Raw genomic sequence first — 72,089 nt, forward strand, 5'->3', positions numbered from 1 at the left:
ACACACTTGAAAAAGTGCTTTTTGAAACAAGTGCTTTGACCCAAAGTGCTTCTATAAAATAATAATACAACAATCATGTCATTTCCCTATTTTTTTTTCACTAATGATTTGAAAAGTCTCGTGGCCTCCTTTAAGCCCCTACATGGTTCCATTACCTTACCAATTACAGGAAGGAAAGACATTAAAGAGGACAACACAACACTTTGTGGGTTCCATATAGCTAGCATTGATGCTCCTAAGTCCCACCCCTAACTTGTATGACCTTTATCTGATGTTGTAATTGGAGTGTTGTTGTGCGTATCATGTGGTGCAATAGTGGCCATATGCGTATAATTGAATCTATTGTGCATACATGATCGTTGCTGTGCCGCACAACGTGTACAGCAACACTCCAGTTACACCAACTGATAAAAAATCCAGCTTTATAGGGAGGGAGTGCGTGCAAGGGACAACACAACACTTTGTCTTGTTCCTTACGTGAGCAAAGATCCTTTGAGCATACAACGTTTGGATTGTCTATGATGGATTCAAAGGCTTTATTTTTATCTTTGATGAGTAATAGGACGCAAATGTCTTAATGGCTCGGGCTTAGTTGGATTTGGATTCTCTCAAAAAGTGGGGGTGGCAGGAGATCTCCTTGTAAGATCTCCCCCCATCTGACACGTGTGTTGGAGAGATTCAAGGACTGGTCTTTGCGAATCTGGCTTACCTCCTTGTTCGAAGAGCAACAAGTCGCTCTTTATAAGCTCGATAATTATTGAGGTAATAATCCCACATAGTTTCTGGGTGTTTCAACTATCGAATATAAGTGTCACAAGAGGTCATCCCATTTTGAATCAATTGTTTTTAAAATGGAAGCTTAATTAATATGGCATTAGAACGGGTACATTGGGTTTTTGCTGATGATGGATCTTCCTCCATCCACAAAGACAGAGTCCAGAAGAGTTCTGCAAATAAAGGGGAATATTGAGGCTTTGACAATTCGGCATTCTCTACAAGCAAATCACCACTACCTCAGCCCATCCTTTGCAAGACTGCAACTCCACCCTCTATCACACCCTTTGAAATTCCTCCACCGCATCGCTGCAACCCCGCCCACCCCTTGTTATTCCTTCCAACGTTGCCTCAACATTGCAGCTGCTCTTTCTCACTCTTTTCCCTATCCTCTTGTTGGGTACATTTCATACCTTAATATATGTTTTAATATAAATTTACTAGAATAAAGAATCAGACTATGGTGGGTCCCACTGGATAGAGCCTATCTAACCTAAAACTCTAGTCTTTCCTACAAATACTAGCTGGAGGCAGCAACCTGTATTATTTCAAACTTGATACACAAGGTGCATTACTTTAAGAAACCTTGTGCTTTAATTAAACATTAAAAATGGTTACAGTCATTGCCGTTATCTTTCCAAAAACTAGTCTCATGTAGAACCCTCAATCAATTTGTACCCAACGTCTCTACATTTCTGCGAGGACCATTGAAGGTACGGATGTAAATAAATAGCCGAAATCCATTTCCGTATCTGTGTCCGTATCCTTTTAGCACTATCCGAATCTGTCCGAAAGCTAAACGGATGTGGATACGGATAGGCTATAGCTATCCGAAAAGCTATATTTACATGTAAACGGATAATATATCCGATCCGTATCCATGTCCGTATTCTTTTAGCACTATCTGAATTCGTCCGAAAGTTAATCGGATGTGGATATGCATATAGCACTATCCGAACCGAATCCGATCCGTTTACATCCCTAATTGAAGGGTATCTATTTACAGTTGTAATCCAGAAGCCAAAAAAGATATCACTTCAAATATGGCCGATTTTATTTGAATTTCACAGGGTTTAATTGGTCCTTTTCTAAATAGGTGCATAGTAAGGACTAAGGTGAGCGGTTGTTTAGCCTTAATGGAAAAACCCATTTGTGAGAGAGGAGTACGTTGGTTTATTCTTACTGGGGATTAGTGAGATAAGTGAAACAGAGAGGATGAATGGAAGATTTGTGAAAATGAAAGCAACGGCAAAAAGCCAAACAACCCACTGGAGATTCCTAGCGAACTAAAAATAGGGGTTGATGAGGGGTTGCAGGGATGGGCTGGGGCAATGGTGTTCTAAGAAGAAGAAGAAGAAGAAGAAGAAGGGAAAGAAGCGAGTTGAATACTAAAAAAAAATAATAATGACAAACTTACTCACAGTAAGACTCGAGAATGGATCATCTATACGTACCAATAGGTGAATGTACATCTCAGAGTCAATCACATTTTAATTTTGTTTCCATAAAACCCCCTCCCCTTATAAATGGCAAAAATAGGACAGGTAGTTGGCTCTCACATGTACGTTCACCTGTTGGTACGTGCAGAGAAACCGAACTCGTAAAACTCAGTATTCCATTTTATGAAGAACAAGTAGCGACTAACAAGCGCACAAGGGAGGGATTTATTGTAAGGATGTCAAAATCTAACCTGAACTGTTAAGACTGACCAAAACCGATCGAAAAAACCTGGATCAATTGCAAATCGAAGCTTTTTGCAATCCGCCACTACCGATTTTCTTTATCACCACGAGAATAACTCCTCAATCGAATAAAAAAAAATCAGCTCATCAATGATTAAAAAAAAAAAAAACAAAAGACAACATTTCGGGCATAATCGAAAAAATAAATGATAAAAGGATTCAGTATTACTACAACATAGTTCGCACCTGAAAGCCAATGTCATAGATCACCTGGACATCATATCATATGTGCTACCTTCCATCCAAATACAAACGTCTAAGGAAACAATCATTTTTACCACATCAGCCGTGATCAACCTTGTATAGTGTTCATAACGTCTAACTTTTCTCAGAATAATTATCACCTCCAAAACCAAGGGAAAAGAAGGGAAGGGATCATCAGCTTGCTAGGCTGTTACCTATATGGTGGAGCCCACCAATTGCTGTCCTCTTTCAGGAGAGTTTGGCTTTCCTATGAGAGCTAATCATACTCCTTGTAAGGCTGGCGCTGTCTTTCTCTCACTGTTTTCTTCGGATTAGGATGTCTCCAGGGAGCAGGGAACACCCAGGCGTTGCCAGCCCTTGGACTATGCCGCACACATCCCTAAGTATGCATCGAGATATGTGCGATATAGTTCAGCTGCTGGATGCCCTTGGCAGAACCCTGGGCGCACGCCTCCCTGGAGATGAGCTCAATTCATTCTCTTCTTGCAATTGGAAATGTTTATGGTGCCTAGCTAGCTTGTAGGGGCTTAAAAAGGAAGCAATAGGTTTGGAGGTCACGAAACTTTAAATCTTTTCTATTGGCTTTATTTCAATAGTTCTTTTCTCTCCCTTGTGTATAATGTGTCTCTAATTTCATCAAAAAATATGTATATAATGTGTCTCTAGTTTAAAAGTAAAGTTGATAACTTATATGTTTAGAATTCATGAATGTGTTTTGTGAGTTATATTGTGAGTTTTAGATCCTCTAGTAGTAAGTGAATCACACACGCTTGGGTGATGAGTAGGGTTGTAAACGGATCAGATTCGGCTCAGATAGTACCATATCGGCATCGGCATCGGCATCGGCATCCGATTAACTTTCGAACAGATTCGGATAGTGCTAAATGGATACGGATCGGATATTTTATCCGTTTACATATAAATATAGCTTTTGGGATAGCTATAGCATATCTGGATCCGCATCCGTTTAGCTTTCGAACAAATTCGAATAGTGCTAAACGAATACGAACACAGATTCGGAAACGGATTTTGACTATTCATTTACACCCCTAGTAATGAGTCCCTAAAGAACCCCAGAGAGTTAAGTGGTCATCTCTAACCCATTGAGTTAATTAATCCTTTCTGGCGCTTGTTATCTTTTACTTCTTCTGTCACGTATTGAATGGAAAGTAACTCACTGTTTCAAAGAGACTAACCCAGTGGCGGACTTCTTAGTTAGATCGACAACCAGACTGATGGACTCATCTACTTGTATCTCTCTGCCTCTTTCTATCCAAGAAGAGTTTGTTATTGACGCTCAGAGTAGACCAAGATGTAGATTCATCTCTCGATAGCTTTTTCCTTTTAGTATAACCTAATCGTCCTTGTCATTGATAACATTGCTGAAGGTGACATTGGTGGTTGATAGGTTTACATGCAAGAGATTGCTTCCATGGCAAAATGGTATTAGTATTTATGCAATATATTATGTAAGTTAATTAATGTAAGTCGTAGTGTGTTGTAAGTAGTTAATTAGTAGTAGTAAGTACAAAACAGACCTTTTTTTTTTCTTTCTAAAACTGGAGGTGTCCGGCTTTTGGCCGACTAATTCCCCTGGGGCTCGTGCACTACCCCGTAACACACACAAACTAGGAGATATTGGGGCCCCCATATTCACCAAGAAGTTTTCTCCTAGACGGATGACCCCAAGAAGGTAGACGGAATCGAAATCAAGACCTTCAGCTTCCTTAGGCGTCCTCCCTCGAATAGTGAAGTAGAAAACAGACTTTTTAAGAAGAAAAATAAGTCTTGCATTTTCAGTTACCATGGCCTTGATATTGTTGTTAGACGTAGTCGGTACTCGGCAACGTAGTCGGCAGAGAATTCTTAGGGAATGCCGACTACTCTTCGAAGATGGTGTAAAAAAAAAAAAAAAAAAAAAAAGATTTCTGTTTTGTCATCTTTTGTCCACGTCTCTCTCACAAAAAGTCCCGTCGATCGGTAGAGGCAATGCTGTAAAAGATTCCAGAGAGGATAGAGGATTTAATTGATAAGAATTAGAGACGCGTGTTCCACTCGTTAACCAGACAGAGACTCTTCGTTGCTTCTCATATAGTCTAATAATGATTAAAGATTTTTACCCTTCTAGCTCCTTTCCCTTCCTTTTCCTATAAATGCTCTCCCAATCCTCACTTTCACTTTCACCTAGCCTTCACCAAAACCCTAACCCTAACTTCTCTCCATTGTCTTGCCCTTGCTTTGATCGAGCTTTCTTCTTTACTTACAAAGTTTCAAGCCTCAACGTTAAGTTGTCATTTCCTTTTATTCTGTAAGTTTTATAAATCTTTGTATCTCTTCATATATTGATGATTACTTCTGTTATCACTATCTCTCTTATGACTTTATTCTTTGCTATCTCTTGCTTGCTTTCGATCCTGGTTCTTTGAATAATGAATAAAGAAATCATTTTATATTATAAATTATTCTAGTTTTGTTTTGTTTTTGTTTTTGTTTGTGCTTAAAATATATTCAAAATAGCACGGAATTTCCCCCTCCCCAAAAAAAAAGAGAAAAGGAAAGAATAGGAAAACAAAACACATGAAAAGAGTTCCACAATCAAAACAACGGCCTATCCATACAACTGAATCAAGCTGGAAAGGAAATTTGAAGAGGACACATGGATAGAGCCAGTCCAAAACAGCCAGACCCGTGATTTTTCTTGGTAAAATCGGCAGTAAGCTAGGTTTCAAGATTCTTCATTAATAGTGCCACTTCCTCCCTCAATTCATGTGACCTTGTGATTGTGATGGATGCTCAATGTAGATCGAGGTTTCGGGTGTTTCCCCCCCCCCCCCCCCCCCATACTGCTTGTTTGCTTTCTTGGTATTTTTGTTTCCCTGTCAAATTGCCGATGATGGGGATTTAATCTCGCATTTCTTTTAGTTGTGTTTGGCTCTTAGCCAGTTGATTTTTGTACACTCTTAATTTCTTATGAGAAAGGAAAAAAGGGAAATACTAAGCAGAACCTCTGATATCCACATTCATGCATGCAGGGATCATATTAAGTACATATGAAGCTTTGTATTGAAGTTCCGTCTCCATTTGATTTCCACAGAATCTCAGTGGAAAGTTTATGTAAGAGACTTTTCAGCCTTTGCAACATTCCATAGAGAAAACGGCAATGGAATTTGAAGCACTGACCACCCAGGTATTTTGCAATAAAAGTTGTTCATTTTACTTTTTTTCCAGATATATGGTAATCATTTCTTCTACTTCTCCTTGATCATCACAAAATAATTGCTTTGTTTGATCATAATTAAAATTTTCAAATAATTTTTATAAGAAAAGTGATGCCCTCACAGAATCCATGAGAAACCCCAAAAAAAAAGAGCGATTGGGCTCTTCTCCTTGGAGGGCATCGCCCAATGATTGTCCAATGAGGCATTTGACAGCTGAGCTGGGCCGCACACATCCCGGTGTGTGCCTAGTCAGCCATCGGGATGTGTGTGACACAGCCCAACCGTGGGATGCCTCATTGGGCACTCATTGGGCAATGCTCTCTAAGAAAACGAGCTGAAACCCAAAAAAAATGGTAAAACAGTCTAATAACATGTCAAGAAAATAATTTTAATTTTCCATCATCCTTAATTGTATTCCTAGGATACCTTTTAATAAGTAGATTATATGGCTATACTTCGACTATCTGGCAGTCCTTAGGATTTTAATCCTCTCCAATTCTCTAAAGTGTGCAGTGTGGCAGTTTGGGGTGGAGATGTTGACACTTGGCAAGTCGGACATCCAAGTGTCGAACTCGGCACCGTTGGATGTCCAAATTGCCATGTGTTGACATTTCCAGCCCGAACTACCGCATTACACACTCTTAGGGAATTGGAGAAGATTATTTCCGTAGTCATTATTCGATCCTTGACTGGTGAGATCTTAGAACCACCAACAGAAATCTCCACATGGTTCTGATCAATGAAATGATATCAAATGCATGCAATAGAGTTTTGTGCTCTATTTTATATAAGTTAGCAGAGATAAGAATGTGCCGGCTCATAATATTGCAAAATTGGGCCCTTTCTTTCTTTTCCCCGGCTGGGTTGTGTCAGTCTTCTGTTCATGAGGACTTCTTACCCATTGTAACTCCTTTGCTGGCCTCTGAGGCATAATAAACTTTGGAAAAAGTTTTCCCTTTGATTTGTACAAAAAATATACATGGGCATATTCAGGGTAACAAGCAATCTTAGAGGCCAAAAAAAGTTTTTCCTCTACCGGTTTGTTGAAAGTGCAGTAATTTTTTTGGGAGAAAGTTCTCTATGCTGGGGATGCAGGCTGCGCCCAGACACAAGGGGGTGGGCGCAATAACCACCCAGCACCCTAAGTGGCAGGCTCATGTGTCTGAGCGTAGCCTACGTTGTAGCACAGAGAACATGAGCCCAATTTTTTTTATTACATATTGAAGTTGGTGAGTTATGAACAACTTCAATATATGGACAGTTGTGTCTAGAAAGAAGAGTACAACGGAAAGATAGTCAAGCTAGGTTCAAATGTGTTGGGGTCGTCTACTGTCGAGCTGTCCCTACTGTTGTGTGAGCCCCAGACACAGCGAGGTGGTGAAAAGACTGCCCTACCCTTGCCCGAGCGCCTTGTCCAAGCGGTCTTTACTGTTTTGCTGTGTCTATGGCGCACGGCAGTAGGGGCAGCTTGAAGTAGATCATCCGGATCCAGCTTCAGATGCACTGAAGTAATTTTTGTTGAAAGTGAAGTTACTTTTTTACTATATTGAAGTTGGTGAGGTATGAAAAACTCTTTTTTTGTTTTTGTTTTTGTTTTTTGGTAAACAAGGTATGAAAAACTTCAATATATGGAAAGTTGTGCTTTGAAAGAAGAGTTCAAAGGACAAATAGTCAGGGCTTCAGATACACTAAAGTAATTTTTGTTTTTTTAAGTAAATTGATTATTAGACAAAACATTTTGGCATCACAAACACTAGCAATGAAAATACAAAGAAAAGACATGATTATGGTTAAGAGGATTCTCGACTAAAATCTTTTGATTAAGATTGGGAAGACTGTGAAAATGAGTGGGGTATGGCTAGGGTGGTGAGTTTGCTTCTTCATTCAACATACTTCATGTTATTTGAATCACAGAGAACAGCCCATCTAGTGTAGAATTGCTAAGAGACACCACCAGTGTCTCCCAACTATTAGAAAACGAACTGAGAAGTAATAAGGCTTGTAACTCATCTTCAAACACCATCTTCATGGAGGACAAGTGATTCACAATACTTTGTGTCTCGTTCAAATGTTTTGTAACTTAGCTTCCTTCTCTGTACTTCAAGTTCACAAGTTTCTTATCAAGAAAACTTCGTTCCTAGTAGTCTTTTCTTTTGTACAACCCTTCTAATTTCTTCCATAGCGAACGCGATGACATCTTTGTGGATACGTGATGAAAACGGTATCATCCAAAAATTGACGAATTAAACCAACGGTTTTTTGATCCATGGTCTTCCATTCGACATCAGTCATCTTTTCATGTTTTGTCGTATCACCCTCTGCGGGTGCATACAAATCCTTGCAATATAACAAATCTTTCATCTTCGCTTTTTATATCATCCAGTTGCTTCCTTTCAAGCTGATCATCCGTGTTGTGGTATTTCCCTCCATCTTTTATATAAAATTCAAGAACCTCTCTCTGATACCACTTCTTGGGAAAAATAACCCTTTAACACATATGTACAAGTTAACGGAGATTCACAGCGATAACCAAATATGTATAAAGTAATAACACACCCAAACAAATCAACCCAACCACAAAAGCAGACACCAATTTTAATATGGAAAACCCTTACAAGATGAAAGGGACAAACCACGAAACCTCGTTCAGATAAAACTTCCACTATGAAATAATAATGAGATTACAATATTCCTTTCTAGATAAACTAGAGGCAACCAACTATCAAGAGAAATAACCTACCCTTGGATATCAAAATATCTCACCAATTAATAAGATGTTCACAAGAACAATAGCACTCTCATCTCAATACTGGCAATAACAAAAATAGAAAGAATCGACAACTTTCATCACATTCTCATGCCATCAGGTACATCACAATTTGTGTACGAGGAACAATAGGGTTCAAAATACTATTTTATTTTGTTGTTGTTAGTATTCTCACGAAAAACTCGACTTTGGAAACCAGAGACTGAAAGAGACAATGAGAGGCATGTTCTCAATTCACCACCTTTTTTTTTCCTTCTATATAATCTTTTTTTTTTATCCCAAATATTCCATGGGATCCGGGCTGGTCCCTAAAATTTTATTAAAATCAAACTCCGCAAAAAAAGAATGAATAAATGGGGGGACATTCCACTCCAATGATGCCTCACTCCCATATATACAAAGGCCCCATGAAAAACCTAAGCTAATATCTCAAAACTGTAAGCTCAATAGTTTCCTCTCTAGCAATACGCCGAAGCTCCATGGGAAGATCTACTTCAGAACTAAACAGAGTGCTAGATACCGAATTGCACGTATAATTTGCCAACCTCTCTATAAGTAAACGAAATCATCGATTGAAACGCGTCAACTAAAATTAAAATTTTGAGAAACCAATACCACCCTTTTCAAATATCGCACCTTCTTTTAAGAATACCTTGCACAGCCGTGGTAGAATCCGAGTTTACATGGAAATCCCGAAAACCCACGACGAATCTTCACGTACGTGAGCGTACGTGAACGATTCACGGCCGTTCAGATGGAATCCAATCTGTGAGAATATTCCATCTGAACAACTGTGAGTCGTTCACATACGGGCCCTCTCTCCACGTGAGGCCACGTGAGAAGGTACCCAACATGTTTTTCCCATACTCTCTCTATATTCATTTTTAGTAGCTTTGTACTTCAAAGCTTTCTAATAAGGGAAATTCATACGATCACCAGCTGCCACTAAACATGGACTCAGAACCTCCGTTTGAAGAGGCTTACAAGTCCCTCTTGGTCATGGAGGAGAACTCTAAAGAAGTAAAACTCATGAGCAATGTAGTTGAAGAGGAGTGCCAGCTCCCTGTAATCGATCTCAGCCCTTTACATGGAAGTAGTGAAGCTGAGAAAGAAGAGTGTAAGAGAGAGATAGTTAGGGCTTCAGTAGAGTGGGGTTTCTTTCAAGCTGTGAACCATGGAATATCTCAGGAGGTTCTGAAGAGGATGCGGCGAGAGCAGGTGAAGTTATTCCGGCAGCCGTTCAAGAAGAAGACCGGCATTGGCAGCGGAGGGAAGGTTTCAGGTGTACCGGGAGGTAGCTACCTGTGGGGGACTCCAACGGCAACATGTTTGAAACAGTTCTCTTGGACTGAGGCTTTCCATATCCCTCTTGCTGATGTTTCCAAGTCTGTTAACACCAACACTACTCTCAGGTACGTACACATTCTACTTATTCTTTTTATTTTCCCAAACTGATTTGATGTGGACCATGGGATTAAAAAAATCCCTGTTCTATTTTTATTAGAAATATATGATTATCACATTGGACAATTTTCTTGTATATATACATTTAAAAAAGAAAGAGGATTGCCCTGTGGACTGTGGATCTGGCTCCTCTTTAGGGAGCCTAGCGCCCAAGGAGTGCCCAGGGGGGACATCCAAGTGTTGGGCTATGCCGCACACATTCTGTTGCACGTCCAATTAACCATCAGGATATGTGCGGCACAGTCCAATGGCTGGATGCTCCCTTGAGCTCTAGGCTCCCTGGAGAGGAGCTCAATCCGTGGAGTGGTGAGTTTTACAAAGGGGGTGAATATATGTAAACATTTTTTTTTGAATGTGTAACAAAATGTCTTCAACAAAACCCATCCATATAAAGGGGGATGCCTCATAGATTAGGAGGCAAAGAAAAAAGGGGATTGGGAGAGGGGGGGGGGAGAAGGAGAGAAAAATATACAAAAGAAGACCCAAAGAAGAACCTCTAACCGGTTCCAAGACAGGGCAATATGATTATCCCCAAGAAATGATGACCTCTTTGATTTGTCTATGCCCCAATCCTCCTTCCTAAACCTATTGGTATGTAAAAATTTGTTATTATATGTACCCTTCCACAAGAAAGTCATCAAAGACTCTGATTTCTATACAGTGGCTTGAGGAAGTTGAAAACCCTTGACCAAAATATGTATGAGCTCTACATAGCTGATCTAGGTAGTTCGAAACACCCAACATAGGAGAGAAGTTTGTCTTTCCAAAGTTGAAGTTTCTTTCTAAGACAGTCTAATAGGGGTGTGAGATGGTTAGACAGTCTGGCCAAGATAAGGAGAAGGTCCTAGTTTGAGGAAAAGGAAAGATTGAGGGCTATTTTTGGTTTCGGGGATCAAGGATTTATGTCTAATAACCTAAAGCCCCAATAAGATAATGATATATTAATCACCTCTTATAATATGTGGAACTAACTATCTATGTTGGATGGTATGAATCGACATTCATAAATTATGTTGTCATTGTGCTAATATTTTTCATTTTCATGACATATGAAATTTTTTAGCTTTATAATCAATCATATGGCTTACTATACTATCATTTTCTCTAATATTTTTGACCACATGAAATTTTTGGAAAAAAAATAGATTTTTTTTTTGGAAATTTGAAATATTTCATTTTGTTAAAAAAAATTATTAACTTTATTTTGAAAATCCTTTTTTTTAATCTTTGACTTAAATTTTTTTTGGAAGTAAGACAATGGGCAATCAAAAGAGTGTTACAACTTCTCACTTTACCACCTTGGTGACAACAAGATACACCCAATAAATATTCATACATAGGAATATGATAAAATGCAGAATAATATTAAAATCTTAGAACAAAACTATGCATAAAATTACAGATGAAGAATAAATTTTCAAATGCATGTATTATTATTTTTCACAAAAAAAATGCATGTATTAATTATTTGATGATAATATGCAAAAAAATTTCAACCAACCCTATTAATGTAAGGAATATTCGTAACTTATTCTAAGAAAAAAAAATTCAAAACAAAATAATTGACTTTGAGGAGAGAGATAGACACAATAAACAATCATTGCACCATCATGATTTTTATCTTATTATGTTTTTCTTTTCTTGGCATCCAAACTAAAAGGACTGGAGCATGAAATATTATTAAACGTGGGATATGATTTGGATTCACTATCATACTCATTCATCTGTCCTCAATTATTTAATTTGACTCTAGGCTTTTTGTTGGGGTTTGTAAGGGCATTGGATGTGAAGTAATTGCTTTAATGAATAGATTCGAAATAAAAATAAGGAGAAATGATTTATGTGGAGACACGTGGCCCCTATACCAGTATCACTAATCTTTAAAATTGATACGATATTGATACAGTATTAGCACGGATCAACCGTATTAGACAAGTTTCCCTTGGGTTTCTTTAAAAAATATGTTTTTTTTTACTATTTTTCCCCTTATCCATACTATTTCATCGATACAGTATCAACCAGGTTTGGGTTTCAATTACCTTCAAAACCGTGCAATATCGACCGATACCTCAAACCATGGCCCAAAATGCCCACCCAGTTGATGATACTTCCATGTGTGATCCCATTGGTCCCATGCACGTGCAAGGCCACATTCTCTTACAGGTAACTCTTCCCTCAAACATGAGGGCTCCTGATTCTGATAGACTGTTTTGTCTTATTCGATTCTTAGTTCTAAACCATTTTAGGAAGAGTGGAAGACATGGTACCCTTTCACAAAGTGCTGTCATGTCATTTCACTATTCTTTTCACTAATGATTTGAAAAGTCTCGTGGCCTCCGAACCTGTTGGTTCCTTTTTAAGCCCCTACATGGCTCCATAACCTTACCAATTATTGGAAGAAAAGACATTAAAGACGACAACGAAACACTTTGTGGGTTCCATATCGCTAGCATTGATGCTCCTAACTCCCGCCCCCAGCTTTACAGGGAAGGAGTGCTTGTCTTGTTCCTTACATGAGCAAAGATCCTTTGAGCGTACAACGTTTGGATTGTCTGTGATGGATTCAAAAGCTTTATGATTGTGTTTGATGAGTGGTAGGACGCAAGTGTCTTAATGGCTCGGGCTTAGTTGGATTTGGATTCTCTCAAAATGTGGGGGTGGCTGGGATCTCCCTCATCTGACACGTGTGTTAGAGAGATTCAAAGGCTGATCTCTCCGAATCTGGCTCAGCTCCTCATACGAATAACAAGAAATTGCTCGTTATATGCTCGATAGTTATTGAGGTAATAATCTCACATCGGTATCGGTTGTAGGTGCTCCAACTATTGAGTATAAGTATCACAAGAGGTCTTTCCATTTTGAAACAATTGTTTTTAAGATGGAAGCTTAATATGACATTAAAGTGGGTACATTGGACCTTTGTTGATGATGAACTCTGCTCCACTCACGAAGACAATGCCCAAAAGAGTCCTGCACGTAAAGGGAAATATTGAGGCTTTGGCAATTCAGAAGACGGTGTCTATTTACAGTTGTAATCCAGAAGCCAGCAAAGAAATCACTTCTAATATGGCCAATTTTATTTGAATTTCACTGGGTTTGGTCCTTTTCTAAATAGGTACGGTGCATAGTAAAGAGTAGGACTAAGGTGAGCGGTTGCATGTTTAGCCTTAATTGAAAAACCCATTTGTGAGAGAGGATGAATGGAAGATTTGTGAAAATGAAAGTAAGATCAAAAGGCCAAACAACCCACTGGAGATTTTCAGCGGACTAAAAATAGGGGTTGTGGATACCCCTCCTGTCTCCAAAATAAAAAATAAAAAAAAATAGGGGTTGCAAGGATGGGCTAGGGCAGTGGTGTTCTAAGAAGAAGAAGAGGAGAAAGAAGCGAGTTGAATACTAAAAGCAAAAAAAAACAAATACTGACAAACTTACTCACCGTAAGACTCAGTATTCCGTTTTATGAAGAACACGTGGCGACTAACAAGCACACAAGGAGGGACTTGTTGTAAGGGTGTCAAAACCTAGCCCGAACTATTAAGATAGACCAAAATCGATCGAAAAAACCTGGATCGATTGCAAATCAAAGCTTTTTGCAATCCACCACTACTGATTTCCTTCGTCACCATGAGAATAACTCCTCAATCGAAGGCAAACTAGCTCATCAATGTTTAAAAAAAAAAAACAGACAACATCTCTGGCATAATCCAAAAATAAATGATAAAAGGATTCAGTATTACTACAGCATAGTTCGCATCTGGAAGCCAATGTTATAGATCGCCTAAATATCATATCATCAATCGGAAAACAACCATGTACTAGCTTCCATCCAAATATAAACGTCTGAGGAAACAATCATTTTTACCACATCAGCCGTGATCAGCCAGCCTTGTATATTGTTCGTAACGTGTAACATTTCTCAGAATAATTACCACCTCCAAAAACAAGTGAAAAGATGGGAAATGAAAACCATGAAAGAATACAGCCCGAGCTATTAATGGGTTCTACTCATCAAAGACAAAAATATGGTCTTTCAATCCATCATAGATAATCCAAACGTTGTACGCTTAAAGTGTCTTACTTCATGCAAGGACAAGACAACAAGGTTTCAGGGAATGGATCATCAGCTCGCTAGGCTGTTACCTATATGGTGGAGCCCATCAATTGTTGTCCTCTTTCATGAGAGTTTGGTTTTCACATGAGAGCTAATCATGAATAATTATCACCTTCAATTCGCAGGCATTTCTAATTCCTTCAATTCCTCTAAAAGGGGGGAGTGGATCCTACCTTGAGTAGTGTTTTTGGGTAAGAGTAAGGTGATCATTTTCACCCTATATGAGGAATTGAAGGAATTAGAGAGAACAACAAATTGGAGGGGATAACAATTCAGTTAATCATACTCCTTGTGAGGCTGTTGCTGTCTTTCTCTCACTGTTCTCTTCTTGTAATTGGAAATGTTTATGGTGCCTAACTAGCTTGTAGGGGCTTAAAAAGGAAGCAACAGGTTCGGAGGTCACGAAACTTTAAATCTTTTCCATTGGCTTTATTTCAATAGTTTTTTTCTTTCTCTCCCTTTTGTATAATGTGTCTTTAGTTTAAAAGGAAAGTTGATAACTTATATTTTTAGAATTCATGAATGTGTTATATGAGTTCTATTGTGAGTTTGAGGTCTTCTAGTAGTTAGTGAATCACACACACTTGGGTGATGAGTCCCTAAAGAACCCCAGAGTTAAGCGGTCATCTCTGACCCATTGAGTTAATTAATACTTTCTGGCCTTTGTTATCTTTTATCTTCTTTTACATATTGAATGGAAAATAACTCACTGCTTCAGAGAGGCTAACCTAGTGGTGGACTTCTTAGTTAGATCGGCAACCAGACTGATGGACTCATCGATCTACTAGTATCTCTTTGCCTCTTTCTATCCAAGAAGAGTTTGTTATTGACACTCAGAGTAGACCAAGATTTAGATTCATCTCTCGATAATATTTTCCTTTTAGTATAACCTGATCGTCCTTGTCCTTGATAACATTGCTGAAGGTGACAATTTTTCTTGGGTTTTTTTTTTCAAATGTTTTGAACTCTTTGACTTCCTCTTTGTATTTTTTTTCTTATTCTTTCTTTAATACAAATGATTTTTTAGCGAAAAAAAAAAAAGTCTCTTTTGACATGCACTGATTTTGTAGTAAAGTAAATTCTCATTCTTACGGTGAGAAAGTTGTGAAATTTATCCGAAATCAAGAAGCAAACTTGATGATAGAGGAAGTTGCAGAGTATTGCATCGCCGTTTCAATAGATGGGAGAAAACCTCTAGTTTTCAACGAAGCGCAATAGAAGGATTACCCACATTAATATGGCGTCTTGGAAAAATTATATTCGTTTAAACTCGAGGGCGAGTTATTTTGAAGTGGGGGAAAATGATGCAGCCATGATATCATTAGCCATTAATGCTCCCATGAAATCACAAGCATTTAATGTCTACTCTACTTTCTCCATCTCCTCAACGACTCTATTCCAATGGCTTTATTTATTTTCTAATTTATTTTGATTCCATTCCTTTTGAGTTGTATCACAATCTCATCTTTGACAGCAAGATTTAACCCTTTGGTTTAGTACTTGGCCCAATAGTTTGACCAAAAATATAACTCAAGATCATAGACTCTTGGACATTTTGGGTCAATGTCTCAAATGGTTGGACCCCAGTTTACTCACTGGTTCCACAATCATTCAAAACACTATTTGCAATGAAATTAGGAAATTTGGAAGTCTCAGCTAACTTGGTAGTCTAATCATAATCAATCCATGCTCATTGAGGTAATCCAAAACTTAGATGAATCAGGATAAATCTGCATTAGCAAGCACTTGACATGATTTGCAAGTCATTTATAACACTACCCATAAAAATAACAAAAAAAGGGTACAGAGACTAAAGGGGGAAAAAAAAGTGAAACAGGCATTCCAAGATCCAAAAACAAGATCATTTAGTGCAAGCCAATACGAGTAGAACTCAAAAACTCCAAGTGTATACATAACCCCTTGATTTGATTATGTATTTACACGTCTTTGTATACATGTATATGTAAACACCTCTTTATTCCTAGAAATATGTTTCTAGAGGATATAAATATCGACGTATAGAGGTGTTTACAGCCTTTTATATACGGAAGTGGTTGTGACCCAACCCTTAGTCTGGATGACCCAGTCAATGACATGTGAGACCGGGTCAATTTTCACTCATTGGTTTTGGATATCGTATATCCATACCTTGTGTTTATCATGTCCTCTATCTATTTTATGTATCTTGTTTTCCTTTATTGCTTGGTTTTGGAAGCGCATGAATGAATAACCTTTCTTCCTACCTTAAAAAAAAAAAAAAAAAGACGCATAGAGGTGTTTTTAGAAGAAGTCCATGTATAGAGGTACATCTCTTTACATCTCTACAAGGATAAGACACTTAGCACATATTCTTATGTAGGGGTACGGTACATCAATGCAAAGATATGTGTCTACCAAAAACTTAGAAGCATGTCTGTAATCCACCTATAAATAGACGAAGTAATTTGAATATTCAAAACGTATTTTCAAACCTTAAAATACAACTTCAAAAATAAATAAAAAACCCCTTTAAAATACAACATTGACTTGCATGTTCCTTCAAGATATAGAAATTTTGCACATACTATATCTTCCTGTATTTTTTGCAAATTGTCACCAGATTATCATGAATATTTTTTGGTATATATTTGTAGGGAGAGGGTTGGGCATGCCGCCATCTTTCGGTAAGCTAACGACATACATTAATCTCAGGGTTAGACACTGGAGGGCAAGGGGGTATTTTCCAAATGGAGAGGAGAGAAGATGACACATGTTGGCACCTTGGCGGCATGTCCAACCTTTTCCCATATTTGTATTTGGAAGTTGGGAGAATGTTCTCTGTGCCTGGGGCGCAGGATGCGCCCAGACACATGGGGGTGGGTGCAATAACCAACCTGCCCCCTGAGTGGCAGGCCCATGTGTCTGGGCGTAGCGCTGCGGCACAAAGAACATGAGCCCTTGGAAGTTTTACATCCTATTTTCATACTTGTCTAAGTTAATTTTCTGTGATTCTTTGCTTCCAGCTTGACCATAAAAGAGTTTGTCACAAAAGCTTCCTCTTTGGCCCAAATAATAGCCGAGATTTTAGCAGAGAATTTGGGTCTCAAGTCCTCTTTCTTCAGGGAAAGCTGTTGCTTCAACACTTGTTATCTTCGAATGAACAGATACCCACCATGTCCCTTACCCTTTACAGTCTTTGGATTGATGCCACACACTGACACCAATTTCCTCACAATACTGCATCAAGATGAGGTTGGAGGGTTGCAGTTGGTGAAAGATGGGAGATGGGTAACTGTTAAACCCAATCCAGAAGCTCTAATAATCAACATTGGTGACTTGTTTCAGGTAATAATAAGCTTGTAACAGTGTAACTAGCTAGCTAGGTTACTAAAAACTAATGTTAAAGGTTCTTTGCAGGCATGGAGCAGTGATGTTTACAAGTCTGTGAAACACCGAGCCATGAGCAATAGGTGGTTGGAGAGATTCTCTGTGGCATATTTCTTTTGTCCTTCTTATGATACTATAATACAGAGTAACAGGGAACCTGCGGTTTATAGAAAGTTTAGCTTTAGAGAGTATAGACAACAAGTTCAAGAGGATGTTCGAACAACAGGTAACAAGATAGGGCTTCCTAGATTTCTTCTTTGAAGCCAAATCTGCACAGAATTGAAGTAGTCTAGGGCTCTCATGTGATGTAAGGTTCCGAAATAGTAATAGTGCTTGTCTTGTTGATTCACAACTTTTGCCACATCCACCCCCACTCTTACCCAAAAAAAAAAAAAAAAAAGATTCACCAGTAATATTCTCTCAAACACAGGGCTGCACGCAATGATGGCCTTGCCTGAGCGGGGGTAAGGCGGTCATTGTGCGCGGCCCTGTGTCTGCATAGCACAGGCAAGATGGGGCAGCCCGCTGTAGAAGATCTCGATCCATATATTTGTATAGAGGAGACAGTTGGGTATGCAGCTGGCTTTCTTGGAGCTAACGGCCATGCCCAATGGAGAGGGTGGGATGAGAAGGGTAGGAGGTCATTTCCATAGGGAGTGGGAGAGAGACAGACTCAGGCTGGGCACAATGCCGGTATGCACAACGTTTATCCTTTGTATATATAGTTATATACACATCCCAATAGGTACAATTAGGCCTGCGAAAATTGTAGTGTTAATCAGTAGTATTAACTATATTGCTATTAGTCTTGAAAGGTATAAACTATTTTTTTTTTGGGATGAATAATTTTATTAAAGGCAAAAAAAAGGAGGAAGAATATACAACTGCTCAAAGGGGGCAGAAAAATCAAACCCCAAACAAGAAACAACAAAGACAACTACATAAACCTAATATGAAAACCCCAATCAAAGTCCGAGTTCGCAGCCAAAAGATGATTAATCTTTAAAAGAAAGTGGATTAGTATGAGACGGCCAATATTTTTTAATCACATCTAACAAGATAGTCTTGAAAAAAGGACAACTAAAGAATAAGTGATCAATATTTTAAATAGTATTCCAGCAACGACAATAGTTAATTAGGGATACTAAGATTCGTGTGTGCAAGAGGAATTACTGAATAGAAAGAGAATAACCAGTGAAAGTACGCTAGGTGATGAAGCTATGTCTTGGGATGTGATTCTTGAATCAAAGCACTTTCCACCAAGACACTTTATTCCCTTTAGACTGAACTAGATCCCAAGTATAAGTAGTAGAGAGTCTCTTGTTGGGGGAAGGATTCCACATTACCAAGTCACCACTATCAGAAGGCCTTCTAGAAATATTTTGTTAGCTGATCCCAACAAGTACAAGGTTTGAGGATGTAGGTAGGGCCAAGGCACCAAGAGCCATTATAAATAATAGAAGATACTAATGTCATCTTGTTAGAGCCAATGTCCTACCTAGTCCTTTTACCAAATACTGAGAGAAGAACTCCATATGGATACCATCAAGCCATAACCAAGTAGAAGAGTCACCATCAATCTGGAATATAATAGCATTTTGAATGAGATGTCGGAGCTTAAGGATTTTCCTCTCGGTCCAAGAAGCATCAGGGGGACATTTTACATTCCAGCTGATTGAGTCTTTCTTGAGGTATTCAACGTATATCCACTTAGTCCATATAACGTCTTTCTTCTTAGCAACTCTCCAAAAAAGCTTTAAAAGATCAGCCTTGTTAACATCTTTAACTCTTTTCAAGCCAAGACCTTCTCACTCTTAGGAAGACAAATAGAAGCCCAGCTAACAATGTGCAAAAACTTGTTGTTATCACTTCATTTCCATAGGAAAGCACTCATTATGGCCTCAATCTTAATATAGACATGCATGAATCCCATAAACTCCAATCCAATATAAATAGGATGCTTGCATTACAACCCTAACCAACTTTAGTCTGCCTACAAAAGACAGAAGTCTACTCTTCCACAATCGGAGCCTCTTCTTGAGTCTATCCAGGATAGGAGAACAATAGTGCAAGATAACAGTGAGGCGTTATACTTCACTAGGCTCTCTGAGCCTAAGGTGTACATTGCCCCTCGTCTTATCCCTATTTTTTTTTTATTGTTTTTACTTTCTTCTTTAATAATTGAATAAACAATGTTTATGTTAGAGGATGGAGAGTATCATGCATTCCTGCTTGCTTAGAGAACCCTCTCCCTTTTTTAATTTATTTTATGGCAAAAGTTTTCATGCACGGGTGTGCATGTGAACGGCCTGCATTAAATGCCATCAGATTGGCATAAATTCCAATATAAAATAACATAAAAGTCCTTGCCCACCTTATTTCATGCATTTGATGAGAGAATCTCTTGTGTACGAATACCTTCCCCTTATTTTTTTGTTAAAATGGTTTTACCCATGGCCGTTCAATGGGAAGCTATATAAATGTGTTTCTTTCTAAGTTAATTTTTCTATGATTCTTTGCTCCCAGTTTGACCATAAAAGAGTCAATACAGATGCTCCAATAATCAACATTGGCGACTTGTTTAAGGTAATAAGCTCGAAAGAGGGGATAAATAAAAACTGATGTTAAACTGGTCCTAGGACATGTACCCAAGGATGTTAATGGGTTCGGTTCTAGTTTACACAGTTTCATTCAGTTCGGATAGGACTGTTTGGCCCAATTCCAATCCCTGTTTTTATGTCTCACTGGCTGCAGAACATAGGAGTGTAATCCGTTAATCTCAATAGAAATCTCCTTTCACCAAAAAAAGAAAAAGAGAAAGAAACCGGAATTGGTTCGATTTGGATTTATTAATTGTTTTTTAGTTATACAATTCGTAATCGATTTTATTAGGATATGATTAACGGTTTTCATTTGGTTTAAGCGGCTTATTCTCCTAAATTATTTATAAAAACCGAACCGAACCAAGTAATTTTTGTAGCAGTACGTAAAACTAAAACCAAACCAAATAATAATCGATATACCAGTTTGGATTTAAACCGTTTGATTCAGTGTCGTAGTATTTTGATTTGAAATGAACACCCTTACATGTACTTACATTTTAGAACTCAGGCAAGGTGGGCCGTGGGAATGGGTGTCTAGCCTGATATCTGGTTGTTGAAATCTTAATGTTAACCCAATATATCTGGGCTCTAATCTGGCCTATACCTAGACTAAAGTGTATAATAATTATAAGGGCAGAAGATCACTGTCAGGCTGCGTGAAAGAGCTCGCATGGGTATCAATGGGTGAGATTTTTTCATTTCAAGGGGGTGGTGTGGTCATTTCACGTGTTCTGTGTTTGGGTGCAGGTTGCACACACGTAACCTAACAAGGATCTTTTTCACTAATAAATAAAGGCAAGAGATCTCTACTTAGTGGTGTTTCCTACGCCCGCTCGCAAGGCACCATGAGATGATGCCTTTGCCCCCCTTGGGTAGATACCCAGGCGTGCTCATCCATTGGAGAGCGTAAGAAACACCACCAAGTAGAGATCTTTTTCCCTCATATGGGGAAAGTAGCATGTTGGTCGGTCTCACACATACTCTCTCTCTTCCTGACACTTTCTTTCTTCCTTGACTTGTGAATTGTGAGTCCCATTGTATATGAAATGTGAGACACCCCTCCCATGCACTCAATGGGGGACATGAACAACATATAGATCCCTTGCCCCAAATAAATTCTTAAAAATAAGGGTGAAGAGGGGATTGAACCTGTACGTGTGTCAAAAATGAGACCTGACAGATAGACGATCGAAATTGATCAGATTGAACTGAAATCAACTGACATAAATAATTTTTTATCGGTTCCGTATTTTTTGCTTTGGCTTTTAGAAACCATTAAAAGATCAAAACCAACTAGACTGATCGATAAGACCAACCAAAACTGGAAAAACTCAATTAAAATCCTAAAGCCCTATAAAAACCCATAGGATTCATGATTTTTTCTTTTTTTATATATAAAAACCGAAGTCAGACCAATAATAAATGATAAGAAATACTTAAAACAAACCATTAATAGACCAAAACCAACCAGACTGATAAGTCGATATACGGGCAAAAAAAAGGGGGAAAATATCAAAATAGGATTGAACCAACTGTTTGACCACCTACTATAAATCTAATTGAACCATTGTGACAAATGGACATATTGTGAAATGAATTAATTGGGATTGGGTCTGGTTGGGCCGGTCCAGGTTAAGACCATTGCCTGAACCCAAACCCAGCATGACCAGACCTTGGGTTAGGATTTCTTAATCCGATCCCGGACCAGTGGACCATGGGCTGAAAATAGCAGCCCAAGCCCAGAAAAAATCGTTTGGTGCTAAAGCTGCAACGTGCAACCCTAATTCCAACTTCTAAACATACCGTAATGAGGACAAAACCGACAATATAAAAAAATACGAAGGATATAAAGGGAATGAAAGAAATTCCGAGAACCCTAGTTTCTATCCCCTCCTCACTATAAATAATACCTCTGAAAACTTAGAAACCCTCATTTCGCTTCGCCATTTCACGAAGGAGAAGGAGCGAGAGAGCGAGAGCAAGGTAACCCAAATGACGACGAGATTCAAGAAGAACAGGAAGAAGAGAGGCCATGTCTCAGCCGGCCATGGAAGAATAGGTAAGCACAGGAAGCATCCAGGTGGTCGAGGTAATGCTGGAGGTATGCATCATCACAGGATCTTGTTCNANANANANCNTNCNGNTNANTNTNGNANGNTNGNTNTNCNTNANTNCNANANGTTGCGCAACAAGTTTTACTGCCCCATCGTTAACATTGATAAGCTCTGGTCGTTGATACCGCAAGAGGCGAAAGACAAGGCATCTCCGGAGAACGCACCTATGATCGATGTTGCCCAGTATGGTTTCTTCAAGGTCTTGGGCAAAGGGGTGTTGCCCGCTTCACAACCCATTGTCGTCAAGGCTAAGCTGATCTCGAAGATCGCAGAGAAGAAAATCAAGGAAGCTGGAGGTGCCGTAATCCTCACAGCTTAGAAGGTTATTTCTTCTCCTAGTTATTGTTGGTTAATTAGTTAGGGTTTTAAATTTTGGTGATCCCCCTAAAATCTGTAAGAGAAACAGAGAATGAATTTTGGTACCTTTACATTGGGTTTTGTTTTAAATTTCAATCAGAACTCTACTCGTTGATGTCTTTATCGCTTGAATGAATGATGGATGGATTCGTTCTCATTGATTCAGGTGATTCATATAGATTTTGTGATTTGGAGAATTTTTTTAGTATGATCTGTTGACTATGTTTTGATATACATGCCTTCTGCTCTTGATGGTTTAATGTTACATGAATCCGAAGTCCGAAGTTTGAGTCAGTCATCCAATGGTTCCAACATTGGTACTTGAATGAACCAAATGAACTAATAGAAGGTTAATATATGACCAGAGACACCATACCCTTACCTCTTTCAATAACTCCTCTCCCCTACCCCCCACCCTTAATATCTTATATTTTATATTCTTGTCCTGTTAATTCATTTTGCAGAGGCACACAAGACTTCATAATTTTCAGAAGTCTAATCTATTATTGTATCTAATCTTCATATGATCTATAATTATGACTGAGAATGATCAAACTGTTATTCTTCCTCAAAATAAGACTGCAAACAAGAAGATTAACTTATGGCTGTCTATATTTAAGTCTACTGTTGTATTGATCATCCAACCATCAACTGATTCAATTATGCAAGGCATTACTGTTCACTTTTTTTCTTCCAATTTTGAGGAATATTAATAGTTTCTCAAGTTTTCATTGGTTCCTATTTCTCAGGTTGATAATTTGATAATCATTTGAGGTCAAATTTTTTTTAATGTTCCGTGGATAGTTTGGTTTTCTTAGAATAGAGAAACAAGATTTCTTGAAAGGTAAGTTTCCAAAAGTGGCAAAAACGTTTTTCTTAATAGATGGCAATCTCTTGGACTCTAGACAATAGGTAATTGTAGCAATAATTTGAATGTAGACAATGATTTGTTAAGAAACTAGGCCTTTGGCTTTGTACAGTCTTTTTTTCTTCTATATTAGCTTATATTGTGTTCTTTACTGATATGATGGAACTTCTTGCATGTGTGCATACTTTTGCACGCATCATCTATCAGAGTTGAATTATTAATTCAAATGTGCTCTGTTGGTTGATTACCATATTCAGTTTTAAGCTTTTGTTAATCATCTCAAACTACTTAACTAGTCATCCCTCATTGTTTGGGATTTGAAGAGATGCATTGAGCTCATTTTTTCTTGTTTGTCTGAGGATCCGTAGTGATGCATAAGCCCATTTTCTATAGTTTTCAAGATTTCTTGTTCTAGACAGAGCTAATATCAAATAATTCCTAACTATTTAATGGCAAACTTGACCCAGCATGTCCTTTCTGTATGCCTGGACAAGAAAATCTCTTTCACTTAACATTGGTTTGTGCGTTTACAAGGCAGCTCTGGATTCTGCTTGCCATCTTTGGAATATATACAGACCAAACAAGAAAGTAGCTAAATCGAAGATGGCCTTTCCTCAGTCTGGGTGCACCAACTTTTGACAAGAAGGAACAGGTTACTGTTCAAGACCATAAAAGGGATTTTACACATTGGAGATGGAAGTTGAGGCAACTAATGTTAGTTTGCTGCAAGGAGGTTAGAACTCAGAAGTTACCAATATTTTAAAAATTGGGATCAGAATTGGCAAGGCCAATCCTGATCTGGATTCTGACCATCCTGATCAGCTGATCCCTATACCGAAAGTAGGGTTAGGGCTTATTCAGACCAGTTCTTGATGGTTGAGACTAATCTCGATCCCAATTCTGGGTTTGAGACTTTAGGATTCGAAGTACTAGTCAACCTTCTGCAAGCTTAATCTATGGCTGGCTGGCCATTGAACTCTTTGTTGCTTGATAGGATTTCTTTCTCTTGATATTTCTCCATCAATTCAATTCCCCCCCCCCCCCCAACTAGTTTTGCAGGTCTAGAGTTGTCTTAGATTTGGCCAACAGATTGATAGGGTTAAATACTTGAATTTTTTGGATTGGTAGATTTGATAGTGGCAAAATGAAGCATAGGATAATTCACATGACTATCAAAAGGAGTGTGTACAAAATACTTAAAGGATGGCCATACGTTTGGAGGCTGGGCCATTTCAAGGGGGTCAGGTTTACTAGTCAATTAGCAAATGGCTTAGCCAGGGTTAAGAAGTGGGATTTTTGGGTTGGCTAAGGAGGTTTTTAATTCTGTAGTCTATATTTTATGTTAATTTATTGTTCTCTAATTGGAAAAAAAAATTTGGTAAATTTGCTGAGGATCTGAATCAAGTCCGATTGAAATGTGGACTATGTTTGATGTCACCAATTATTTGAAGTTTTGTTTTTGCCCAAAAAAAACCTTTATGATACATAATTTAGTGGGTTTTTTCCCACTATAATTGTAGCTATCCCAGCTCTCTCATAACTAAAGGGTTGATTTGGTAGTATTGCTCATTTGTCGAGGAGATTATGTGGATTAGCTAGGCTCAATCGTGGGAAAAAATTTTCCACACAGGCTGTGTGGGGATGCTTTCCCCCCTCTTTTTAATTTTTTGGATATGGGGAATTAAATATAAATATCCCATAAAAAAAAGCCTTTTTTAAAAAAACGAAACTCGTTCCCCACTCTGGTTGATATAGACAGGGATATTCCCCCTTCTTAGAAGATTGGGAATCCACTCCCAAAAACCAACAAACAATGAAATGGTTCTGGAGCCATAAGGGAGGGAATGCTAGTATTCTCTCACATGAAATGGCCTAGCTACTCTCATATGTACAAATCAAAAACAAGGAAATGATTCTTGAGCTACTAGGAAGGGAATGCTAGGATTCTCTCTCATGAAATGGCCTTGCTACTCTCATATGTACAAAATCATTCTGTCATGCTTCATGGGTGAGCAACTCTATGCCGCTTGTTCATAGAACCTCCCCAAAACATAAAAATGTTAGTAATTTTTAAAGATTGTTTGATAATCTTAAGGTATCATGAAGCCATCTCAATCTATGGTTCCCCTTCCACTTCTTCCCTCTTATAAGATGATGGATTCTGCAATTTTTTAAGGGGGTGTGGGGAGGGAGGGGGGGTGGTTCTTGCATGAGAGGACATCTAATTGAATTTGAGTATGGTATTTGGTTATCTAGAATATTTCTTGGATATCCATAGGGTTGAAGTTGCCATATCACCTATCTATGTGGCGAAATTGATATTTATTCCATCTAAGCCTATTGGTCTAGAAACACTTTTGTCTTAACTAAGAATTGGAAAAGGTTTATTGTGGGGGAGTGTACAGCCAATGCCCAGACACACGGGGCGAGATCCCATGATGCTTCCATGCACGTTCGCATTGGCCCACGTTGGTGCACACAGGGGCTATGCTCCCCCACAGAGAACTCTTGCCACTAAGATTTATAGAAATTGTTGTACACATTAGGGGTATGTAATGGAATCATACATGTTAACAGTATGTTAACCATCAAATGAAAAATGCATTTTAACCGTTCATTTCTGGAGTGGCATCTCCCTCCCCTCTGACTCTCCTTCTCCCTCGCTAGCTTCGGCTCTCCCTCTCCCCTCCTTGCCCACCCACCCCTGCCAGCAGCCCCCACCCCACCCCTCCCCTCCCCTCCCCTCCCCTCCCTTGCTTTTTAACTTCCCCCTTCGGGCCTTCCCCATGGCCAACCCCCTCTCATGCCCACCCCAACCCTGTTTCCCTCCCCCTTCGACTTCAGAAACTTGGGCCTTCACCTTTGCCAGCTTGCTTATCTCATTAGAATGATTAACACAAAGCTGCATATGCTCTTTCAATTTTGACCCAAATTCCTTGTTAAGGTTGTTAGCAAGCAGAGTGCCTTTTCCCGCTGTATCTTGAAACAAAATCATACTTAAAAGGTTCCAAATAGGCAATGAGAACCTGTCTTCATACAAATTTATCTGCAACTACATGATGTGTAACCGTCTTTGACAAGATAGTTGAAGGTGTGGCTGTTGCAGTTGTAGGTGAACTTGTTGCTGATGGCTGGAAGCTTTCGAAGATCATGATTCCAATTACCCAATCACCACACAACATCCTAATCTCTAGTGCCCAATCCAAAGGAGCAGTCATCCGATTCGTCGGACTTTCAAAACGACTATTAGTTTGTTTCCTCCATCGGTGACTTTCAGCTTGCAGAGCTCAAATTGAAGAAGACTGCTTAGAACCAGAGGAATCTAACACATATTTTGGTTCGAATCAAAGAAGTCTATGGAGTGGAGTTTAGGGCCTTAGGCTTTACCTAGAAGTTCAAATCTAACGTGTATTCGGGTTCACTAACAGGGGTGATGGAGGACTAGTCAGGGGGAGCAGGGAGGAAGAACAAAGGGAGGCATGGGGCAGCTCTCGTTTTCATGTCGAGGGTTGGGTTTGTGCAGTTCTGGTGGGGTGGGGTTGCCGGCTTTAGGCATGAGATAACTAGATAAAAAATCCTCTCCAATTCCCTAAAAAATGTAGGGCGGTGCATGCGTGACATCCAACGATGCCAAGCTCAAGAAGAAAGAAAGAAATATAAAACTTGGGGCATGCGTGACATCCAACGATGCCAAGCTCAAGAAGAAAGAAAGAAATATAAAACTTGGGCCAGTGTAGCTCGAACCGTTGAATGTTGTGCCTATTAAGTGCCGATCTCTCCACCCTGAATTGCACCATGGGTGAGGATTTAAAATGAAGTGGGATTGTTGAGAGAGTGGGAGAGAGATGCAAGGCAATGGGTTGTAGTGATTAATGGGGAGAGAGGGGGATATGCGAACTTAGTGTAGTGGCAGTGAAGGGAGAGAGATACTGCCAATTGATGTATTGAACGGTTGAGATTCTTCTCATCTCAATATCAGTCAATAATTATATAAAAGTCTATTATATACCACTAATGTGTAGATCCCTCCAAGAAAATGTTTTCTATTACAAAATTCCAAAATTCAAACTTTTTTTGGTAGAAAAAACCATAATTCTGAGTCCAACACTTAAAAAAATGAAAAAGAACTTTGTCCGAGAGCAGCATGCACCCAAACACAAGGTGAGGCGAAGAATGACCTCCGCACCCCATGAAGAAACAAAATTTCGTTGTTGTTGATGCTCTAGTGCATGCTTCCATTGTCTCCTGCGTTGGCTCAAGGGCCAAGCTCCCGGATAGAAAACTCTTCCCTTTTTAAAAAGAGAGAAAAGAATATGCAGGATTTAAGTGACCTACTAGGGGTGTCAAAACTTACCTCGAACCGTTAAGATCGACCGAAAAAATTTGAGACTGAACCAAACCGATCCTTATTAGATCGGTTTTGGACTGGGGTATGACGGGATCAGTTGAAAATCGGATCGCACCGGACCGATCGCTAACAAACCGAACACCGAACCGAATGAAACTGATAAGAAAATAATGAGTATAAGGTTATGAATCATTGAATTGATTTCAATATTAGTGAGCAAATTTATGGTTGATAGATAAATTGTTACAAATCAATGAGTATGAGGTTATGAAAATAGGGAAATTGATTTGTAACAATGCTTGTTCCATTGATCTCCTTTTTAAGTGTGGGGCTAATGAAATATTTTATGTAGTTGAAAAGATAAAGAGAAGAAAATAGGCACAAATTGAACCCAACTTGTTTAAAAAAACCTGGTACCGAATCGAATCCAAACCGTTATCAATCCATCATCATAAACCGAAACGACACGAAATCAAACCGCACCGAAATCGAAATCGAAAAATTCTTATTGATTTGGTCTCCATATCTTCAAAAGCCACACCGAAATCAAAAAACCCAAACCAAAACCAGACCGAACCGACCCATTGACACCCCTATGACCTACTATCTATCATGAACAATGAGAGGAAAGCACCTCATACAAATGTTTTTAACGATTACACAACTTTTAAGTTTACATGGTAACCAAAGGAAATGAACTGAGTTTCCCTTCACATAGGGCCATGTTTGGTTGTCAAAAAATGAAAAGAGAAAAAAAAAAAACAGACAATAAGATAAAAACCATGATGTGACAATGATTGATTTATGTTTCTATCTCTCTCCTCAAATTCAAAAAATGTAAATTTTTTCTTTTCTTTTCTGGGCAACCAAACATAGCCTTAATTTTGGCTGGTGGAAAGATAATATTATGTGTTCATTACCATCTCATATACTTGTTAAACAATCCAAGAAGAACGGATAGAAACACACCCAATAGGGCAATCCAAAATTTTAAGCTCCAAACGATTGGGTGTTTAACCAATTCGGCTCCTCTACTACTGCCTGCCCCAACCGTCGTGTGTGTCCCACACACAAGCAAGTTAGAATGTACCGCCTTACCCCTACCCGAGAGGGGATAAGGTGGTACTTTCTGCTGTGCTCGTATGTGGGGGTACACGACAGTACCGAGCAGACGAAAGTAGAGGAATCGGATCCATGCTCCACATAGAATCACAGGTGAACAAGACACGGCTTTTCGAGTCAAGGAATCAGCTACGCTGTTAATCTCCCAATCACAGGTTCCATTAGGAGAGGATAATAATCCGTTTCATTAGGTGTCTTCCTTATCCAGATCATAAGAAATGAAAAGAAAGAGGAAGGGAGAGCATACTAGCATAGAGAGATTCTTATCTCCACCTCTCTGCAAATTCCCTACCTTGGTTCAAAACCAGGTAATCCACTCCAATCACCTGTAGTATATGTAATCTGATCGATACAAACCTCATAATTATCCCGATGGCACCTTCCAGCTTCAGCTTACCAACACCCACTCCGACCTCGGCTCCTGCGATCTCAAACCCTCACTCGAAACCTAGAAAACACCTGGCCATGTCATCGAATGATCAGAACATGCAGGCCATCACACAGCCCGATCCTGATCTGCCGGTCGGGAAGCTGAAGGGCAGCTCTCAACTGAATCGATGGTCCAGAGCGCGTGCCATACGATCGGGCCGGAGACTGGACCGCCCTGTCCCTACGAAACCGGCCACCGATACGAATAGAATCCATCCGGTGGAGGACGGGAAAGGAAGAAACCTGCAGGGAGAGGTAGGAAGGGAGGGGGAAGATGATGATGATGAGGAAGAGGCTAAGATAGCGAAGCCGATCTACATGGTCTCTGACGGCACTGGATGGACTGCTGAGCACTCCGTTATCGCGGCGTTGGGCCAGTTCGAGTACTGTTTGGTCGACAGGGGCTGTCCTGTTCAGACTCATCTCTTCTCGGGTGTAAGTACTGAGTAAGAATTTTCTTTGTCTCTCCATTCCCATTGCCAAAGTCAAATGAGTAAGAACTAAGGACTTCCCACTGCATGGAATGGATGGCTAATCAATAATAATCAATAATCATTAATGGGTTGCTTTCAAACGCGTTGCTCCTGTTGCTTGAGCTTGAAGTTCACATTTTATGCTGTCTACGGCCATAGTTTCCATTGAATCACAAACACGTTATTTATTATTACTTCAAATGAAGCCATTTGGTATTTGCCTTGTCCTTTTAACCCCTTCAACTTGCACCATGCCATTCTTTCAAACTACTGCAATAATTGGTTTTCATTGGAGATGTCTGGAGTGTCTTACTCAAGAACAATATAAATCATATGAATAAAAATACCAGCATCATTAAGTTTTAACTAAGAATTTATCCTCTCTATTCTTATCTACTTATTAAACTTACATTGTTGGAAAACAACATAAATACATATATTTATAGTTAACTAATGCAAAGAGATGATGGTTAATGTTGACCTGGTGGCTGTCCACAAAACCCGAACCTTAAGCTAAGGAATTAGGACTCAAAATTGGGAAATAGGACAAGAATTAGTACATGACAGATTAGGGAGATTTTTAATAACTTAACAACCAAGGCTCAAATAAGGCTGAAACTCTGGTTGAACCACCCTTAAGAACAGTCCAACCAGTCCCCAAGTATGGCTGAAATCCACAACTATTCAAAGGGTGTAATGGGCCTTTCAATGACTGCTGTCTAAATAGGGGAAGGGATTGGGTAGTGTATGAAGAAGGCTCAGAAATTAGGGTTTGCTGGTAGGGTCTGACAGGGAATGGTCCGAAGGGATTATTAGGATTGAAGTTTAGGGCAAACTGAAGGGGATTGAGAGACATGATGGATTGCAACTCAACTCAACTCAACTCGGCCTTGTCCCAACTAAATGGGGTCGGCTACATGGATCCTATTTCTCCAATCAGCTCTATTCAAATTCATACAGGATTCCAGTCCTAAACTATATATGTCTTTCCTCACCACTTCTCCTATGGTTAATGTAGGCTTACCTCTAGCTCGTTGCGTCATTCAATCTGATATAAATCACTTGTCCGTGCCATAGAATTCAAAGGCCTCTGTTGCACATGCCCATGCCACTTCAGACATGTTTCTCGTAACTTATCATCAATAGGGGCAACTCGCAAGTTTGCTCTAATTTGTTCATTCTTTATTTTATCTTTTTGGAGTTTTACCACTCATCCACCACAACATCCTCATTTCAGCCACATAAGTTTGTTTAAATGGTTTTCTTTATTGCCCAACATTCAGCTCCACACGTCATTGCTGGTCGTATAACTATTCTATAAAATTTCCCTTTTGAGTTTTAAATGGATAAGTCGATCATTCAATACTCCGGATGCACCCGTCATTTCATCCACCCTGTTCTAATTTTGTGTATAATATCATCCTCTATTTATTTTTCTTTATTCATGATTGAACCTAGGTATCTAAAGTTATCACTTTGTGGTAACTCCATATCATCAATTTTCACCACCTCACTGTCAATCCTATTGTTACTAAAGTTACACATCATATACTCTGTTTTGGTTCTACTTATCTTAAAATATTTTGATTCCGAGGTTGATCTCCATAAATCCAACTGTGCATTTATCCCAACATTTATTTCATCCACCAGAACAATATACACCAAGGGATTTGATCTTGAATGTCTCTAGTCAACTCATCCATGATTAGTGCAAACAAATACGGGCTTAGAGCTGAACCTTGGTGTAATCCAACTGTTATTGGGAATTCACTACCCTATCCCCTCACAGTTTTTACGTTAGTCACTACATCATTATACATATCTTTAATTATGTCCACATTTACTCAAAACATTTTTCTTGTCTAAAACTTGCCTAATTAACTCTGTGGTACTCTATCGTAAGCTTTTTTTAAATCAATAAAGACCATATGAAGATCCTTCTTATATGCTCTAAATCTTTGCATTAATCTCCTAAGCAAATAAATAGATTCCGAGGTTGATCTCCTTGGCATAAAACCAAATTGGTTATCGGAAATATTAATTTCTTGTCTCAGGAGACCTTCAATTACTTTCTCTCATAATTTCATAGAATTGCTCATGGGTTTAATTCCTCTATAATTTCATAGATTGCAGGTTCCTGTAAATTGAGTGCAAAACAGGGTAACTGCCAGGGCTGGAAAAGGTACCTTAATTCACCTATAGCATTAGGAATTCAAAATACACTGCATTACATAGCATTTAAGACCATTAATTTATAGATGACGGTCACAAGACTACCTCCAAACTTTCTATTTCTAAGCACAACTCATAAATTAAAAACTTTCCTAAATTCCTAGACTTGAGAACCAAGGAATCTAAAATAGGAACTTTCTAGAGCTTCTAGACTTTTTGGAATCATATTTAACAATTATTTAATAAAATGAAAACAACCAAAAAAAAGTAACTCAATAACAACAACAACAACAACTACTCAGCCTTGTCCCAACTAAATGGGATCAGCTACATGGATCCTTGCCCTCCAATCAGCTCTATTCGAGGTCATACTTGATATAAGGCCTAAGCTATGCATGTCTTTCATCACCACTTCTCCTAAGGTCAATTTAGGTCAGCCCTTGGCTCTTTTAGTTCATTCAAAGGGCGTACCCAGTGCACGAGGAATCACTCCTCTGTTGAACATGGCCATGCCACCTCAAACAACTTTCTCAATATGAACTTAATATAGCCTAAACCTTATGGACTTAATATTGCCTAAACCTTCTAGCATAAAGAAAATAGAAACTAGAAGCTAACACCAAATCTCGTATAAGACTCAATTCCCTCATACTTAGGCTTATAGATTTGTTCCATTACAATAAAAACCCAAGAATAGTCGGTCCATGTCCCATTTAACCCATTGAGAAGCCTTCCAAAATCCTAAGTTTGAAGCTTCTGTTTAAGAAATTATCAAATAGCAGTTAGAGGTGGATGTTGAAAAAATAAGGACTGTTTGCTCTTGAATCTTGATGTAGTACCCAGGATACAAGAGAAGAGATTGCGGCAGCCTGAAGACCAGGGCCATTCTTGGTCCTACGGTTTCTGATTTGAACCAATTTTCTGGTTCTATGGTTTAGAGTTGGTTCAGTTATGAGTTAGACTTATTAAGTTCCCAATGGGTTATATGGTTCATAGGCCAAGTATTTTTGGGTTTTCTATTGTAAAAGGCCAATTCTTTAAGCACAAGTATAAGGGATTTGAGTCATGTATGAGATTAGGTGCTCGTTTTTAATTTCTATTTTCAGTTTTCTAGATGATTAGATTAGATTGGGTCCATATTGAGTTTACTAATTTGATCTTTTTTGTTTTGTTAAAAGAATTTTTGAATCTGGTTTTAGAAACTCTAGAAAGTTTCTATTTCAGATCTCTTGGTTCTCAATTATAGGAATTTATGAAAGTTTTTAATTTCTGAGTTGTGTTAAGAATAGAAAGTTGAGCGGCTAGTCTATAAATTAGTGGTTGATTTTGAGAATGAATGAAAGCTTCAAAGCTGTTCGGGTTCAGTGGATTCAGGCCAGCTCTGGTGGATTTTGGAGTGTTTAGCATCTGTGAATTTAGTAGTTGTTTTCTCCTGTGGACTCGGCAAGTAAATCAGTGAGATTCCTGATATATCTCTGTATTTTCTTTCCTACTTTTTCCGTCAATTCAAGTAAATTTTTGAACTTCTTCCTACCATGCAATTTCTGTTTTCCCACATCTTTTAGTTCTCATTTGTGTTGCTAATATATTATTCTATTGTCTATAATTCTGCTCTTCTGTACTTCAGTTTTCTTTTTCTATCTGATTTCAGTTTCTGGTTCTCAGTTTCTTCCATTAGTTTCAAATTCAAGCTTTTAAAATGCGGAATCAAAGACAGAATCAGTCTTCAAGAACCCTAGAATTGGTCCTCAGATCCAAAAATGGAAATTTCTAGGGTTTTTGGGTGTGAATCAGCCGTATTGGATCGGTCAGAATTGGGATGGGTCACGGCCAATTCACTGATCCGATTCCCGATTCTTAAAACCTTGTTCTAATTCCTACTGCAACTCTACTTTCTAAATTCTGCTTTCTGGTTTTCTTTTTGTCTAGGTTTTGATAACCTGCTAAAGTGGGATTCTTCCATAGCTTTAAGTCTTCTCGGCAGTTTTCAATCTTTTGCAGAATTGTACTATTGCCTACTTAGACTGTTTGACCAGAGTTTCTTGCATATATGAGTTGTTTTGAATGAGCTATTAATATTTCTTTTTTCTGGTTTTTTGTTCCTATCCTGTGATTCTGGCTTACAAGAGGTTTTCCTAATCCTATTTCATTAGGAGATTAGAATACACGCCCTTAACTCTAATATCAAAGATGATGTATAACATGAAGAAATAGGTCTTAAGGATGTAGAAACTAAAGGATATATGGATGCCATTCTTATGGTTGTTTGAGAAGAACTGGTTAAATTTGTTGTAACCAACAGATGAAACACCAATTTTGGACTTTAAAGAAAACAGAAATAAAGTGATGAAGACTACAAAGTGGTTAGTTGAATACTCGAATATAAGTGGAGAAAGGTTTAGTTGAAGTAGGAAATAATTCTAGGGGAGGGAGAATGGTTTTAAACTGCTAGTAAAAGGATTTCTAGGGTAAAAGATTTGACCTTTTTTTCTTCATCCCCCCACCAACCCCCTGCCCCCCAAAAATTTTTAAGTTCTGAATGGTGGATTTTATCTGTAGCAGAGTGGTACATTTAAGGTTGAAAAAGTAATGGCATTGGAATTAAGGGTTTTGATTATAGGATGAAGGTAGGATCTGGATGGAGGTTCAGTTTAGATTTTGCAAGTGGAATAGATTAAGCAACCGATAAAGAAAGAAGGCAGTCTTAGGGGCAGGTAGTAATCGCGAACTGCAGTCACAAATTATTTTCCTTCAATATTGAAGGACAAAGTGGGTACCTGAGTGTTTTTTTTCCTGGGGGGTGGGGGGGGGGGGAAGAGAGTTGTCCTTTTTTAATTTTTATGGTTGGTCTCCTAAAAGACATCTTAGGTTTAACAATCAGAGGTTAGTATTTAGAGAAGAGAAGAAGAAAGAGATGAAACTCAAGATGCAACCTCAAACTGACCAAGTGACTCATTACATGTTGAAGGGCTTTTCAATCCAGATACTTGCTGGTCCTTTCGACTTCACACTGTTTGATGCTGCTTAATATTTAATTCAATCTCTCACAGAATTAATCCTTATACTTGCTGGTCCTTTCAACTTCACACTGTTTGATATTTAATCATCTGCTTTAAATAATTTTTCCTTGATCATTAACTGAAATATTTACCTCCAAAAGAATGTAGAGATATAAGTTACTGTAGTCCTTCAATTGTATTGTTGTTTGGGTGACACTACAGCATACATCTTTCAGTTTTGTCCAAGCCATAGTTTTTTTTAATATATTTTTATGGGTATTAAGGTGAAGGTGGGGTTCAATCCCAGTTCTTTGCAACAATGCCATAGTGAAATTCATCCATTAATGGGGAACAGATTCTTTTTACGTGTACCATGGAGGGATTTATGTTCGGTTGTAATTTAGTTGTGATTTAATGGCGAGTGACTGAACAAGTAGTTATAGCTTATAGTAGATAGATGATGGGGTAACCACAATCTCTAAGAAGTTAATAGGGCTGGTTACAGAGAGCCACTTAAGATGCCAGATTTAAAACTTCCAGCCTGTATGAACATATTCCCTCCTTTACATCATGTGGGAAACCATTGTCCTTTGTCATTAGCATTGCGGGGACTTGCATGACTCGATCATGTTAGCTAACTTGTATCTACTTCTTTTTTTTTGGGGGGGGGGGGGTATGGGGAGCTTGCCAAGGTGAAAACCATTTTTAATTACCAATCCACAAGGGCAACATCTCCAGATATAATAGCCTTGATTTCAGCTGGGAAAGATGAGTACCAAAATGCTTTGAACGGGTAAGTTACTGCCTATGTAGCTGAGTTGTGAGTGACCTGATTAGCTCCATGATTTTCGAGAGTGAAGATACAAGTTGAAAAATGTAAAGCCAGATTCTTGATGTCTTCAACAACCACTCTTATAATGTTATTGACCACCGTCTTATGCACTAGATTTGTGTTCACCACAAAGGATTTTACTGTAGCCTTCCACAAAAATACCTTACTCTTGGGTAGTAAATTTGCAGACGATATCATTTTTCACACCTTAATCTTATAGCCAGCCGATGTGCTGATTTCACCACAAAAAAATCACATTAGATTAGGGCTCCATATTGGCATATCTCTGACTCCGTTGCTGCTAAGTGGTATCTTAGGGATGGCCTCTGCATCTACTGAAAATAACTTCCATACTCTTGCCACATCTGAGAACATCAACCTCTTCACAACTTAGTCTGGTGGATAAAGGCTTAAAACCTTGATAGGAATTCATCCATGGATGCCGAATTGGAAAATAAACACCGAGTCTTCAATACCTCTTTTGGACTGTAAGGTCTTTCATAACATCATATTCTTCTTTTTGGCTCAATATTCAGATTGATGATGTGGAGCGGTTGATGGAGATAATAAAACAAGCAGCCAGAGAAGGTGCAATGCTCTTCTACACTCTGGCTGACCCTTCCATGGCTGCCTCAGCCAAGCAAGCCTGCAAGCTATGGGGAGTTCCGTCAACTGATATACTAGGACCCATCATTGAGTCTATCTCACACCATATTGGTGTCTCCCCATCTGGCATTCCTCGTGGGGCACCAGGACGGAAAGTTTACCTCACAGAGGAATACTTCAAACGAATTGAAGCCATTGAATTCACCATTAGGCAAGACGATGGGGCCCTACCCCGGAACCTGCATAAAGCTGACTTTGTCCTGGTTGGAGTTTCTCGTACTGGAAAGACACCATTGTCAATTTATCTTGCACAAATGGGATATAAAGTGGCTAACGTTCCGATTGTGTTAGGTGTAGAACTGCCAAGATCTCTTTTTGAGATAGCACCAGAGAAGGTTTTCGGATTGACCATAAATCCTGTTATCTTGCAAGCAATTAGAAGAGCAAGAGCAAAGAGTCTTGGTTTCAATGACAACACAAGGAGTAACTATTCAGAGATGGATCATGTGAGAGAGGAGTTGGAGTTTGCTGGTAGAATTTTTGCAGAAAATCCTGCGTGGCCAGTAATTGGTAAGCAATATAAGGGTTTTGATAAACTAAGTTATTTGCCTTTGAGTGGTATGATTTCTTCTTTTGTCTCTTCACTAAGAATCATGGAGAAATCTGAAATCATGAGTATGGTGTTTCAAATCTTAAGAAAATAAATCATTGTCTGTAGTAATTGAAATGCAATGATGTTGTGTGTGTGTGTGTGTGTATGTTGTGTTTAATATAAACTTGATGTTATTGTAACAAGTTGGAGCAGAGGAAACATTTTACTTCACTAAGCATCAACAAGGGCCTGTAACATGGACCTTATTACAAATTCATACCAGTCAGAAATTGCTGCCTGCCTGCCTGCCTGGGTGTGAATCTTCATCATTTACCCTTTTATTCCTCCTCTTAGCTGTCCATGCCTTTACTCTGTAGAAGTAAGGATCTCTCCAATTGGGTTGGCTTCTTTCCTATTCCTTTTCCAAGAAGTTTTTCATCATCTTAATGGTCTGAAGTCTTATTGATGCAATGGTATGTAGGGCATGGTAACACTGAATGGTGATTGTTTTGAAAGTATTTTTTTAAAAGCAAATGGGTAGATGTTTTGAATGCTATGATTTTCAGTTCTGATGTTATTGTTACTATAATTGCAGAAGTGACAGGAAAAGCGATTGAGGAAACAGCAGCAGTTATTTTGAGGCTCTACAATGACCGAAAGCAGCAGTGTTCAATGCCAATGATCTCAAAGCGCTACTAAAGCAAGTAAGGTTTTGGTCCCAAGCCTGTGGGCATGAGATGCTGGGGCAGAATTAGACATGATTATGTTCCAGGCTGTATGGTCCAGGCTGAATGATGAGTTGGGCCTTTCTGGTATACATGTTGAGTACATCAATACTACTCGAGCTACTGTTTGAGAAGAACTAGACAAGGTGAACTCTGGGCAATGTCTGTGCCTTCAGGTCTATATTTGGGTGATAATTCATGACATATGCTTCATTGCTGTCCTCCAGATGCATGTTTGATGGGTTCCACCGGAGAGGTATCCTACCTCAGAAATCAACTTGTAATTCGGGTTCTTCTGCCGTATTTTATGTAAACACTAGAAGAAAGTAATTTATTTGATGCCTATGATCAAGTTTCAATGATATCTGATTTTTGAGCTCCTAAGTTGGATAAATTGATTCTTGGTCCCTGGCCTCTAGCTCCTTTCCTTTATCTAATCCTTGTAAATATGTTGTTTAGAGTCTATAGTCACAGCTTCCTGTCAATTACCATACGAAATATGTACATAGATGTAGAAGTTTGCACAACAGTTATTGTAATATTTACCATATTCATTTCAAGTTCTTGGTAGCTAAAACTTGCATTTACTACTCTCACTAACTGCTGTGCTGACTTCTCATAGTTGCAGTTGGTATGCTAACAAATTTAATCAGAAACTTGAGAATACTTCACAATGAGATGTAATCTACTACCTAAACTGATATATACACTTTGAAGAGATAAAGGGGGCATAATGATTGATGCACAAGCTCCATGTGTGTATTCAACATTGGTGTTTACTTTAGGTGGAATGTCCATTGATTACTTGGCTTTCACCCGACGTTTTCCTTTGAATTACTCTATTGATCAATTGCTTACTTGAAATGATAATAATGGGATTGTAGAAGGGTGACTCTTAATGAGGTTGCAACGATGGCAGGTTAGGTAGAAACTTTTTTCCTATTAACAATGATTGTGAAATTAGGTTTACTTTCTTTTTGGTTAAAAATTTAGGTTTACTTTGGTGGCATACAGTGGTGTTGGTAAGAACAATTTAATTTCAATTGTCTATCAAACAGGGATTATTGCTGTTGTGGGTGGGGGGGAAGGGGGAATATCCTATTGGAATCTAAAGCAAGGTTTGAAATTTTATTTTTTTAAGTCTTTTTGCGTTCCCCCCAAATCGAAAATTTGAACCAATTGCTCAAGAACCCATAAAAACCAGTCTTATGGAGTCCACAGAGGGTTTGGAATTTTGGTTTTTCGGATTATTTTGCTCCATGCCGATATCGAAATTTCGTTGAAATTTTGCCGAAATTTCAAACATTGCACCTTATGCGATTGAAATAGTTTAGCTGGTCATTGTAGACATCATTTTTTCTCGTCAGAAAAATAAAAATTTAAAGATCAAGTTTTCCTTAAGCCACGGTGAAAGGAAATTCATGGACCACGGTTTTTTGATGGGTGGAAGAGCGTATTCAAAAATATGAGATCCTTCAAGACCCTAGGACAGTGGTTGAACCCTTTCCGCGTGCTGTGAAGGATAATCTTCTCCAAAATTTAAAGTCAGTACTTGAAGAACATTGTCAGGAGTTGCAAGCCATGCCAGCATGCCTGGTATTAGAATTTAGAAGTGTAATGCAACAGGAATGGGGACCTCTTCCATTCGGAATCCTGGGAATTCCCTCTGGAAAAGGTTAAATAAAACTGAGAAACATGGGCAGACACTTTTTGTACTTTTGCAGAATTGCAGCAGCCCTCATGGTTTGAGACTTTGAGGGGAGTAGGGAAAAAGGTAGAAAAAGTGATGCAACGTGTTTGGGATTTGGTATGGGGGATATGTTATGAAAGTGAATCAGATGAGATGAGATGCTTGGGCACTTACTTTGATTCCTTGCTCACATGAAAATCACAAAGAACAAAAAGGGGTGGCTGAGGGGGTTTGGGCTGCAAAAGAAATTTAAATTAATTAAAAGAAAGACACTTGTGAAAAGGAAGTGGGCTGTTAGGCAGGCGCACAAAAAAGGTCTGTGACCCTCCATGAAGCTTTGTCTCTTGTCTGATAGTATTCCCCAAACTGGTTACTGTGAGTGAACACATCATATGCACTCTTTATAGTCTATATTAAATACTCTATTTAAGACAATCAAAGAAAGTCATAAGAGAAAGAAAAACTGAAGCAGAGAAATGCTGTGAGACTAATTTTTGCCTTTTGGGTTTTTCCACTATGTTCTCTTTTCTTGCTCAGATAAGTTCCTTACCTACCTATTTTACATGCTTTACAAGACTACAATCTCCCTAGAGAAAGAACTTAAAAAAGAAAAAGAAAAATGAAGGGTAAGGCTTCTCTTTCTTGGTGATGATTATCAGTTGCAAATCTACTGTAACTGGGCTCCTGAGAGATCTTCCTCGCTGAGTTTGCTCATGGAGAGCGTGAAGTATATCAGCAATATCGTTCCCATGCTTGACCTTTGAAGAGAAAAAAAAAAAAAACTCAATAAATCATTTACTTCAAAATGATCAAAATAATAAAACTTTCAATTAAAAAGAGGGTTATTCTAATTGGGTTTAACACGAAAGCAATTATCCCACATCAGATGTGAGTAGTCCGATGTAAGAAGTTGAGAAAAAGAGCGCAGCTTAGTAGTGTGGAAAAAATTACTGCCCTACTTCTTTATAAATTAAATTAAAAATCTCATTCATGTTGATGCCTCCATGCACTAATTCTGAGGCATGATGAGGCAACAACCCTTCTCTTAATGACTAGCTTTTAAAAATGAGTTGCACCTGGGTTTGAACATTTCTGAATGAGTAAGCATAACATCTCGCATAGGAGTACTTGGCAACATTGGCCCACAGGTTCATCACTTCATTGACCCTTTCTCATGCTCGAATGGCAGCAAAGAGAAAGAGAATCAGAGATACGATTTTAAGAAGTTAAAATGATGAGAGTTTGAGAACAGTTGGGTTGGTTGGTTGGGTCTGCAACTGGGACACCTTGGTTCTTGTGATTGGATTTTAAGTGGGGTCAGTGGGCCATCGCCATTACTTCAACACATTAATACAGACGAGAATAGAGAATTTAGACACTTAGTTTCCATTTATCTACACTTACAAGGTGGCGAAGAAGACGAGAACCGTCCTTGGACCGAAGAGTGAAGCCAGTGGTCGCTTCCCACTGTGTCTTCTATTAAAACTATTACTGTTCCATCTACCTTCACTGTTCATCATCATCATCACCTGTGTTTGTTGTTTGTTTATGACTTCTGCTACTGGGTTCACAATTGGAACCGTAATTGACTTCTCAGTTGTGCTATAACCACCATTTTCTGCACAATTGATTCAGTTTTACATGTGGGATCCCAATTCTTGATTTTCAAAAAATTTGAAACATTTAGGTTACTAAATGGATACAAAAGATGAAATATTAATCTTTGAAAAAAATTAAATTTCTAATCTAATTTATAAAGAAAGGAACAAGGATGAACAACTTCAAAGTAAAATTCACCTTTGGATGATCCATCTCCATTAGTTGCAGTAGTATCTTTAGCTTTGTCATGACTAGTAGCTATTGCGGCAGTACTGTTCATCTTCCTCTCTCCTTTCTGTGACCCTTTCCGGGAAAAGCTTCTCTGCAACTTAAAATATTTCCCCTTTTTCTATTTAATAAAAAAATTCAAGAAGAATATAACTATTGAAGAAGGTATCAAGCAAATGAAAACAAATAAGAAATCAATAATCAAAGGGGGAAAAATCCAGAACTTTGAGAGAGGTTCTCTTACAGTGAATCTTGAATTAGGAGAGATGTCTTTATCGGTGACATGAGACAACCTTTCTATATCCACAATAAAGTTTTCGTTTTTATTGCCTCTGTCCGGTAAGCCTTCATGATCGGAAATCGCCATTTTCAGTTCTCTTTCCATGAACCAAAGTTGCAGAATTTCTCTGGCGAGGCAAACTCAGAATTCTAAAACCCAAACCCGAGAAAGATAGAGGGGGAGAGAGAAACACGGAAGCCGTTTGAGTCAGTTGAACTGAAACTAAACATCTCCGGATTCGAATATAAAGAAGCAAATAATAAATGATTCGAACTCGAAACCCAATAAAACAGTTACCAGAAAACAGTTAAATGAGAACTTCAAAGAATTTTTAATAGTTGCGACGAAACAAGAAAACAGAAAATTCCTAATTCTTACCGTCTTTGGCCTCACCGAGTCTCAGTCGTTCTTCTTAATCAGATTGACAGTATTTGCCGCTCCCAATTATCCTGAATCTGTATCTTCAAAAAGAAGATTCCACGAAAACGTAAACATAGAAGGAAGCAATTGATTGATATTCAAGAAAAATCCATCTTTTTCTGGTTTGATCGTTTTCTGAAATCCAAAAACCTGAGAAACAAAAGACACGGGCTTCAAGAGCTTCTCAGGTTTTCCTGTGAATCATATCTTGTTAATGAAGGCCTTAAATTTCTAGTTCGTTTAAAAGAAAAACCTGCAACGAAACCCAGATGATGAAATGCTTAAACTTCAAGGAAGAAATTAGAAATATGGATGAACAGATGTGTAACTAACTCGTTTGGTGACCTACTGACCTATCTAAGAGCCTTTAAAGATGGCGGCTGTCACTTTCTTGTTCAACAGAAGAACAGAGAGAGAGAGAGAAAATGAGGAGTAATGCGTCACTGACAAGAGTGGGCACTGAAGTGAAGAATCTAGAATTTGTCTGTAAAGGAACTCTCACAAGTCAAATATGTATTCACGGAGACGAAGAAGACAGAAGAAGAAAGAGCAGAAGGAGACGAAGACTGATAAAGAAGAACAAGAAGCTCTTTATGATTGGAAAATGGAAATTGGAATCGTAATTGAATTGAAACCACGGGCTTTTATCCTATGCTGTAACTGCACGGTGCTGTACTGCATCGTGAGGCAGCTGCAGAGGCAATATGCACTATGTGGAGCCCGCTGGACCACATGATCTCTGCAGTACCGCACGATGCAGTACAGCACCGTGCTGTAACAAGAGAGGATAACGATTCCTTCTCGAATCTCTATTTGGATTTCTAATTTCAAAGAGTAATTTTGTCACCTAACGAGGGTAATGGGGAAAAAAATTTCATTTTTAGTTTCACTTTTGCATTTCTTTTTTCCTAATATTTTTGTTTTAGGAAAAGAGGACGCCACCTGGTCGCTTGTGCAGTGCACACCACCCCTGTGCCTTGACACATAGGTGCACGAATTGACCACTCTCTTCAGGGGTATGATAGTTATTTTGCACATCATTGTGTCAGGCGGTGTGTCTGATGCAACCGGTGGCGTTCTTTCTCTCTTTTGTTTTTTTAAGAGATATTCAACTCTGAAAATTGGATTCAGCTCCTCTACGGCGTAGGGATGTGCTAGAAGATGTTAGGCGTAGCATTAGAGCTCAATACGCGGCCAAGGTGCCTTTTGAATGGAGAGGGGATGGATGCGCATCACTGAGCTATCCTTCTCTGCATTGCATGTACACCATGCTCAGATGTGAGCATCCATCCTCATCATCCGAACGACACCTCGTCACGTGTTGGCCTCTGGGGTGAGCTGGAGAGGAGGCCGATCCCTGAAAATATCTTGTTAAATAATTGTAAGATTTTAATGTACGTAGGGAAAGAGGTAGAGGTAGATAATAAGTTCAAGGTTAAGGAAATCAGATGATGTTGACCATTGGATTGGAATTACTGGTAACATTTATTGGCTGATGGGGGGGACCATGGGATACGGTGGGACTTGGGAATTTTTATTTCCTACAAAACTACATATAATTTCCAAATTCGAGGATCTAAAGAGACAAAGAGAATTTATACCTGATGTATAGGTGTGGCAATTACAAAATCCACAACCCCCATTTTGATCTGCTGACGTGGACTTGATAACAAAAAAAATTTTATATGAAACGTGGACAGTGATAAGCAGCATGGTATAAAAAATAAAAAATGGGAATGAGTTCTCCCATGATACTGGTGTGGGAAGGAATCTACACCTTACACTAATGGTAGTGAAGAGAATGATATCATCTATATGAGGACCACATGACTAGAATATGAGAAAGTGTGTGGACCCCGCATCTCATTATGTCGGAGAATGCACACTAGAATCTACACTCAAGTAATCGTGGGCTTCTTTTTACCATATAAAAACCTCAAACATCAACCAGTATATCACATTTTATAAGGGAGAGGGTTCTTCGAGCATGCAACATAGACGAACACACTAATGATGTTCGATAGAATAGTTTTGTACATAGGAGGGTAACGATGTCATTTCATATGAAATAGAGAGATAAAGAGAGAGTGTGTTATCTCCCTTGGGGGTTCAGAGAACCTCTTTTTCCTTTCATTTTATGGGAGGAAAAAAAAGAGTTTTGTAGGGAGCATGGTGCCTATGCCCAAACACAGAGAGAGGCGAAATGACCATCCCGCCTCCATTAAAAGCGTAAATGCCACCCATGTTGATACTTTGTGTTCACTTCCCCTTTTTTGTATTAAGAAAAAGGATTTCCACACCAACAAAATCATACGCCTTGTCATACTCTCTCTCCTTCCATAACTCCCACTCCCTATATACGAACTGTGACCCATCCTCTCCCGCATTCCCATTGGCTAGGAGTAGAGATTTCATCCCACACCACTCATGTGGATGGAAGAACCCTTAACACTTCTTACCCTAATTGGAAAAATGGTAGGACTCGGGCAGGATATTACAGAATGCACCTTCGGGATAAACACACCAGGGGGCATAGATTCTAAACCTGACCCCTATCTATCGTTGATTCGTTGTAGAAGTTGTTCCTAGGAAAGGTTATGGATCTCAGGTATCTAATCAATTAATCCCCCAAACAAGCAAGAAAATTATCTCCTCTAGTTCCCTATGTGGCCAGTTCCCCAGTACCCCAATTCCCCAATTCCTCTATTAAGGGGGTGGTGGACCCCACCCAGAAAAAGTGTTCGACAGGGGTAAGGTGGTCATTACACCCCCTTTATTAGGGGCACTGGGGAATTGGGCTGGACAGGGAATTGGAGGGGATAAAGATCCCAAACAAGCAAGGGCCCCACTATAGCTAAAGGTTGTCCAACTATGTTCCCTTACGACTCTCACAAATCACAAGGGGTTGTGAAATGACTAAATTACCCTCCTATTTGATGCCCCTGTCCCATTGGCTAGGGCGTTGGCACGAGCTGAACGCAACCTGACAACGATCCTCAACCGTCATCATCATTATTATTAGTGGTTTTCTGTCCAGGAGTGTAGCCTACACTAGCACTCTCATGTTTCTATCTCTCTCCTCCTCAAAACAAGACGGTAGGGATGTCTTTTCATATGGGGACAAGAGAGATAGACTCATGGGAGTGCTGGCGTAGGCCACACTCCGGACAGAGAACTTTCTCTCTTATTATTATTATTATTTTTATTATTGTTTTTAAGAATGGTAAAAGGAAATTAAATTATATTTAACCTTAATCCTTAACTACCCAACCCTCAGAGAATAAATCCCATGACCTCTTGGACTCTTGGGACACCTATATCTTATTGGAAAAGTACCAGCAACTACGCCAGCAATTCTCTCCTGCCATTCATTTTTTGGGAGAGGGTCCTTGCATGCTTGTCCCACGCGTCCGCCATGTAGTCAGCTACGTTTACACCCAAATTAAGTAGATATTCACAACTCCAATTAAATTTTAAACCCTTCTACCCAAAAAAAATTTCTAAACCCAAACACATGTGCAACGCTTATTATAAATACTCCATATTTTATTTGAAAGAGTAGGTTTGTTGAATAACAAAGATTTACGTTACCGTTGAGACGGACTACTAAAACTAACATCTTCTTTAATTCCTCTAGATATGCCATCGTGTCAGCATGGCAAGAAATAGATGAGTGTGGGAATCTCCCCCCGTCCCCTCCCCTCTCCTCCCCTCTACCTTTTCTCGAAATTATAAATGTGAAATAAGGTGGACAATACCACGTAAGCAAAACATGAATAATAACTTTCAATGAGAAGCTAAGTGGAGGGGGCAGAGAAGTCATTTCATGTGACGAGAAGAGAGATACAGAGGATGCTAGTGCACCCCTCGCTAAGGGTCTCAACTGGTCAGTTTTGGTCAGGCCTAATAGGTTCAGCACGATTACTGACCGTTTAGTTAATCAAGCTTTGCGGGCTAGACATGGACATAATTTTTATTCAATCAGGCTGTTACTGGTCTACAATCAGGCTCATGTTAATTGGGTTATAATTGATCTTTAAACGGGTTAATTGGGTTATGATCAATGACTTAATCCTACCATTAATGAGTTGGAGAGAGGCTTAAATTGTTATTGGTGTCAGTCGACGCCCGTCAAGCTACACCGATGCACTTGGCAATACCAAATAGTAATCGATCTAGGCTCAGCACTGGGCCTTGTAATAATCGATCGATCTGATGCCGAGCTTTAACTGATGGTTTTTGTCAGACCTATCAGTATTGGGAGACTGGATCAGGTTCTCGTACGCCCTTAGGCGCAAAGATGGAATCCAATCACGTTCTTGGATTCCATCTGTGCGCCTAAGGGCGAAGAACCTGATCTGCCCTTCAGGTATAGGCATGCTTCTGACATCACTACCCTCCACGGTCAGTTCAAAGAACCTTTCAATTTTCTTTTCCTTTTTTCTATTTTAATGGAAAAACATGGGCTAGAGTGAAGATTGATGATTGATGATGATAAGCTTGCAACTTGGTCGTGCTTAATTAGCCAGAATATCGATTCACGCTTCCCCACTAAGGCATTAACAAGTCTTAAGATTAAATTAAAATGGAGATTAAGTGATTAACAAATAATTAGAGGAACAACACTATCTCTTTATCGTGGAGTGCAGAGATTGTAAACTCCAACTCCGGTATTTATAAATTATAAATAGGAAGAGAGGGACAACATCTAGAAGAGTCCAAAGAATGAAAACGTACTCCGCCAATTTATTTTATGTTTATGTTTTATAAAAATAGCACCAAACTCATTAATTAAAGTGGCACGCCAATAGGAGCATCTCACGTGTGCAGAAAAATGAATAATTAAAACGGTGCAGGAAAAAATGGAAATCGTAAATAAACAATCACATAATGTAAGAATTTACGTGATTCGATAAGATTTCATATCTCCATGATGATCAAGATGAGATCTCTACTTCATTATCATTAATGCAAAATTAGGTTACAGTAGTTCATCCTCACACCTTTTTCTTATAGAGTATGAACTTGTTATAAAATCATAGCAACATTATACAGGTACAGGTAACCCAAATACCTTATGACCTCTTACCAACCCTTTAGAATCAATCGGACAAACGCAAGAAACATAATACAAGACATCATCATGTTCCCCACTAAACCTACATGCTGACCAGCCCTTAAAATGAATATATGGGAGGGGAGGGTGGGACATAACGGCCGGCCACATGTTATGTTCCTGTTGGAGCGTGGTTTTATGTTCATTTAAAGAGTGTGTTGCTAGCATTTCCAAACGTTTTAATACAAGGGAGCTAGGAGGAGCTCAACATGCCTTCGCTCGGAAGTAGAAAAGCACGCGTGCCTTTGATTGATCCAATTCTGATTTTTAAAATTTTGTGTATAAGCGCGTGCTTTGATTGATCCAATTCTGATTTTTAAAATCTTGTTTTATTATGTAAGGAAGGTATAAAGGAATCTGTACAAGGGCAATATAGCAATCTTTCCCTTGAAAAAAATAATCCATCATATCTGCACCCACCCTTTTCTTTTCATGATACTTTTTTTTCATTTTTTTTTTCGCTTCAGTACTCTCACATAATAAACAAACTATTTCTTCCATTATTAGGTAAGCTTATGTTAATTATTTTTAACGGATGTGCAGGCCCTAGAGGTCCAGTTAGAGTTCTTTATCCCATATTTATATATAGTTAGTCACAAATACATTTTACTTATTTTATGTTTTAAGTGATGCAATAGTTGTTGTTTATTAAATTAATCATTATTGTATTAATTAGCTCAATTGATGTGTGGGCTAGTATTCAAGTGATAGGTACCGATTTCTATTCATTTTTTCGATTTCTATTCGATTTAAAACCATCAATTTTGCACTGCAAATCAAAACCGAATTGGAAAGAGAACATATAAAATCAAAACCATATCATTTTTCTATAGTGCGATTTGGTTCAATCGTAAACAGTTGGTTCTGGTATTCGATTTTGGATCCATTTTGACACCCTTACACATGTGTCCTTGGCCTGCGTTGGCGTAAGAGCCACGTAGCCTGTGAACAATCCCCCACCCATAAATAAATAAACGAAGGAGTCAATAAAAAAGATGTGAGAGAAGAGGATAAAAATTCCGAAAGAAGAGCCTTGAGGATGAGAGTAGGAGAAACTGGTGGCTTCTGTGTATGCTGACTTTCTCAATCATCCCTACCTTACGACCATTCACTATCTACGTCTATGTCTACGTCTACGTCTACGTCTATGTCTACGTCTACGTGTGTGGCGTGCACCAGTGCATGTATGGTTGTCCTCCAGTCCTTATAATCTCTTAAGTTGATGGCTTTAGTAATGAACAGCGATATATATATATAGACTGAGTGAGATGATACCCTCTTCTTCTTCTCACTCCTCTCTGGCTTTGGCTTTACGTCGTTTATTCAGATTGGGTTGTGGGAGCCATCGGAAAGCGATCGAAGACTGAAAAAGAAATGAAAGTGAGATAGATATCTAGGAAGAGGAGAAGAAGATCGAGGTAAGGAAGGTTACGTTCAAAACTAGTCTATATCATCAGTTGTATGAGGCACAAAAGGTTGGGTTATTGCTTTGCTCCCATGTGAGCTTAGACAGATAAACCAAACGCCCTAAGATATATGGCCAAGATACACGGTCTGTTTGTACTTCCTAGCTAGTAGGCCTAGGGATTGGGTGGATAGGGATATATTGATTCTAATAATAAGCATTAATTCCTTCCTTAGGCTTCTATCTGTATTTGGAGAAATGTGATTGGCTCGGAGTCTGAGATGTATGTTCACCTATTGGTTCGTGTAGATGATTCATTCTCCTCCATCCCTATAGGACGGTTCACTACTCATCCCTAGGGTTCACAAACTCATACAAGCTAGGGTTTTCATGTGATCCAAAAATACCCCTCCTGATGCCCCTTCTCCCACCTATCCCACACCTGTGGTGAGTGAATGAATTCTCATTCAGCATGGGTGGAGGGAAACTCGGTCTTATCGTCTGTCTATTATGTTGGAGAAATACTAAGCGCACTCTTGTCCAATCACTTGTAAGTATATGTGAAATATAACTCCTATCTTTCTTTCTTTTTTTTTTTTTTTTTTTTTTTTTTTGTCAGATCCTATCAAGGGCCCGTTGGTCACCAGGGGTTGGAGTTCCAACTCAAGGAAGGGCAGCCAAAGGGGGGGGGGGGGGGAGAGAGAATAACAGGATGTTTATCCATTTGATAAGGGGGGAGGGGAGTCAAAGCAGTGACCTCTCCTTAGACTTAGGCCAAAACTCTATAGCAATGATAGCAACCACGTACTACGCCAAGACCGAGGTGCTTCCCCCATAGTGCATTTCTCTTTCATATGCGCTTTTATATTATTTTCTTTCTCCTATTCTAAATATTTGTGTCCCATATGAATGATACCTTTTTTAAAACAGCTAGCTATATATTGATGTGGCATACAAAAATCCTTCCCACAAAGGTAGAGAGAGAGGTGTCATAGTGACCTCCACATGTCAATATATGTGAGAAGGTATAGGAAGGAATCCTCAGAGTGGTGGCATGCATCGTTAGGTTCTTTTTTCCTTTTTTTTTTTTGTTTTTTGGGAAAAAGGATTCTGTCCGGGAGTGTTTCCCCTGCTCCCAAACAAATGATGATGCAAAACAATCGCTCCGCCCTTATAAAAGGTAGAAATCCAACCCTTGTTGATGCTTTCTCATGCACTCTCCAAACTCCCAAATAGAAAACTCTTCCCTTTTTTTTTTTTTTTTAAATTTCACAATCATTCCCAAAGCCAACGTTTATGTTCATATGATTTCGTTAAGGCATTTTGTAGATAGTATTAGCATTCCTCTCTATATCATTTTCATATCATCTCCTCCCACTGCAATCAAGTGATGTTCCACTTAACATAATAACCCCACCATTAATTTAATTTGAAGTCTCTCAACTCTACGTACACATTACAAACAATCTTTCCATGCCTTATTAAATAACTCATAATTAAGACTACTTGATTTTTGATCCCCCACATCATAACTTATAAACTTATGGCAAAATCATATCATGTGCAAAGGGTGGGTTGGAATGCGCAAGTCCCCAAAGCTTCATTGATCAATGCATTTCCTCAAAAGTCAATTTGCCATCTCTATACTTTTCAAGTTACTTATTGTGATTTTGCAACTTTTAGATGTATATTTATAGTAGTTTATTGCTGCTTCAATCATGCTCTCTTTAGTCAAACCTCATCATTAATAATAAAACAATAAATTGTGTAAGATAAATTCAAGGACTAAGTTTCACCCACCATTCTAGGGTTTTAGTATGTTTCAAAATATCCTCTTAATACAATTCCCGCTCCGTGGTGAATGAGATCCCATTCACCGTGAGTGGAGAGAAACTCGATCCTAAAATCAATAATAAACAACATCTAGAACAACAAACTTGGAGGTGATAAAAGGATATCAATAGCTAAAATATGGGTCACTCAGTAATTTTCACCTATGCTATAATCAATAATTGTTACTTATGTCAGTGTGGGAAGAAATCTATATGTCACACCAATGGCAATGTAGAGAATAATATCATTCATATAGGACACATCACACACGTATGGGTCAGAACAAATGAAAGAATATATCAGTGTGAGCCCACATCCTATTGTGTGTAAGAGAACACATGAGAAAACTTTTGTTTGTAAGGGAGGGGAGAATTGTAGGGAAGTATGAGTTGAGGATATTGTGGTTAGAAAGGATCCAATTTGTGTTGTACGAGCAGGGGGCATGAGATTTTTCTTTATCCTTGTTTCTTTGAGTGGGTCACACAGTAGGCCGTGGGAAATTGATTTTGGAATATAATTTGGGAGAGTTTTTCTCGACCGACAATTCGCCCACCATCCTAAGGTTCATAAACCCCTATAGGGCTGCATACATTATGATCCTCTCCAAACCTTACAGTGGCGAGAGGCTCGTGCACTGGGTATGATCTCTTTGTTTTTTTAAATATAAATTACTCTTAATTTATTCAATTCAATTCAAACTGATAATGTTTAGTCTAAATCAAAATCGAATTGAATGACATTTCACTACACTTTATTCAATTGAATTCAAACTGATAGTGCTTAGTCTAAATCAAAATCGAATCAAATCGAATGATATTTCACTCTTTAAACCAAAATTGAAACAACTTTTTTCTACTTTAAATGGCTGATTTTGATTTCGATTTTGATTCTAAATTGACTCCCATTGCCAAAAGCTTCCATCTTGTCGTAAAAAATCCATATAGCCAACCACCATAACCAAGGAGTCCTAATCTTCAACTAGTAGTCTTTAATCCTCATTCTTTTAAAGTTTTTTTTTTCTTCAATTCTTCTTTGATTCCCTTTTCCTTTCAACACTTCCAAGTTGTTATTTCATTTGTTAACTGGTTATCACTTTAGAGTTCAAACTTATCCTTTGGAAGCCAAAGCATGCCGACAACCTAATAAGGATTAATGGAAGTGTTTGTACAAGCCACCATTGTTAGATCTCTGTTCTCTCACACTCTCACTGTCTCCAGTTTATTATCTACCTTTTCTCTCTCCAAAGTCTGCAACCCTAATTTTAGGAACCTATATTAAGTTTAGGTGGCGCATTAATACTAACTAAGGCAATCCATATTAAAACCTTCAGGGTGGCTTTGATAAGGATCAATCACTGTTTGACACATGGCCGGGTTGACTTTGTTACCAAGAGGGTAAGCAATTAATTAAGAGATCATAAGTAGGGAGTACTGCTGGAAAAAGTGGGTGTCCTCCTCATCTCTCCACTTCATAAAACCACACCCATACTGAAGACATGAGCATGACTTCCAATAGCTTTAGTATGTAATTAATTCACCAACCTCATCATCCTTAATTTGAACCCTAATTTAATTCAATGTGGCTGAAGAATCACCAGACCTTTCAAGGTAAGCCATTAAGGTAGCAAAAGATGTTTCAACTATTGGGTGATGTGGACCCTACACCATGGTTTGAGGAATCAGTATCGGATTGATTGGTATCAATGGAGATCAATATCGATTCCTGGTCAATCCCATATCGATGGATCAATACAGACAAGGATAAAAAATGTATTAAAAAAATCAAGCTTTTTGAAAGAAAAAAAAAATGACAAATCCAGACCCTTCTAGAGGCACGTGGGATTCCTCTATAGCGTGGCACAGCGTGTAGTGCACATTCGACAGTCTGCAACGCACGGACACGCAGCCCAACAACCCACCTATATGTTGGGCTGCGTGCCTGTGCAGTGCAGACCTCGGATGGTGTGCTACACGCTGTATCGCGCTACAAAGGACCCAAATCTTCCAGAGGCTGATACCATTACGGATTACAAAAATCCTGCCCCACACAAGATTACAAGAATCACATTATGGTTTCTATTCTATTTTATTTTATTTTATTTTTTGAGTGATGGTATTGGATGTGGGTTCACGGGATGGATGCGGGTTTAACCCGACCCATCCTGGATTTTAGTGCATGGTATCGGATCAGGTATTGGTCATCCCAGAGACCGATACAGGTCAGCCTGTATCGGACAGTTTTACCCCTGTTCCATCGATACTGGATAGTCTAGGCATCGGGATCGGTGGTTGATGATACCGATACACCGGATCCAAATACTTCAAACCATGGACCCATAGACTAAGATCCATAAGCCCAGCATATAAATTAGGTGACCGGGTCTTTTTTAATGAGAACAATTTCCTGAATGGTTAAACCCTAGCTATCAAGTTTTACTGGCTCTACAAGTAGGTGATTAGCTATTGTAACTAATCTAAAATGATTGAAGAGTGTGTGTGGGCAGAGAGAGAAAGTAAGAGAAATCTCAAAGTGATCACCATTGCAGTCTCTTTGAGTGCTTGAAAAAACTTGGTTTCATTGTCAATCCGTTTTATGCTGGTCATATGGAAAAATTGCTAAAAAGAGATAGAGAAGAGTGAAAGAAACATATACTCGGCAATGTCGATGATTGCCAGTGAAGGATGGACCATACGAATGGAAACAATTGCTGAGAATTCACATTGTGAGAGAGATAGAGAGAGTTTTCTCATGAAAACCATTGAGAATTCACATTAAGGAAAGCGAAAGACAGAGATAAGCACCTTTCAAAAATTTTAGTTTCTTTGTTTTATATGTAAGCTTCAACTTAGCTTTAACTTAAAGTGCAATTCAACATCAGACATTTCCAATGCGTGGATATCCTTCCAAAGCTTCCAACTGGGCCTTCAGTGGCCCAGGCTGCATAGAAAGAGATGTAGAAGTTGAGTGAGTGACTCTTATAATCTCTCTTTCTACAAAAAAAAGCCAGAGATATACGTCCAAAGGAAGAGAACAATAATAAATAGGGGAAAGAGAACCCTACCTGGGCGCGTTCGCTGCCCCTGCGCCTAGACAACAGGAGCCGACGAAATAACCACCGCCCTCGGGAAATTCTATCTTTCCATTTAGATGTGGTGCTCATTTTGGTCGCCCCCATGTCTGGGTGCAGAGGCAGTGTGCCGCATGCACCCAAGTAATGTTGTTTCTCCTTATAAATAATTAGGGTTAGTGTTCTTTATGGGGAAACGGGGCATTTATGTTGGGTTTGGTGGCTTTTATCTAGACCGGTTGAAGGTTCGGTTCAATGGTGTAGATGAGATAGTGGAGGAGTTAGAGTCTTCAACAATGATGAGTCTTCCAAGAGAGTGGAAGAGGTGGAGTTTTTCAAGGAAGTAAAATCTTTCAGAAGGTTAAGTATTTCAAGTACGTGGAAGAGTGAAATCTTCAACAAAATTGAGTCTTCCAAGAAAGAGGAAGTGGGTTGGTGATTGAAAACATTAAGCAAAATAGAGGAGAGATATATATTTTGCTCAACAAGATAAGAGGGGAGAGAAAGAGAGTTAGTGGGTTTTCTCTAATGAGAGAGAAAACAACAAAGTAGGGAATAAGTCCTATAAAATGATAGAGGTGTTTACCAAAGAAAGTATAGGTGATCCAAATGAGGAGTCAAAATGTGAGGATCTAAGTGAGAGTCCAAGAGGTACAATGTTGGTGCAACATGTGTACAAAGACTAAGCAAGGAGTCAAGGTGAAGATATGTTGAGTGAATGGGAGATGAGAGAAGGGTGTACGTGGGGGCTTGGGTTTGGATATCAAATCGCAAGGGTTATACAATTTTTTCTTCTCTTGATTCATAGTGGAAGTTACACTTCGTGGATGTAGGCGGTTTTGCCGAAGCATATAAATCTTTTGCCTCTTCTTTGTGTATGTTCTTGTTTTCTTCTTTTGTGTTTTGCTGATCTTGCACATACCGTTTTCTTGTGTTTCTCACATTGCAAAGTGAAAGTTGGAAAAGTTGTTTTTCCAACCCCAGCACCCTATGCATGCGGGGTCAATAAGAATACATGTGTTGGCATCATGGGGGCGGAATTTCCACCTCATATGGGGGGCAAGCGGTCATTTTGGCCCCTCTGTGTGGGCGTGGGTGGTACACTCCCCCCCCCCCCCGGAATTTCCACCTTATATGGAGGGCAAGCGGTCATTTTGGCCCCTCTGTGTGGGCGTGGGTGGTACACTCCCACCCACCCACCCAAAGAACTTTACTCCAAATAATTAATAAAGTAAAGGGTTCTTTTTAGGAGTCATCATGCCCAATGAAGTATAATCTTCATCATTTTCTAAAGGAAGAAAGCCCTAAAGTATAATGGCCCCTTGAACCTCCCAAGCAAGTTAGGGGAGAGTAGTACCAAGACGGCATTGACCTACTGAACCAAGTCAAGCCTGAGTCGTAATTGGAATTTAAAACCAGTCCACAATATGCAACCCAAGCCAGTTAAAATTGGGCTGGGCTCCAGTGCCAACCATTTTCATGGCTGGCCCAATTACATAAAAAAGAAGGTAAATTGATTTGTTAAGCTTTTGATAAGCTGGGCCGGGTCGGGTCGCAAAGACAAAGTTGTCGATGCAATGATTCCAGTAGTGTGAACAAATCCCCCACCTATGAGTAGATAATGACAATTCAAAAAGGCAACTCCCTTTCTTTACATATTAGTTGACTACCAACAGTCCATTCATCTTTTATGGCCCACCTAGTTTTTTCCACGTGGAAAGATGATAAGACAATCCTCAGCAGTGTTTTTATTATCAGATCCTACCAAGGGCCCATAGGCCACTAAGGGTGATGATACCCAACAGGGTGGCCATGGTGGCATCCCAACTCCAAGAGGAGAGGGCAGCCAAGGGGTTGGAGGGAGGGGAGAATCAAACCAATGACCTCTCCCTTGGACTTAGGCCAGCATCTTATTACGTTCGCAGCCACCACCATGCCAAGAAGTGCTTCTCCTTCAACGGTTGAATACATTGGTATATAGTTTAGCCATGTGGGAATATGCAGGTTTTATCCACATCATATCTATTATTCTCGTAAGTTTTCACTTAAATCCAATTTTGAAAATTAGTTGAAATTTCAACTGGTAAAAGCTTAATATAGACCATGTATGATTGAGACGGGAGCCTAAATTTGACACTTGGCTAATCCATATGATGTATAACTCATCCAATTGTTCGCAAAATCAGCTATCCATGTTGTTCAAAATAGTTGCCATTGGGCCGTCAAAACAAAAATTTACTATATTATATTATGGAAAAATGTTGGCTATGTTATTGGTATAATGTGCCCTGACACACCCTCTCTCCTCCCTGACTTGTAGATCCTTGTGTATGAACCATGTGGTGCTCCCTTTTTTTGCTAAAAGGTCAATAAAAGATTATATATATAATAAAAAAAAATGATGTAAAAAAGCCTAACCATTCCTAAACAAATAAGTTACAAGGAAGATACTGAAGTGGGAATCTACCTTTGGCAAAGCCATCAGCAAGGATAAAGCCAATCCAATGATATACGAATCTAAATTTGGATCTTCCATGCATATCCCAAACAACATCACTCTGGACAAAATGAGGACAGATATCCCACGAGTCAATCCATTTTGAATAAGCTGCTCTCTTTGCCAGCAAATCCGTGCGGCACCCCCTACCATGCTCCATTGGGTTAGTGTCTGACAGCACATTAATCCCCTATCTATCATATTGACATGAAAGATATTGAGAGAGAGAGAGAGAGAGAGAGAGTTTTCTTTTGCCGTGATAGGATGGAAAACTCACGATTTGATAGTCATTATTACTCGCCTAACTAGTTGAAAGTCGAAAATACATCTATTCATGCCATTAATGCTCATGGTGAAGGCATACATCCTTTGTTGTGGGTGAGGTAAAACCAACCCCCAAAAAAATGGTAGTTATCACAATAAAGGGAGGGGGGAGAGGAGAGTGGAAATAACCATTAAAAGTAGGAACTCCAAAAAAATCCTTTCAACATCCAATCATTTAGGTTTATTTTGTTTCATACATTTCATTTTTTAACAAAAACAAATATTATGGTGGATTTCGTACAGTAAAATATGGGGATTTTACTGGAGGAGAGAGAGTATGAAATCTAGTTATTTGTGAAGGGCATGTAAAAAATGTGTGGGGCTCCTTTGTAGCGTGACACAGTGTGTAGCACATAGGGCTATGTGTCCAAGCATTGCGGGCCGTCAAATGATACGCTACACACTGTGTCGTGCTCCAAAGGACCCAAATCTGTAAAAAACCCTGCACAATGGTAGTGGGTGATTCCGTTTCCCTGAATAGAAAAACAAAAATTTTTCCAATCCCAATTTCAGTCAACAAAAGTCGTTTTCATGTCCTTCCTTTTGGTTTAACAAATTAATGCACTACTTGGGGAAGTGTTGCAATCATCTCACATGCCACATAGTGGCTCCTTTAAGGATGCATTTCCATCCCTGCTTTCATGCTTTGTTAGGGTGTTTTCAAATCAATAAGTAACTTAAGGGAGAGGGTTGGGTATGCTGTCAGTTTTTAGTAAGTTAGCGGTATGCATCAATTACAAAGTTAGATACAGAAGGACAAGGGAGTCTTTTCCAAGGGGGGAGGAGAGAGGATGACATGTGTTGCCCTGACAGCACTCCCTCTGGCTCCGTGTGATTGCAAGGAAAATTAAACAGAGGGGAAATAATATTTTAACCTTAAAAAAAAAACTTATGTAATATCTCTCTCTCTCTCTCTCTCTCTCAAGCGTGGTCATGGAAGCCACACTGCCTGGCAAAGAACCCTCCTCTGATTGTGTGTGTGTGAACAATGATAAAAGTGCACCATGTTTCAAGCTCGATCAAGCCACTACCCATGAATCTAGATCTACTTTCATTTAAGGTTTAAATATGTCTTCATGGCGTCAAATCGATGACTAAAGTTGCCAAAGTTTAGATTTGGGTTTGGATATTTCTTCATGGCATCAAATCGATGACTACGTTGCCAAATTTAGATATGTTGGATTATGACTGATGTTGTTGTCATTGTTATCAACACAGTTAGTTGAGTAGCACACTCACATCATAGATATGCTTGTAGCAATGAGCAGATGAATGGTAGTGATACAGTTTGCTGGTATAGTGTGACAGTTGACAGTGAACACCAATGGCCGTATAGACATGTACAGTGTTGTGACAATGTTTCTGAAGGTTGTGATAGTATACTGGTTAAGTTGGTCAGACACAGGTTGGATAGTTTATTAAGGCTTTTGGGCATATGTTGTAGTGTTCGGAGGTGTTTGGTAATGTTTGACAGAGACTGAAAACAATAGGATTTTAGTTCATGTCAGTTTTTGAAAGTGCATCATAGGAGCACACTGAACGAGTAACTTTGGAACCAATTTGAAACATTCAATTGGAAGAATCTGAAAAATGCATGAACTGAAGGGTTGTAGTATAATGAGTTACCTTCACAACGCAACTAGAATCATCGAATTCTGAATTTTTACGGAGAATTTATGTTGATTTCTTTATGGCCGTACGATTTACGAACAAATATGGGAAGATTGCAAGTTTTGATTTGATACAGTGGGCATTCCAAAGTGTTATGATGGTATCTGAACTTTTGGTGATGTGTGTCCCACTTTTCATATTTTGAGCATATGAGTCATGTGGATGCATGTTGTATATCATGCTGATGTCGATGATATATCATGCGTGATAATAATGATGTACATGGACATGTTTATGGTGGAGATGCATAGGTGGCATTGGTTTTTATGTCAATGGTAGTGACAAGAAAAACAAACAAACAATTAGAGAGAGAGAGAGAAGATTTAAAAAAAATTTGCCACATGAAAAATCTAGTATGGCTTGTGCATGAGATGATATCAAATGGTATGATAATGATGCAATGGATAATGGTATGGTGTCAATGCACATGTATGGAGATGATATGCAAGTGATTTGTGTACATGGTATAGCATGCTGTCACATGAGATTATATGATTTATTATGTATCCTAGTTGAATTGAAACATGCATGTGGTCATGAATGACATGAATTTTGATGAATGACTACATGATGACCATGAAGTAGAAAGATGAGTGTTTGCATGTTTTGATTATATCATGGCTACAAGGATGTATGTACGGATGCTTTGGTAGTGGTATCCATGATGATGGCCATAGGTGATGAGGCATGTAGTGTTGACCTGGACTTTGAAATGGTGTGCATGATGGTAAACATGTGAAGCAAAATGGATGTGATGCATGGTAATGCAAGATTCTACATGGATAGGATTAAGATGTGTACATGTGCATGAATGATCGAAATCAATTTGACATATGCCATGTGTCAAGATACATCTGGACAGTACCACATGGCAAATGGATGTCTAAAGGGAGCAGGGTGGTATGGGACATGGCACCCATGCGCTGGCCATCATGCTCGCAGAGGCCCAGCGCATGGGGTGCTCATGTCGGGCCAGCCCTCGTCTTTGGCTCATGGCACAAGGCATGTCGCTTAGGCATATTATCAAATAATTGGTGATTGAAAATCTGAAACGCTTGAAAATTTGTTCGAGAAAAATCCAGATTGAAAGGTGTTGATTGACGTGCAAGGCGCGAAGTGAATCAGGCGTCAAAGATTCTTTCTCCATGTGACCAAGTCATGGGTTTGAGTCTAGAAATAGCATCTATGTGAAAGCGTACATTATGATCCTCTTCAAACTCCACAGTGGTGGGAGTCTCGTGCATTGGGCTCAAAATTTGATAATTCAAATTGGAGATTTTTAAGATAAACGTGAAAAGCATTGTGAGAGTGCTTGTGTGAGCTGAAAAACATCCTAACTGCCCAGATTTTGAACGAAAGGCTTGGGCTACACATTGGGAGCATTGGGTTGTATTCAAGGAATTATTCTTCATAAAGTGAATCTCCAAGAGCTAGTTGAGGGTGTTGGTGATGGTAGATGCCATGGTTTCTTCCAAGTGAATGATTCACTTAAGTAATTTCTTAAATCCCTATTGTATGTGACTATGATGATTAATTGAAGTTGTATAATCTAACTAAGGTGGTGTTTGGCATGCATTTTAGGTCAATTCCACGTTCTTGGATGATAAAAATAGTTGTTTTTATTATCTGAGAATGTGAAATCGACCTAGAATGCATACCAAACACAACGTAAGTGTTACAAGGGTTGGGACCTGGGGATTTCTATTTTTCAATTGCTATTATCATTGTTCTGGACTATTGGGTAGTTGCTCAATCGGTACTTGTCGTTTTGTCTAGTACAAAACTAGACACACAGTTGGGGCTTTGTTTATTGTAATTGTAGGGGGATAAACCCTAGCCTTTGTAAACCAAGGGTTGAAGCAGGATAAAGTGATCCTAAGTTTTAGGTTCAATCAAAATTACTATTGGGGTGGATGGAACACTTAGTCTTTGTATGATCAAGGACAGAAATAGGAGAGTGTCCTGGACTGTTGTTACGGTTGAACCCAGTTGAGTATTGGATAAATACAAATTCTAATGGATATTGCTCCGTAGATGTAAGAAAATTTTCGAACCACTTATATTATATATTGTGAATATTTATATTAAAAATAGAAATGCATTTGTGTGTGTAGAGCATACGAACTATTGCTACTAAAAATAAAGGGAGAATATTCTCTATGCCGGGGGCGCAGGCTGCGCCCAGACACATAGGGGTGGGCACAATGACCATCCTGCCCCCCTGAGTGACAGGTCCATGTGTCTTGGCGCAGCCTGCACTGCTGCTCAGAGAACATGAGCCCAAAAATAAAATTGCCCCAGCCTTTGGTGTTTACAGTACAGTGCTCTAAGTTTAGTTAAAGTAACACAAATTGAGCTCCAAACTTGTCAGTACCAGTTTGAAATTTTGTAAACATTGATTCACCCTCCAGTGTGTTGAGGCCTGTTCAACAAGATATTTGGGTTTGGCCCAGGCCCAGGCCCAAATCCAACGCAAGCTTATTACATATGATAATTGGTTATAAGCTTTAGCTCAACTAGGCTCGGAATAAACCATTCTGGTAACACTGTAGTACTGTACAAGTCCATTATTTGACTTTATTTTATTTTTTTAATCTAGTACTTTATGGATTATGACTGAATGGGATTCCATTCACTGAGGGGCATGAGAGGACGGAAATGGGTATCGGGATTGGATTAAACTAAAACCCTAAGAGTAGGTTTGTGAATCCTCGGATGGTGGGTGAACCGTCATCTACTGGTGGAGGAAAATCCTTTGACCTAACCTTAAAAGTATACTAATTTAAGGGGTAGGTATGGTTTTTATACATGGTCGTGTATCTTGAATTGCCAACACTTCAATTGATTGCAGGAATACTTAATTTCTGTGTGCCTATCAACCATTCAATATTATGCAAAACATGTGAAACCTTTTTGCTCAGGACTAACTTTCACTCGGTTCACCCACCATCCTAGGGTTCACAAACCCCTCTTAGGGTTTTTGTATGTTCCAAAATACCCTCTCGATACCCTTTCTCGTCCTCTCCCGTCCCGCCCCACGGTGATTGGGATCTCATTCATCGTGGTTGGAGGGAAACTCGGTCCTTTCGTTTAATATAATGTTCCAAGTTTCTGCTTTCAAGTCGTAAATTTTTATTTGGTGGCCATTTTGGTTTTTTGGTAAAATAAATAAATAAATAAACAAGTCGTTAGTAGCTAGCATCAAAGTTTTATAACCCGGGTTTACCACAAAACAAAAAAAAAGTTTTGTAACCCGGAATCGGACACGGTATTGCCTTACATTGATTGTGATTCGTTTCAGATCAGTATTGGTTTGGAATTTATCGAAATCAGATGAATTCCTAAAAAATGGAATAGAAAAGAAGCAGAAGAAGATAACATTTATGCACAAAATTTGGTGGTAGCAAGCCAAAGAACATGGAATGCTGGAAACTGGAGAACCACCAGCTCACTTGACAATACAGGTACCTCCCATGCATCATGGTTCCAAAAATTGGATTAGAATTGATTGGATTTTGATTTCGATTTTGGTCAATTTTAATTGGTGATTTCTGTTGGATTAATTTCTAAGGCTCATGTCAATTCTAGTTTATATTCCAATTGAATCAGAATTGGTGACATTCAATCCTAAGGATTTTCTTAGTGGCACCCCCAAAGGTGTCGATCTATAGATTTGTAACCTTAGTTTTTTACTCTTTGTTTTATTCCTAAAAATTATTTAATGCAATATGTAACGTAGGGGTAAAAAGAATTATATTTAAGAGTCCTTAAAATTAACTTGTTGGAAACATTTCTTTGATAGTCAGGACTCAGGAATGACTAACTAAAGCATATTGGTATTACACCATTACACAATTGAGGTATTAGATTCCCTCCCTATCTTATATTTGAGGAATGACATATTTCCTACCATAATAGCTAATAGTGTTGGTATAAGAAAGAGTTCTTCCCAGTCTTCCCCTGAGTAGAGGAGCGAGGGGGTTCGTCGTTCTTGAAAATATTTTTCTTTGGATTAAGTTTTCATCCAACCGTGGTGAAAAATGATCTCTTCACCAATGGTGACGGACGCTATGATTAGACTTTGGGTTCATCATTAAATCCCACTCTTTATTGTTTATTATCCGAAATACCTTTTTCAGTCCAATCAGAGGGACATATGGTGTTAAAAATTAATTATGTATCAAAACAACGATTTGCAAAAGAAAAGCGAAAATAGAATCGCACACACAGAGAACACAAGGATTTATATGGTTCACCCAAAATGGGCTAGCTAAGTCCATGGCCGAGAGATAACCCCTATATACAGGGTCGCAGTATAATATAGAGAAACCCTAATCCCCAAAAATACAAAATTGCCCCTAGTATAAATGACTCTTAAACTCAGCAGCAAGTGGGGGACCGCCAATATTGGGAAGAATCACTAGTACTTCCTAGACTAAAGTGAGATTAGGCTTCACCAATAACATATGAGGTGGATGAAAGGATTCTCTCTTCACCATAGGTGGAGAGAAACTGGGTCCTTCTCCTTGTACCTTAGTTACCCAACAGAAGGAATGTTTTGGTCCCTTTAAACTCTTTCCTTCATTCTTAAATCTCCTGTTTTCTTTTCTTCTTGTCTCTTCCTATTCCCCTTCTTTGTTGATTTTCAGATCAGTATATTCACATGGATCAACCGTTTTAGGTACTGTTTCATGATGTGGTACAAAGATAATTAGAATTCCTCCTCAAGTAATGAGCTGTCCCCTCCTAACTAATCTTAGCATTCTCTTTTTATCTTTTTCTTTTGTCACCTCCTATAAAGATGTACCCTTAAGCATTTGATTTTCACCTAATTTATTCTCCTATGATCTAAAATAATTATAATTCTTCACATTGGTCAATGAGGGTAATATTTATACAGCCATAATCTTAACTGACTAGTTTTTGGTCTTGTTTGAATACCTACTCAGCATAAAATAATATAATTGGAATTATGGGAGAGCAGGTCCATGGCTGTTCATATACAACATATTATAAGTACCACGAATCTAGTCCCACTGTTAGCACGATATTGTCCGTTTTGACAAGTAAGTTTCACGGCTTTAAAATGCGTCATACCAAATAAAGAAAGTCATAGCATATATGCACATTTCATAGATATTGTGGGATTTTTCGTTGTTCTACATTACTATCCCCATGGAACCATAATAAGGTGGACCTATAAGGGATATTACCCAACACATTAATCATGGTCATAATCAAAACGAGGTAATGCACTCTACCTCCTGACGGTCCCAGAAAAATATTTGAATCGTCCAATGCCATGTCTCTGATCAACTTGCGGAAACAATGAACTATCTTCTTCTTCTGCGAAATCTTCTTCCGATAGGACTCCGTCAATCAGTAAGAGATTATCTGGCCCTTGATAGTTTCTCTCTCAAAAACACACCCACGATAATAATTGTGTACATGTAGAATAATAGAGCCAGAACCCTCTTTACCTTATTTTACTCTACAAATAACTACCCACTATCACAGTAGTTACATAGTCAGTAAGGTAACTAACCACCTTTTGCAACACGTTTGCTGATGCTGTAATTTAGACCATATCAGCCAACAGGACCGACTTACAAACGCTTTTGTGTAGTGGGTGAAACTGATCTCTACTTTAGGCATATGGAGAGAGAGAGAGGGGGGGGGTTATATGACACATTATTGGAAGAGCATGTATTAGCTCTTCTTTTGGACTTTATTCAGACTTGGCTTGTTAATTAACCTGCTCCATTTTGTCTCTTCCCTCTGGGATTTGGTTGAGATAATCAAATTCATAAACTGGATTGCTTGATTCTGTTTTACAGTTGGAGGAAGAAACAGAAGAAGGTAGTTGTGTAGATGAACAAAAAGCTTTGGAAGACCCAAATAAGAAATATTTATCCCATTTAAGGCAGGCTTAATTAATCTTTTTATAGATAAAGAACATGGTAGTTAGCTATGAGACATAGTAGTTAGATCTGAGTGTAGAGGTTAGCCATAACTCGATTTGCTATAAATATTCTCACATGGTAGTGAGACCTTCACTGAAGAGATATAGTGAGATTTCTTTTCAAATTAACAACAATGGGAAGAATGGGTTGTGCTGCAATTATAATCTTGAGTGTTTTAGGCTTTTTGGGTCCTGTTCTAGCTGATCTGCAGATGGACTTCTATGCTCAAACTTGCCCAAAAGCTGAGAAAATTGTATTAGATTATGTGAAAAAGCATATCCCCCATGCTCCATCTTTGGCTTCAGCTTTGCTGAGAATGCATTTTCATGACTGCTTTGTGAGGGTAAGTTTCCTCTTTGGTTTTCCATGTTCATTCCTTGCATGCATGTTTGTGTTGGGGGTACGATGTCTTGTATTCCGTCACTTTCATTAGTGAACTGATTCCAACAAGACCGTTAAGAGGCCGTAGGAGCCAAAGGGCTATATGGGTATTTCGGTAAATGTCTGTAATCTATCTAAGAGAGGTTTGAGGACGAGCGGTCGTTATAACCCTAATTTCCATTGATAGAGAAAGAAATCTCATCTCACCATGCGCATAGGCAATCTTGCTGAACCACGTAAATCTTGTGTATGACTGTATTTTTGTTTGCGGTTTTCATTCATTTTCTATAGTTTAAGTGTTTGGATGTAAGAGCTCTGGCCTGCTGTCTTTTCAGGGTTGTGATGCATCAGTGCTCTTGAATTCTACATCAAATAACCAAGCTGAAAAATCTGCAATTCCAAACCTCACTCTCAGAGGCTTTGGCTTCATTGATGGAGTAAAAAGCTTGGTGGAGGCTGAGTGTCCTGGTGTAGTTTCTTGTGCTGACATTATTGCTTTGGTTGCAAGAGACTCAGTAGCCACAATAGTAAGGAACCAATAACCTGATAACTTACATACAGTTTTGTAAGGAAATTTCTTGTAATAACTCATTTGTTCTTCTCCTTCAAAAACAGGGAGGACCCACTTGGGAAGTTCCTACTGGAAGAAGAGATGGACTCATTTCAAATGCTACAGAGGCTTTAAACAATATCCCTTCTCCATTTAGCAATTTCACCACTCTAGTATCAAAGTTCTCTAGCAAAGGACTTGATGTGAAAGATCTTGTTCTCTTATCTGGTAAGTTTTATAAGGGGACTATCTGAATGACACCTCTATTGGTGTATTTAAACTCGACATCTTCATTTAATTATCCTTTGCCTTATTCCCAAAATTGTTTAAGATAAGGTTATAAAAGGAATTTCAAAAATAATTTGATAATGACATATCGTTCTGTCATTATTAAAAGATGTCATAGTTATACATATTTTTCAAATATGTATGAGAAATGACACTATTACCCTCATTGGAAAAAATTGTCTTTCAAAATTTTTGTGTAGATGAGTAATTTCTCTCATCAACTCCATTATTTTAGGTGCCCACACAATTGGTATTGCTCACTGCAATCAATCATTCGCCCTCCGCCTCTACAATTTCTCCGGTCATGGCGACGAAGATCCTTCTTTAGATAGTGAGTATGCTGTGCATCTGAAAGAAAAGTGCAAGACTCCACTAGATAACACAACAATATTTGAGATGGATCCAGGAAGTTTCAGAACATTTGATCTGAGTTACTACAAACTTGTACTTAAAAGAAGAGGTTTGTTTGAGTCTGATGCAGCTCTGCTCACAAACTCAGCTTCAAAATCTGAAATTATTCAGCTTGCACAGGGCACACTTTCTAATTTCTATACAGAGTTTGGCAATTCCATGATGAAGATGGGAAAGGTTGGTGTTAAGACTGGATCATCAGGTGAGATTAGGAAGAATTGTGCAGTGTTGAATAGCTAAGTTGATCAGGATCTGATTCTGTTCTTCAGCTTCTTTGGAACTGTGGATTGTGATAATAAAGAGTCCAATTAATTTTATTTTATTTTTTTTCATTTAGAGATTCTGTTGATGAGACATTGTGTGTATGAAGTTTTGAGAAACCAAAACAATAAGCTTGTATGTGGTTGCCACCCTCAATGAAATTATTTCTATTTTGATTTTACATATAACGTATGACTTTTTTTTTTTTTTTGGGATAACTTGTAGCAGTAGGTAATGCTTTAGAATGAAGACTGTTCTTGAGTGTGCTGGTTTGTTGATTTCAAAAAGTAAATAAATAAGGCCATTTATGGTTTTGTACTAATGAAGAATTGAGCTCCTCTCCAAGGAGCCCAGCACGCTCAAGGAACATCCAGCCATTGGGTTATGCCGCACACATTCCTAGACATGCACCGAGATATGTGTGGCATAGCCTAACCCTTGGATGCCCCCTGGGCACTCTCTAGGCTTTGAGTTCCCTGGAGAAGAGCCGAATTCACTAATGAAATGGTCTTTACATTTTTCTTTGCATAATTTGGTAACTAATGGAAATGAATCACTATTTGGAGAAGTCCATAAGCACTCATATGGTCTGACAAACCGGCCTAGGTATTTTATTTTTGGATGGCAGTTGATGCATCAAAGACTCCCCACAGATAAGGGTGTTAAACGGTTCAGTTTCGGCGTAAATGATTCGGTTTGATGTAATTTTTCTAGGTGACACCAAAATCAATCGTTTAATAAATGGTTTCACATATTGAAACCAAATCATTTATAAACGGTTTCGGTTTAATCGATTTTAAATGTTTTAATTACAAGGTTTTTTTAATTTTTTTTATTGATATGAAAGTATGAACTGAATTCTTATATGTTTTCTTTAAATAATTATTTATTTGTACTATTTTATATTTACTAATTATTTATTGCTATCATTAATGCTTAATTATTGCCATTACATAGTACTAATATATGTATTCGGTTTAAATGGTTTACCAATGGGTTATACAGTTTGATTTGATTTAAACCATTTAACTAAACGATTTCAATTTTAAAACCAAAATCGAACCATTTAATAAAAAGTTTCCCAGTTTTCGATGTAAATGATTTGGTTTGATTTTGACACCCTTACCTGGCCGGATGACATTTTATCTCAAAAAGGTATTCCTATGATATCAAGATGTTCACTGTGCTTTAAGGAATCAAAACTCACTTCTACCCTTTCTTGTCCATGGCAAAGGTTTGTGCTTTAACCGTGTATGAAACCTTTTGCCTTAAAGGTTTTTTACGATATTTATAACAAAAAAAGAAAAAAAAAATTTCAAAATTGTATGCGGGTTGATAAGAGAGAAATATTCAGAGAAATGTAATACAAAAAGTTAGAAAAACAACATCCTTTTCAAATTTCAGAATATATTGTTTTCTAACATAGTGATAGTATCTTGATCAAACAATTGGATTCATCGTCTCTTATAGTTCAAATCCAAAAAAAAAATTGGTCATTTCCAACAAGAAAATATAAATTTAGCAAAATATTTTCTTACGAACCAAACATAGCCTAAATGATTAGGGGTGTCAATCGGTCTGCTAGGATCGAGTTGGTTTAGGTGTGAGAATGGTGAATCCAAAACCAAACCAATAAAGAATGTTCGGTTTTAACTCGATTTCAGTTTGAATTGTATCGATTTGTTATCAGGTCAGCTTCGATTTTGATTTAACATACATTTTATACAAAACAATGGAAAAATCTACTTTTGAATGGGTTTCAGGTTGTTATCGGTTTTGGTTTAGTTTTGGGTTCTCTCGGTTTCTAGTGTGGTTCGGTTCAATTTCGGGATTGTAATATTCCAACCTGAAACATGTCCAATAAGACATCGGTGTGGTTTGATTCAAATTGGTTTACCCGGTTCAGTCTCAATTTTGACAACCCTAACCTCGGTGGGTCCATATGAGGAAGAATCAAATATCCAATTTTTATAGTTTCATTCATGGGTTGGAATAGTATACGTTACCCATCTTATAAGGCGTAGAATCATATATATACCTTACCACTTTTGCTGCAAATTGTACTCCAATACAGACAAGATTTATATTCTTTCCCTTCTCAAACGAAAGAACAAATGTTCCTCACAGAGTTCATCACTTCCCTTATCCACAAACCACCTTCTTAATTTCTTTCCTACATAAACACCTCTGCACAGACCCACAAACGCCGGTTCAAAAAATGTCGACGACCGGCGAGATTCCGACCCACACTTCGGCCACTTCTCCATCAAACCAGCCGACAAAGCGTGACCGCAGGCCTCGCTATCATGTGCAACAGGTTAGAGAAAGCCTGACCAAACGTGTAGTCAAGTGCTTGTGTGGAACATTATTAACTCTGCTTCTGGTGGTGGGAATCCTCGGTTTCATCTTGTGGTTGAGCCTCCGACCACACCGACCGAGATTTCACTCGACAAATTTCTTATTCCCAGCTTTGGCCCAAGATAACGGTTTCGATAACGCTCAGATAACGTTTAACGTTACGATACGAAACCCTAACCAGAATATGGGAGTTTATTACTATTCCATGGAAGGTGAAGTGTATTATAGGGAACAACGTATCGGAGCGACGCCGTTATCGTTACCCTCATCGTTCCCGTACTATCAGGAGTCGAAGAGCACGATTTGGATACCAGGGCAGTTGAGTGTACCCACCACGTTGGTGGTGAACGATTTGAGGTGGACGGAGTTAATGGAGGATCGGGCGACGGGGACGGTTTGGTTCCGGCTGGAGCTGACGTCAAGAATCCGGTTCAAGATTTCCATGTGGGAAAGTAAACCCCATAGGATGCATGCCACCTGTCATGTTGCGGTGGGACAGGACGGTCTGATCTTGCCCGTCTCCAAAGGCAAGAGATACACACTTTATTTCAGCTGATGTGGATTTTCTTAGTGTGGGTGAGGAATGTAAAGTTCAGAGGCTATGTTTGGAAGTAAAGAAAAGACACCAAAAAAAAAAAAAGGGGATACGGAATAAAAAAGATTTCTCTATTCCTCAAGTGAAGAAAAACTGTTCTTTTTGTAAAACAATAATCCTACTTGCACGTTGAGCTTCATGTTTTCTTTTTTTCTTTTTTTCTCTTTTTTGATAATATGTTGAGCTTTTTTTTTTTTTTGGTAAATAATAATATGTTGAGCTTCAGGTGACAATAGTTAAAGGTGGAGTGTAGGAGAATTTTCCACCAAAATCATATAGAAACTATTTTCCATGTTCACTTATTTCTTTAAAAAAAAAAAAAAAATGAAAAAGGGAAGTTCCTCACTTCTTCTACTTGTTGGTCTGATTGGTATCTAGATCATGAAAGGAATCTTGAAATTGAAATTGTAAAATAAGTCTTGTGTTCCGAATTTGGAATTGCACCTGTTAGTTAAATATGACAGCAGAACCCTTATTTAATTTTTTGGGAAAAGGTTCTCTTAACCCCTCGGGTAGGATACACTAGCACCTTTGTGTCTATCTCTCTCTCATCACATGAAATGACTTCAATATCCTTCAATATATGATATCATTTTGTCGCACCTCACTGATGCCCTCCTTTATGTTGTTTGCTCAGAAAACCTCTTCCATAATTTTTAATGGTACACAAAACTTTGGACCTAGTTTTCCTTCACCTTCATCAATCAACTTTTGCCAATCGCATGAGACTCTTATTACACATTGAGAAAGACATTTTGAAACATTCAAATTCAAGGTGAGAAGTAATTATGACAATCAAAACGGTGGGTATTTCGATAAAATTCTTGTATAGGGTTTCACAATAAATATGTAGCAAGGATTCTTCCTCTGTAACGAAATCTAAGAGAGGTGTGAGGATGAACGACTGTAACCCTATTCCGTATTGATAGTGAAATAGATCTTATCTCACCGTGGACGTAGACAATCTTGTTGAACCACATAAATCCTTGTGTTCATTATGTGATTGTTGTTTGTGAGGCCTGCGGCCTCTTAATGACCTTTCGAATCAACCCACAAACCAAGCGATGGAATACAAGACATCATACTCCCAACAAAATTCCCTCACATATGGCCATGGCCTTAAGTGTTGTTGGGTGAGTAATGTGTGAATAGTCAAGTGCATCTGGCGGTGCAATGCAGTGCAGTCCTAAGAGCTCGACACATGGAAAAAGCTTCATCCAACGGTGCAAGCTCGATGCAAGGCAGTTTTTCCTTTTTCTTTTCTTTCTTCTCGAGCTCAGCCCATTGGATGTCGCATCTTACACGTGTCAACCTCTCACGCCAGCACTACAGAGGATTTTTTTTTTCCATTTTCAACTTCTTACATGAAGATCCTTGTTTAGTAAGGTCTTTTTTTGGTGGTCCATAGCTAGTAAGCTATAGAACTACTAGAAAAGAATCCTTCCCAACAAAGTAAATTGAAATTGCAAATGTCTACATAAGGGGCAAAAAGAATCTTTTCTCTCTTCTCTTTTTCTAATGTACTTTCTGGGTTTCCCACGTAAAAATATGACAATAAAGCAGTCTCACTTATAGTATATGGACTAATCAAGAAAAAGCCCACTACTGCCTGCAATAAACTTTACTTAGCCAACAAGCATTAGACCATGCCACCTTGTATAGTTTACTCAAAAGCTTCACTTCTTCTTCACCGAAAGAACCACTGAAAAGGAGACCAGGAAAGCTTGATACTTTCATATATATAAGCTAGCTCCTGGCTTTGCTCTTCCCACTGCAATCTACTTCTCCAAAATGTTTCTCTGGCGAAAAAACAATTCTCAAATTAGTTTATGTCTGTGGTTTCTCCAAGTTATGATCGTTTTAAGCATCTCAATCTGCGTAATATGGGCAAGTTTACGTCCTAAAACTCCCATTTACACCATCGTAAATTTCTACGTCCCGGCTTTAGATGTCAAGAACATTACTTCTCCGGTCGCTACCAAGAATCAGAGTCTGTTCATCGACATGGAAATCTCAAATCCAAACAAAGGTATCGGCATCTATTACAATCAAATGAGCTTGACTTTTTATTATGGTGAAGCAATTGTGGGATTGAGTTCTATAGCTTCTTTCTATCAAGGTCACAATAAGACTACTCGGAGGGAAGTTAGAGTTACTGGTGATCAGAAGTTGTGGAAATGGGCCTCTAGGCCCATTTTGAATGGAACAGTGGATTTGACTGTGGGCTTGGTGAGCCCAATTAGATATAAAACATTTCAGTTCAAGTCAATGCCTCACCTGATGGAACTGAAAGCCCATGTTCATCTTGGTTCGGATGGGAAGATATATGGGTTAAATAGTATCAAACTTAATCATACTTGTTATTCCACCAAGATCTAAAGCTTTTGTTCATCTGAAATAGTATGTAATTATGTATATTCTTTTCGTAAATTTAAGAGTGACTTTTCTCTTCCTAGTTCATTCTCATATACACTGTCGTAGGGGTGTCAATTAGTCGGTCCCGATCGGTTTCGTTCTAGTTTAATCGGTTGTCATCCAATTTAAGACCCAGCACCGTTTAGATAATCAGGTCTCATAGGTTAACGTTTATACCGGTTGATTGATTACGGCCCATAATTGGACTAATCGATCCATATACAGGCAAATAGGGACTACAATCAAACACCAAGAACAACCAAATTAGTATTGGAACCGATTGGTCCAGTTTTGGGCTTCAACCAATCGGACCTACCAATGCAGGCCAGCTTTTGACAACCCTAAGTGTTGGGAGTGGTAATTGAGCCCGGGTCAATGACAGAGTTAGGGGCTTAGGGGTAGGCCCAATGGTTCAAGAGTTGGGCCAAGCTGGCTTAGGGCATCCAATTACTTCGTTGATGGCTAATGGGAATCTTGATTGCAGTGATATTGGGGCTATGCCACACACAAAACGATTTGGGAAAATTTTCTTTGGGGAACAAAACAACCGCCCCACCCCAAAGATGCCAGTTTGTGCTCTCATTGGCCGCCGCGCTTGGATGGTCCCTGCACTCCCCCATAGAGAATGCTCCCCCAAACGATTTAGTTTCAATTAGTCATGAATATAATTAAATATAAGGAAGTAGTTTTCTGTCTAGGAGTTTGGCTTAACCAGTACTTCCCATGTGTCTATCTCTTTCATCTTCAAAACAAGGGGATAGAGGTGTCTTTTCAAATGGGGAGGAGAGAGATAGACTTGTGGCACTGTTGGCATAGGCCACATTCCTGGACGGAGAACTTTCTCCCTAAAT

At 38.7% G+C, this 72,089-nt stretch overlaps 6 protein-coding genes across 6 annotated transcripts in view; all 6 read left to right on the top strand.

Moving 5' to 3' along the window:
• Nucleotides 1-9,642: 9,642 nt before the first annotated feature.
• Nucleotides 9,643-17,907, top strand: LOC122640909 (gibberellin 2-beta-dioxygenase 8-like). Its single transcript, XM_043834193.1, has 3 exons — nt 9,643-10,117; nt 17,283-17,604; nt 17,677-17,907. Exons 1-3 carry the CDS (start codon nt 9,657-9,659, stop codon nt 17,905-17,907), a joined length of 1,014 nt encoding a protein of 337 aa, XP_043690128.1. The 5' UTR covers nt 9,643-9,656.
• A 4,249-nt stretch (nt 17,908-22,156) lies between these two features.
• Nucleotides 22,157-22,877, top strand: LOC122640435 (60S ribosomal protein L27a-3-like). The gene has a single exon (XM_043833630.1). The coding sequence runs from the start codon at nt 22,242-22,244 to the stop codon at nt 22,680-22,682; it is 441 nt and encodes a 146-aa protein (XP_043689565.1). The 5' UTR covers nt 22,157-22,241; the 3' UTR covers nt 22,683-22,877.
• Nucleotides 22,878-29,324: 6,447 nt separating this feature from the next.
• Nucleotides 29,325-38,458, top strand: LOC122640309 (probable pyruvate, phosphate dikinase regulatory protein, chloroplastic). Its single transcript, XM_043833467.1, has 3 exons — nt 29,325-29,922; nt 36,500-37,139; nt 37,757-38,458. The coding sequence occupies exons 1-3, from the start codon at nt 29,431-29,433 to the stop codon at nt 37,858-37,860; spliced, it is 1,236 nt and encodes a 411-aa protein (XP_043689402.1). The 5' UTR covers nt 29,325-29,430; the 3' UTR covers nt 37,861-38,458.
• Nucleotides 38,459-64,067: 25,609 nt separating this feature from the next.
• On the top strand, nt 64,068-65,929 carry LOC122639564 (peroxidase 3-like). Its single transcript, XM_043832427.1, has 4 exons — nt 64,068-64,322; nt 64,696-64,887; nt 64,976-65,138; nt 65,434-65,929. The coding sequence occupies exons 1-4, from the start codon at nt 64,113-64,115 to the stop codon at nt 65,847-65,849; spliced, it is 981 nt and encodes a 326-aa protein (XP_043688362.1). The 5' UTR covers nt 64,068-64,112; the 3' UTR covers nt 65,850-65,929.
• Nucleotides 65,930-68,088: 2,159 nt separating this feature from the next.
• Nucleotides 68,089-68,791, top strand: LOC122640335 (NDR1/HIN1-like protein 2). Its single transcript, XM_043833494.1, has one exon. It carries the CDS (start codon nt 68,089-68,091, stop codon nt 68,782-68,784), a length of 696 nt encoding a protein of 231 aa, XP_043689429.1. The 3' UTR covers nt 68,785-68,791.
• Nucleotides 68,792-70,674: 1,883 nt separating this feature from the next.
• LOC122640336 (protein NDR1-like) overlaps nt 70,675-72,089 on the top strand; it is a 2,777-nt gene continuing 1,362 nt past the window's right edge. The window contains exon 1 of the mRNA XM_043833495.1: nt 70,675-71,153. Within this exon, the coding sequence (XP_043689430.1) occupies nt 70,675-71,153 (479 nt within the window). The remainder of the gene's footprint in view (nt 71,154-72,089) is intronic.

The sequence above is a fragment of the Telopea speciosissima genome, chromosome 9, assembly GCF_018873765.1.
Source record: "Telopea speciosissima isolate NSW1024214 ecotype Mountain lineage chromosome 9, Tspe_v1, whole genome shotgun sequence".
Classification (NCBI taxonomy): domain Eukaryota; kingdom Viridiplantae; phylum Streptophyta; class Magnoliopsida; order Proteales; family Proteaceae; genus Telopea; species Telopea speciosissima.

What these genes read in the sequence shown, in the direction of transcription:
- LOC122640909 (XM_043834193.1), top strand. Translation starts at nt 9,657, where the DNA reads ATGGACTCAGAACCTCCGTTTGAAGAGGCTTACAAGTCCCTCTTGGTC. An exon ending in AACACCAACACTACTCTCAG is followed by an intron (nt 10,118 to 17,282) that starts GTACGTACACAT and finishes CTTTGCTTCCAG; the next exon opens with CTTGACCATAAAAGAGTTTG. An exon ending in ACATTGGTGACTTGTTTCAG is followed by an intron (nt 17,605 to 17,676) that starts GTAATAATAAGC and finishes GGTTCTTTGCAG; the next exon opens with GCATGGAGCAGTGATGTTTA.
- LOC122640309 (XM_043833467.1), top strand. Translation starts at nt 29,431, where the DNA reads ATGGCACCTTCCAGCTTCAGCTTACCAACACCCACTCCGACCTCGGCT. An exon ending in AGACTCATCTCTTCTCGGGT is followed by an intron (nt 29,923 to 36,499) that starts GTAAGTACTGAG and finishes CTCAATATTCAG; the next exon opens with ATTGATGATGTGGAGCGGTT. An exon ending in TCCTGCGTGGCCAGTAATTG is followed by an intron (nt 37,140 to 37,756) that starts GTAAGCAATATA and finishes CTATAATTGCAG; the next exon opens with AAGTGACAGGAAAAGCGATT.
- LOC122639564 (XM_043832427.1), top strand. Translation starts at nt 64,113, where the DNA reads ATGGGAAGAATGGGTTGTGCTGCAATTATAATCTTGAGTGTTTTAGGC. An exon ending in GAGACTCAGTAGCCACAATA is followed by an intron (nt 64,888 to 64,975) that starts GTAAGGAACCAA and finishes CTTCAAAAACAG; the next exon opens with GGAGGACCCACTTGGGAAGT. An exon ending in AGATCTTGTTCTCTTATCTG is followed by an intron (nt 65,139 to 65,433) that starts GTAAGTTTTATA and finishes CCATTATTTTAG; the next exon opens with GTGCCCACACAATTGGTATT.
- LOC122640335 (XM_043833494.1), top strand. Translation starts at nt 68,089, where the DNA reads ATGTCGACGACCGGCGAGATTCCGACCCACACTTCGGCCACTTCTCCA.